This window comes from Bos taurus, chromosome 16 (assembly GCF_002263795.3).
Source record: "Bos taurus isolate L1 Dominette 01449 registration number 42190680 breed Hereford chromosome 16, ARS-UCD2.0, whole genome shotgun sequence".
Classification (NCBI taxonomy): Eukaryota; Metazoa; Chordata; class Mammalia; order Artiodactyla; family Bovidae; genus Bos; species Bos taurus.
In genome coordinates, this window is record NC_037343.1 from 4,847,320 (window position 1) to 4,901,868 (window position 54,549).

Genomic DNA, 54,549 nt, shown 5'->3' on the forward strand with positions numbered 1-54,549 from the left:
GGGAAAGAGGATTTCCAAAGTTAGAAGCACCTGAGAGACTAAAGCTCTGTGGTTGATGTAGGTCATCACTTGATAGGAGTGTATGTTGTTTCTTTGTATGTGAATTCCTATTTTATGACCTGACTGTGGAGTCTAATTACAGTCCAGCTCCCCTGACTCATCCGTCTCCTCACTTCTCCGTCCTTGCGTGCTGCTGCGGTACAGTCATCTTCTCCACTGTCAGAAACTAGTTTATTTCCTTTTTCAGTACAGCCTCCTCATTGAGGAAACTCACTCTTTCCTCTTTGGGCTCATTATAAAGTTGGACTCTGTAAAACACAGTGGACCTCCATCTAACCATTCATGATACTTACTCATTCACATTACAGTCACATCCTAGCAGTGCCTTTTTTCTCCTTTTCCTCTCCAAAGGGGGAAAAAAAAAATGAAGTCACTCTGAACATGTATTATCATCAGCCCTAGGGAACACTGGGTGCCCACTATGTTCATAGTATAGGGCAGGGTACTCCATGTTAGGTCTCTGAAAGTACTTCTATCAGGGAGAGGGAAGGTTTTATTCCTCAAGTAGTAGCTAGAACTTGCTTTCAAGAGAAAATAGTTGGGAAAGGATTCAGATGAGGATGATTATAATTTGGCTATAAGCCAAGGAATTGATAGGGAATTCCATGTGGAATTCAGGGATCAAGTAGATCACCAAGTTCTCACCAAACTGATATTAGTGTTAAGCCTGAAATAATTAGATAGGAGCTAAAAGGCATAATTAAGTGGATTTGGATGAAGTTTTGAAATGACTTTGTTGTTAAGTAACTGCTCATAGTAACTTTTTCCCCCACTTGGCCCACCTACCATGAGAACTTAGAGGATTCAGTAGTCCTTTTCTTCCCAGGATTAATAAAAGTTTGGGGGCTGAGATCATCTAGTAGCATCAGTGAGTTTTGTAAGGAATGCCAAATCTTAACATGTTTGAAATGGAACCTGTCTTAGCCCTGGCCTCTCTGCTCTATCCCCACGCCAGCTAATTACCTCACCCGGACTCAGTACTTCAAACCATCCCCCCTATCTCCTGTGAGATCACTCTCATAACTGTTCTCCACTCTGATCAGGACTTCGCTATTTGTAGGATCACAGACCACTAAAGATGGAACTATAGAAGTTCCTTGTTTCCTGTCTCTCATTTTATAAAGGCACGTTTGAATTGTCATTCCTCTGATTAAAATACTTTGGGGCTATTTTCATAGGGTTCAGAATGAAATTCTAGGTCCCTTGTGTGGCATAAAAAGACCTTCATAAGCTGGGCCTACATGCTTTTCCCAACACATATTCGTCCACTTTCTTTATTACAGTCACATCTAATTTTTCTGAAACTGTCATCCTGTCACGCTACTGGCCTGCACCCCTTGCTTGGACCCATTCCCACCCTGTTCTCCTGGTTTACTCTCAGCCTTCCTTCAAGGTTCAGCCAAAGCACCACCTTTTGGAATAGAATGTTGGAATGTTGGGTGCTGCTTCATTGTAATCTGTTAACAAAATGAACATTATCTCTTGATTTAACCCACTAGGATGTAATTGTCCTCTTTCTCTCCATGAAAAATTTGAATTGATGATATTTTACACTGCAGTAATTTAAAACATCTGGCAATGGGCTGATTGATTTCCATTATCTTTCTTAAAATGCTTCTAATATTCTTTATGTTCTTTATTTATTATTATAGATATCTATACTGAAAAATTGTTTAATAAATAAGAAATATCAAGTTTAACAGTATTTACAAAGAACTGTGGTTATAGCCATATTTAACCCCGGAAAATGCTGGGGAGCATAAATGGATAATATTTGGATCTCCCAGCAAGCTCTTAATAGCTCTACACAAAATCATTTGTTGAAATTGTCAGTTTCAGAATTTATTTTCTTTCTCAAACTTATTATTTCTTGGAATACATTTCACAGAATTTGCATTAAATATAACTATAATATAGTGATATATTTTTTTCAGTGTTAGCAGTACACAGGGCCATGGAATTCATACTTATATTATGGTGACAGTTATAAGCCAGACATATGGATTAGACTGTAACCATTTCCCTCTGATCTGCTAGTGTCTAGGTACTCAGAAATGTAAACTTTAACTTTCTACTCTACGTGTTAGAATTTTCTGCTCTTGCTTTTTTTTTTTTTTAATCATTGGATTCCTTCAAGTCACTAACATCTCTTCATAAGAAGATTGGCATCACGGATCAATCAACATGGCAGAGTAGGAGGACGGGGAACTCCCCACCCCTTGTGAACACATCAAAAATAAATGTACACGTGGAGCACTTCTTTCTGAAAACTAACTGGAAGTTGGCAGAAAGATTTCTGTAAACCAACGCTGTAAGAAAGACACACACATAATCAGATAGGAAGGAAAGAAAAGTGATCATGTCGGAACCCGTGCCCCTGGAAGGGGACTCAGGGGGAAAGAGAGATTATGCAGGCAGAGACCCACCCTGGGGAGTAAGCAGTTTGGGCCACATATTGGGCACCCCAGTTCTGGGGTTCTACCCAGGGGAGATGAGACCCCTTAGCTGGTCATAGGAATAATGGGACTAACAGGAGGGCTGAGGAAAGCCTGAACTCTGCTCTTGAGGAGTGCATGCATGCTGGCTTGTCCTCAAGGCAGAGTTAATAGGATGGAATGAAGACTGTCCTAGTGACTGCTAGGTTTCCCCTGACCACTTTAGCATGTGCCCCAGCTTGCGCCAAGTAAGTGGTTCAGTCCTGTTTACTCCAAGTTGCAGCTTGGCACAAGCACAGAAAGAAAATAAGAAAAGCACAAACACATGGATACTAAATAACTTGTTACTTAAAAACTAGTGGATCAATGAATATATCAAAGAGGAATCAGAATCATTTAAGATAAGTGAAAATGGAAGCAAAGCTTTCCAAAATCCATGAGATGCAGCAAAAGCATTCTAAAAGGGAGGTTTATGGTGATACAGGCCTTTCTCAAGAAACGAGAGAAAATCTCAAAGAAACCTACCATCTAAAGGAATTAGAAAAAGAAGAAAAAGCCCAGAGTCAACAGAAGAAAAGAAATAATACAGATTAGAGAAGAAATTAATAAAATAGAGATCCCCAAACAATAGAAAAGATCAGTGAAATTGAGTTATATATTTTTTAAAGATACAATTGATAAACCTCTAGCCAGACTCATCAAGAAAAAAGAGAAGACTCAAAATCAGAAATGTTGGAAGAGAATGATATGAATTGTTATATACCAATGAACTGGACAACCTAGAAGAAATGGACAAATGTCTAGAAACAAATAACCTGCCAAGACTGAATCAAGAAGAAAGACAATTTGAACAGACTGATTACTAGTAGTAAAATTGAATTTGTAACCAAAAAACTCCCAGTAAACAAAAGTCCTGGACTAAATGACTTCACAGGGGGAATTCTACCAAATATTTAAAGAAGAGTTAATACCTATCCTTCTCAAACTATTCCAAAAAAAATTGAGGAGAATGAATCACTCCCAAATTCATTCCATGAGACCATCAGAATCTGGTTTCTGATACCAAAACCAGGCAAAGACAGTACAAAAAAGAAAATTACAGGCCAATATCTCTGATGAATATAGATGCTGAAATCATCATCAAAATATTAGAAAACCAATTCCAACGATATATGAAAGGATCATACATCCTGATCAACTGGGATTTATTCCAGGGTCACAAGAATGGACAATATTCACAAATCAATGAATGTAATTCATGCTATTAACAAAAGGAAGAATAAAAATCACATGATCATCTCAATAAATGCAGATAAAACATTTGACAAAAGTCAACACCCATTAATGATAAAAATGCTCATCAAAGTTGATATAGAGGGAATATAGCTCAACATCTAACACCATATTCAATGGTGAAAAGTCGACAGATTTTCTTCTACATTCAGGAACGAAAAAAAGATCCCCATTCTCACCACTTTTATTGGAAGTCCTAGCCACAGAAATTAGATAATAAAAAGAAATAAAAGGAATCCAAACTGGGAGGGAAGAAACAACACTGCCACTATTTGCTGGTGGCATGATACTCTGTTTGAACAGTTCTGTGAAGACCTACAAGACCTCCTAGAACTAACACCCAAAAAAGATGTCTTTTCATCATAGGGGATTGGAATGCAAAAGTAGGATGTCGAGAGATACCTGGAGTAACAGGCAAGTTTGGCCTTGGAATACAAAATGAAGCAGGGCAAAGGCTAACAGAGTTTTGCCAAGAGAATGCACTGGTCACAGCAAACATCCTTGTTCAATGACACAAGAGACGACTCTACACATGGACATCACCAGATGATCAATACCGAAATCAGATTGATTATATTCTTTGCAGCCAAAGATTGAGAAGCACTATACAGTCAATGAAAACAAGACTAGGAGCTGACTGTGGCTCAGATCATGAACTCCTTATTGCCAAATTCAGACTTAAGTTGAAGAAAGTAGGGAAAATCACTAGATCACAGGTATGACCTAAATCAAATCCCTTATGATTATACAGTGGAAGTGAGAAATAGATTCAAGAAATTAGATCTGACAGACAGAATGCCTGAAGAACTATGGATGGAGGTTCATAACATTGTACAGGTCACAGTGATCAAAACCATCCCCAAGAAGAAGAAATGCAAAAAGGCAAAATGGCTGTCTGAGGAGGTCTTACAAATAGCTGAGAAAAGAAGAGAAGCAAAAGGCAAAGGAGAAAAGGAAAGATATGCCCATCTGAATGCAGAGTTCCAAAGAATAGCAAGGAGAGATAAGAAAGCCTTTCTCAGTGGTTAGTGCAAAGAAATATAGGAAAACAATAGAATGGGAAAGACTGGAGGTCTCTTCAAGAAAATTCGAGATACCAAGGGAACAATTTCATGCAAAGATGGGCACAATAAAGGACAGAAATGGTATGGACCTAACAGAGGCAGAAGATACTAAGAAGAGGTGGCAAGAATACACAGCAGAACTCTACAAAAAAGATCTTCATGACCCAGATAACCATGATGGTGTGATCACTCACCTAGAGCCAGACATTCTGGAGTGCAAAGTCAAGTGGGCCTTAGAAAGTGTCACTATGAACAAAGCTAGTGGAGGTGATGGAATTCCAGTTGAGCTATTTCAAATCCTAGAAGATGATGCTGTGAAAGTGCTGCACTCATTACGCCAGCAAATTTGGAAAACTCAGCAGTGGCCACAGGTATGGAAAAGTTCAGCTTTCATTCAAATTCCAGAGAAAGTCAATGCCAAAGAATGCTCAAACTACTGCACAATTGTACTCATCTCACACACTAGCAAAGTAATGCTCAAAATTCTCCCAGTGAGGCTTCAACAGTATGTGAACCAAGAACTTCCAGATATTCAAACTGGATTTAGAAAAGGCAGAGGGACCAGAGATCAAATTGCCAACATCCATTGGATCATAGAAGAAGAAAGAGAATTCCAGAAGACCACAGACTTTTGCTTCATTGATTATGCTAAAGCCTTTGAATGTGTGGATCACAACATACTGTGGAAAATTCTTAAACAGATGGAAATACCAGACCACCTTACCTGCCCCCTGAGAAATCTGTAGGCAGGTTAAGAAGCAACAGTTAGAACCAGACGTGGAACAACAGACTGGTTCCAAATTGGGAAAGGAGTATGTAAAGGCTGTATATTGCCACCTTGCTTGTTTAACTTATGTGCACAGTACATCATGCAAAATGCTGAACTGGATGAAGCACAAGCTGGAATCAAGATTGCAGGGAGAAATATCAATAACCTCAGATCTGTAGATGATGCCACCCTATAGCAGAAAGCAAAAAGGAACTAAAGAGCCTCTTGATGAAAGTGAAAGAGGAGAGTGAAAAAGCTGGCTTAAAACTCAACATTCAGAAAACTAAGATCATGGCATCTGGTCCCATCACTTCATGGCAAATAGATGGGGCAACAATAGAAACAGTGACAGACTTTATTTTCTTGGACTCCAAAATCACTGCAGATGGTGACTGCAGCCATGAAATTAAAAGACTCTTGTTCCTTGGAAGAAAAGCTATGATACGAAGAAGTGACTCCTTGGAAAAGACCCTGCTGCTGGCAAAGATTGAAAGTGGAAGGAGAAGGGGACGGCAGAGGATGAAATGGTTGGATGGCCTCACTGAGTCAGTGAACATGAGTTTGAGCAATCTCTGGGAGTTGGTGATGGACAATCGGGATGTCTAGTGTGCTGAATGATTGAACTGAACTGATACTATATGTAGAAAACTTTAAAGAATTCACACACACACAAACTATTAGAATTAACAAATGAATTCAGGATAATTTGTTTCAGGATACAAAATTAATATACAGAAATCTGTTGCACTTCTATATCCTAACAGCGGACTATCAGAAAGAGATAGGAAGCTATCTAGGAAGCTTGATTTCCCATTTTTCCAAGGCCACTCTTTCTTCTTTCCTCACACTTTCTATTCTTTGTTTCTTTTATTTTCAGATAACTTTGCCAGAAAATTAGAAAAATTTGGTAAGAAAACAGCAGCCAATGGGCAGGAACTCCATATTTCTATCACCAAATTTGTGAACTTACCTTCCTTTGCAACTGTTTTCTTCTTTTTTGTTACAACCAAAGAAGTATTATTCCTATAGAATCCCATCATGTAGTCTGGATCTCATCTTATGAACTCCCTCCCTATGATTCTATCTTGTACATCATCATTTTGACCTTCCTACTAATATAATACCTGTGAGCATTCAAGTATACAATACTGTAGTATAGTATCTCTGAAGCCCAACTGCCTAATTTTCTTCCCTTCTTTTGCATTAAATAAATGCCATGGAGAGTTAATGCCTTGAAATATACTATGTTTACTCTTCCTTTTCTATACATCTCTTTTGTCTGTCCACCCCACCCATTATGGTAACCCACTCCAGTATTCTTGCCTGGAGAATCCCATGGAAAGAGGAGCCTGGCAGGCTACAGTCCATGGGGTTGCAAGGAGTCAGACACGACTGAGCAACTTCACATCACCCCAGCATCGGAGGGGAAATAGCAAGCTCTTAGTTGCTCAGAGTGCAAGAGACCTGAAAGGTCTATTTTTAAACCAGATTCTCCATTTTCACGATTTTTCCCATTACTCCTATGTCTAGCAGTATTAGTACCACCAGTTTTTGAACTGGTGGTGGTGGTGGTGGGGCTCTATGGGAAAAATAGAATTGCTGGCTTAACATGCAAGTTTTTCAAATCTGCTATGTCAGTTTTGTTCAAAGAATGTTCAAACTATTGGACAATTTGCACTCATTTCCCATGCTAGTAAGGGTATGCTCAAAATCCTTCAAGCTAGGCTTCAACAGTACTTGAGCAGAGAACTTCCACATGTACAAGCTGAGTTTAGGAAAGGCAGAGGAACCAGAGATCAAATTGCCAACATTAGTTGGATCATAGAGAAAGCAAAGGAATTCCAGAAAAACATCTGCTTCATTGACTATGCAAAAGCCTTTGATTACGTGGATCACAATAAACTGTGAAAAATTCTTAAAGAGATGGGAATGCCAGACCATCTTACCTGTCTCCTGAGAAACCTGTACATGGACGGGTCAAGAAGCTACAGTTAGAACCAGCCATGGAACAACTGACTAGTTCAAAGTTGGGAAAAGAGTACAACAAGGCTGTATATTGTCACCCTGTTTATTTAACTTATGTGCAAAGTACATCATGAGAAACACCAGGCTGTATGAGTCACATACTGGAATCAAGATTTCTGGGAGAAACATCAACAACCTCAGGTGTGCAGATGATACCACTCTAATGGCAGAAAGCAAAGAGGAACTAAAGAGCCTCTTGATGACAGTGAAAGAGGACAGTGAAAAGCTGGTTTAAAACTCAACATTCAAAAGCTAAGATCATGGCATCTGGTCCTATCACTTTATGACAAATAGAAGGGGAAAAAGTAGAAGCAGTGACAGGTTTTTCTCTTTTTGGGCACCAAAATCACTGCAGACGGTGATTGCAGCGGTGAAATTAGAAGACATTTGCTTCTTGGATGGAAAGCTATGACAAACCTTGACAGCATATGAAAAAGCAAGGACATCACTTTGCTGACAAAGGCCCATCTAGCCAAAACTATGGTCTTTCCAGTAGTCAGATACAGAGGTAAAGTTGGACCATAAAGAAGGCTGAGTGCTGAAGAAATTGATGCTTTTGAACTGTGGTGCTGGAGAAGATTCTTGAGAGTCCCTTGGTCAGCAAGGAGATCAAGCCAGTTCATCCTAAAGGAAATCAACCCTGAACACTCATTGGAAGGACTGATGATGAAGCTGAAGCTCCAATACCTTGGCTACTTGATGCAAACAGCCTACTCACTGGATAAGACCCAGATGCTGGGAAAGACTGAAGGCAAAAGGAGAAGGAGGCAGCAGAGGATGAGATGGTTAGATAGCATCACTGACTCAATGGATGTGAACTTGGGCAAACTTCGGGAGAGTGAGGGACAGGGAGGCCTGGTGTGCTGCAGTCCTTTGGGTCATGGACGTTTGGACACAACTTCATGACTGAACAGCAACAGGTCAGTTATAACTTATCCAACCTCTGGCTAGCTTCCATAATTTTGTTGCTATATATTTACCATCTCTTTGTCCTTGAGAATTTATGTCTTTTGAAACCCCATAATTATCATTTAATGCTGTTTTGAGAGAATAGACAATCAATAAATACGTTCAACCTGCTTTCTTTAAGCAGACATCCTGTTTACTCTAAGCCACATCCGTCTGCCTTCTTTCTCTATTTATCTGAAATAGCTCTTGTGAAGTTCATCAATGAGTCATAGATTGCCAAATTTTACAGACTCTTTATTTGATCTCTTCTATTCTTATATCTTCTAACTATAGGTCAAGAAATCCAAAATTTATATTTTGATTTTTGGACAAATTTTTTGAACTTCAGTCCAATAGTTGCCTATATGACATCTCCTTTCAGAGGATGCACAAACATCTTAAACCTAACATGTCCAAAGTCTTATTTTTTCTATTCCTCCAAATATTCTTCCCTTCCATCTTCCATGGGTCAATAAATGTCACTTTCATCTACCAGATACTTGAGTAAAAGCCTTGAGAAACATTCTAGATGCTTTCCTACTATTCCCCATGTCATCAAGTCCTGGAGAGATCCTATCTCTAAAATAAATCTTAAAACAATCCTCTTCTATTGACATTTACCTGATCCAAGCTATCATCCATTTATTAGCTTTTGATTCTTGAAGAAGTTTTCAAGCCTCTCTGATCCTCAGGAATCATACCTACAAAACACAGAATAATAATATCTATCTCATAGAGTTATTGTACATGAGATAATACATGAAAATGCTCTGTACATTGTAAGCACTCAACATATGCTATTATAATTATTACCACTATCATCATCACATATAGGTTATGGCAGCAGCTTCCTCCTAACTGGTCTTCCACTTCCAATCTTGCCCCCTTAATCCATTCCCTACAGAACAATTAAAATAACTTGGATAAACATAAATCTGATCCCTTTCCTAAAGTGCTCCCAATGCTCTTAGCATATTCCTAAATAACACATTAACATAATTCATTGATATGTTCATTCATTCAAATAAATATTGAATGTCTACTATAAATCCAGAACCTTATTAGGTGGTGAGAATACAATGGTAATATGAAAGAACTGCTCTCTGCCCTCGTGGACAAGCTATTTGGGGACACAAATATAAAATAAGCAAATAAAATGTAAATATGAATTAGAGTAATGCTTAATGTAGCTTATAGATACTGCAAATCACAGTGCTTGCTTCTAAAACTTGATTTCATGTTCCTCTTTCCCTGTTTACAACACTATGGCCAGACTGGTCTGGAAAATTTTTCATTTTCTCCAGTGTTTGCAAATGTTATAACCCCTGCTTGGAACAATGTTCTTACCCATCAACTGACTTAAGCTCCTGTTCATGCTTTTGGTTTTAGCTTAAATGTCACTTCCTCAGAAAGACTTTCCCAGATTAATCACTTCTAAATTAGAGTCTCCTACTTCATTACTCTTATTTCATTTTTTTTTTTAACAGCAAAAACACTTTGTATTGGAGTATAGCCAATTAACAATGTTGTGATAGTTTCAGTGAACAGTGAAGGGACATAGCCATACATATACATGTTTACATTCTCTCCCAAACCCCACTGCCATCCAGGATGGCACATAACACTGAGCAGAGTTCCATGTGCTATACAATAGGTTTTTGTTGGTTATCCATTTTAAATATAGCAGTGTGTACATGACCTTCCCAAAGTCTTCAACTATCCCTTCCCCCTGGCAACCATGAGTTTGTTTTCTAAGTCTGTGAGTCTCCTTCTGTTTTGTAAGTAAGTTCATTTGTATAATTTCTTTTTAGATTCAACATATAAGGAATGTCATATGATATTTCTCTTTCTCTGTCTGGCTTACTTCACTCAGTATGATGCTCTCTAAGACTGCAAGGAGATCCAACCAGTCCATTCTGAAGGAGATCAGCCCTGGGATTTCTTTGGAAGGAATGATGCTAAAGCTGAAACTCTAGTACTTTGGCCACCTCATGCGAAGAGTTGACTCATTGGGAAAGACTCTGATGTTGGGAGGGATTGGGGGCAGGAGGAGAAGGGGACGACAGAGAATGAGATGTCTGGATGGCATCACTGACTCGATGGACATGAGTCTGAGTGAACTCTGGGAGTTGGTGATGGACAGGGAGGCCTGGTGTGCTGGGATTCATGGGGTCACAAAGAGTCGGACACCACTGAGCGACTGAACTGAACTGAACTGAGGTCCATCCATGTTGTTGGAAAATGGCCTCATTTCATTCTTTTTAATGGCTGAGTAATATTCCATTGTGTGTGTGTGTGTGTGTGTGTGTGTGTGTGTGTAAATATATATACTACATCTTCTCTATTCATTCCTCTGTCAATGGAGATTTAGGTTGTTTCCATGTCTTGGCCATTGTAAACAGTGCTGCAATGAACATTGGGGAGCATGTATCTTTTTGGGCCATATTTCTGTCTGAATATACACCCAGCAGTGGGATTGCAGGGTCATGGGGTAGCTCTATTTTTAGTTTTTTAGGGAACATCCATACTGTTCTCCATAGTGGTTGTACCAATTTACATTCACACCAACAGGGCAGAAGGGTTTCCATTTCTCCACACCCTCTTGAGCATTTGTTGTTAGTGGATTTTTTGATAGCCATTCTGATTGGTGTGAGGTGATATCTCATTATGGTTTTGATTTGCATTTCTCTAATAACTAGTGATTTTGAACATCTTTCCATGTGCCTATTGGCCATCTGTATGTCCTTTTGATGAAACGTCTTTTCTGGTCTTCTGCCCATTTCTTGAGTAGATTGTTCGTTTTGATGCTGCTGCTGCTGCTGCTAAGTCGCTTCAGTCGTGTCGACTCTGTGTGACCCCAGAGATGGCAGCCCACCAGGCTCCCCCGTCCCTGGGATTCTCCAGGCAGGAACACTGGAGTGGGTTGCCATTTCCTCATCCAATGCATGAAAGTGAAAAGTGAAAGTCAAGTCGCTCAGTCGTGTCCGACTCTTCACGACCCCATGGACCGCAGCCTACCAGGCTCCTCTGTCCATGGGATTTTCCAGGCAAGAGTAATGGAGTGGGGTGCCATTGCTATTAAGTGTCATAAAATGTAAATTTTGAAGAGTAATCCTTTATCACTCACATAATTTGCAAACATTTTCTCCCATTCTGTGGAGTTTTTGTTGTTGTTGTTTTGTTTACTGTTTCCTTTGCTGTGCAAAAACTTTTGAGTTTAAGTAGGTCCCATTTGTTTATTTTTGCTTTTACTTTCATTATTCTGGCAGATGGAATAAAAAAAGATTTTGCTGTGATTTATGTTAGAGATTGTTCTGCCTGTTTTACTCTCAGAGAAAATTTTATACTGTCTGGTCTAATATTTAGGTCTTTAAACCATTTTGAGCTTATTTTGTGTATGGAGTTAAGGAATGATCTAATTTCATTCTTTTACATGTGGCTGTCCAGTTTTCCCAGCACAATTTTTTGAAGAGACTGCCTTTCCAACAAGGTGTAGTCTTGCCTTCCTTGTCATAGATTAAGTGACTATAGGTGCATGGACTTATTTCTGGGTTTTCTATCCTGTTCCATTGATCTATATTTCTATTTTTGTGCCAGTACCATACTGTTTTGATGATTGTAGCTTTGTAGTATAGTCTGAAGACAGGGTGCCTGATTTCTCCAGTATCAGTTTTCTTTCCCAAGATTGCTTTGGATATTCAGGTCTTTTGTGTTTCCATACAAATTTTGAGATTTTTTTGTTCCGGTTCCATGAAAAATGCCATTGGTAATTTGACAGGGATTGTGTTAAATATGTAGGTTGCCTTGTGTACTATAGTCATTATGACAATATTGATTCTTCCAATCCATGAACATGGTATATCTTTCCATCTGTTTATGTCTTGTTTGATTTCTTTCAAAAGCATCTTATAGTTTTCAGAGTACAGGTCTATTGTCTCCTTCAGTCCAGTTCAGTTCAGTCACTCAGTCATTTACGACTCTTTGTGACCCCATGAACTGCAGCACGCCAGGCCTCCCTGTCCATCACCAACTCCCAGAGTTCACTCACGTCCATCGAGTCGGTGATGGCATCTGCCATCTCATCCTCTGTCGTCCCCTTCTCCTCCTGCCTCCAATCCCTCCCAGCATCAGGGTCTTTTCCAATGAGTCAACTCGTCGCATGAGGTGGCCAAAGTATTGGAGTTTCAGCTTTAGCACCAGTCTTTCCAAAGAACACCCAGGACTGATCTCCTTTAGAATGGACTGGTTGGATCTCTTTGCAGTCCAAGGGACTCTCAAGAGTCTTCTCCAACACCACAGTTCAAAAGCATCAATTCTTCTGAGCTCAGCTTTCTTCACAGTTCAAGTCTCACATCCATACATGACCACTGGAAAAACCATAGCCTTAACTAGACAGACCTTTGTTGGCAAAGTAATGTCTCTGCTTTTGAATATGCTATCTAGGTTGGTCATAACTTTCCTTCCAAGGAGTAAGCGTCTTTTAATTTCATGGCTGCAGTCACCAACTGAAGTGATTTTGGAGCCCCCCAAAATAAAGTCTGACACAGTTTCCTCTGTTTCCCCATCTATTTCCCATGAAGTCATGGGACCAGGTGCCATGATCTTAGTTTCCTGAATATTGAGCTTTAAGCCAACTTTTTCACTCTCCTCTTTCACTTTCATCAAGAGGCTTTTTAGTTCCTCTTCACTTTCTGCCATAAGGGTGGTGTCATCTGCATATCTGAGGTGATTGATATTTCTCCTGGCAATCTTGATTTCAGCTTGTGCTTCCTCCAGCCCAGCGTTTCCCATGATGTACTCTGCATATAAGTTAAATAAGCAGGGTGGCAATATACAGCCTTGACGTACTCCTTTTCCTATTTGGAACCAGTCTGTTGTTTCATGTCCAGTTCTAACTGTTGCTTCCTGACCTGCATACAGATTTCTCAAGAGGCTGGTCAAGTGGTCTGGTATTCCCATCTCTTTCAGAATTTTCCACAGTTTATTGTGATTCACACAGTCAAAGGCTTTGGCATAGTCAATAAAGCAGAAATAGATGTTTTTCGGGAACTCTCTTGCTTTTTCCACAATCCAGAAGATGATGGCAATTTGATCTCTGGTTCCTCTGCCTTTTCTAAAACCAGCGTGAACATCTGCAAGTTCATGATTCACGTATTGCTGAAGCCTGGCTTGGAGAATTTTGAGCATTACTTTACTAGCGTGTGAGATGAGTGCAATTGTGTGGTAGTTTGAGCATTCTTTGGCATTGCCTTTCTTTGGGATTGGAATGAAAACTGACCTTTTCCAGTCCTGTGGCCACTGCTGAGTTTTCCAAATTTGCTGGCATATTGAGTGCAGCACTTTCACAGCATCATCTTTCAGGGTTTGGAATAGCTCCACTGGAATTCCATCACCTCCACTAGCTTTGTTCGTAGTGATGCTTTCTAAGGCCCACTTGACTTCACATTCTAGGATGTCTGGCTCTAGGTAAGTGATCACACCATCGTGATTATCTTGGTCGTGAAGATCTTTTTTTGTACAGTTCTTCTGTGTATTCTTGCCATCTCTTCTTAATATCTTCTGCTTCTGTTAGGTCCATACCATTTCTGTCCTTTATTGAGCCCATCTTTGCATGAACTGTTCCCTTGGTATCTCTAATTTTCTTGAAGAGATCTCTAGTCTTTCCCATTCTGTTGTTTTTCTCTATTTCTTTGCATTGATCGCTGAGGAAGGCTTACTTATCTCTCCTTGCTATTCTTTGGAACTCTGCATTCAGATGCTTATATCTTTCCTTTCCCCTTTGCTTTCTGCTTCTCTCCTTTTCACAGCTATTTGTAAGGCCTCCCCAGCCAGCCATTTTGCTTTTTTTGCATTTCTTTTCCATGGGGATGGTCTTGATCCCTGTCTCCTGTACAATGTCATGAACCTCCATCCATAGCTCATCAGGTACTCTATCTATCAGATCTAGTCCCTTAAATCTATTTCTCACTTCCACTGTATAATCATAAGGGATTTGACTTAGGTCATGTCTGAATGCTCTAGTGGTTTCCTCTACTTTCTTCAATTTAAGTCTGAATTTGGCAATAAGGTGTTTGTGATATGAGCCACAGTCAGCTCCTGGTCTTGTTTTTGCTGACTGTATAGAGCTTCTCCATCTTTGGCTGCAAAGAATTTAATCAATCTGATTTCAGTGTTGACCATCTGGTGATGTCCATGTGTAGAGTCTTCTCTTGTGTTGTTGGAAGAGGGTGTTTGCTATGACCAGTGCGTTATCTTGGCAAAACTCTATTAGCCTTTGCCCTGCTTCATTCCATATTCCAAGGCCAAATTTGCCTGTTACCCCAGGTGATTCTTGACTTCCTACTTTTGCATTCCAGTCCCCTATAATGAAAAGGACATCTTTTTTGGGTGTTAGTTCTATAAGGTGTTGTAGGTCTTCTTAGAACCATTCAACTTCAGCTTCTTCAGCATTACTGGTTGGGGCATAGGCTTGGATTACCATGATACTGAATGGTTTGCCTTGGAAACGAACAGAGATCATTCTGTTGTTTTTGAGATTGCATCCAAGTACTGCATTTCAGACTCTTTTGTTGACCATGATGGCTACTCCATTTCTTCTGAGGGATTCCTGCCTGCAGTAGTAGATATAATGGTCATCTGAGTTAAATTCACCCATTCCAGTCCATTTTAATTTGCTGATTCCTAGAATGTCAACGTTCACTCTTGCCATCTCCGTGTTTGACCACTTCCAATTTGCCGATTCATGGACTTAACATTCCAGGTTCCTATGCAATATTGCTCTTTACAGCATCGGACCTTGCTTCTATCACCAGTCACGTCCACAACTGGGTATTAATTTTGCTTTGGCTCCATCCCTTCATTCTTTCTGGAGTTATTTCTCTACTGATCTCCAGTAGCATATTGGGCACCTACTGACCTGGGGAGTTCCCCTTTCAGTATCCTATCATTTTGCCTTTTCAGAATGCTGACATTGATCGCTGAGGAAGGCTTTCTTATCTCTCCTTGCTATTCTTTGGAACTCTGCATTCAGATGCTTGTATCTTTCCTCTTCTCCTTTGCTTTTCGCTTGTCTTCTTTTCACAGCTATTTGTAAGGCCTCCCCAGCCAGCCATTTTGCTTTTTTGCATTTCTTTTCCATGGGGATGGTCTTGATCCCTGTGTCCTGTACACAATGTCACGAATCTCCGTCCATAGTTCATCAGGCACTCTATCAGATCTAGTCCCTTATATCTATTTCTCACTTCCACTGTATAATCATAAGGGATTTAATTTAGGTCATACCTGAATGGTCTAGTGGTTTTCCCTACTTTCTTCAACTTAAGTCTGAATTTGGCAATAAGGTGCTCTTGATCTGAGCCACAGTCAGCTCCCGGTCTTGTTTTTGCTCACTGTATAGAGCTTCTCCATCTTTTTCTGCAAAGAATTTAATCAATCTGATTCGGTGTTGACCATCTGGTGATGTCCATGTGTAGAGTCTTCTCTTGTGTTGTTGAGAAACGCTGGGCTGGAAGAAGCAGAAGCTGGAATCAAAATTGCCGGGAGAAATATCAATAACCTCAGATATGCATATGACACCACCCTTATGGCAGAAAGTGAAGAGGAACTAAAAAGCCTCTTGATAAGAGTGAAAGAGAATGAAAAAGTTGGCTTAAAGCTCAACATTCAGAAAATGAAGATCATGGCGTCTGGTCCCATCACTTCATGGGAAATAGATGGGGAAACAGTGGAAACAGTGTCAGACTTTATTTTTGGGGGCTCCCAAATCACTTCAGATGGTGACTGCAGCCATGAAATTAAAAGATGCTTACTCCTTGGAAGGAAAGTTATGACCAACCTAGATAGCATATTGAAAAGCAGAGACATTACTTTGCCAACAAAGGTCCATCTAGTCAAGGCTATGGTTTTTCCAGTGGTCATGTATGGATGTGAGAGTTGGACTGTGAAGAAAGCTGAGCACGGAAGAACTGATGCTTTTGAACTGTGGTGTTGGAGAAGACTCTTGAGAGTCCCTTGGACTGCAAGGAGATCCAACCAGTCCATTCTAAAGATCAGTCCTCGGTGTTCATTGGAAGGACTGATGCTAAAGCTGAAACTCCAGTACTTTGGCTACATCATGCGAAGAGTTGACTCACTGGAAAAGACTCTGATGCTGGGAGGGATTGGGGGCAGGAGGAGAAGGGGACGACAGAGGATGAAATGTTTGGATGGCATCACCAACTCGATGGACATGAGTTTGAGTGAACTCCGGAGTTGGTGATGGACAGGGAGGCGTGGTGTGCTGTGATTCATGGGGTCGCAGAGTCGGACACGACTGAGTGACTGAACTGAATGCCGACATTATCAAAGATTAAATAAGTTCTCCCCAAGAGATGCTGCAGTTTCCACATGGATCTAAGTTCACATAGAGCTCAGTCTGTTACAAATGAAAAGGAACATTCAGCCTTTCCCCAGATATTAAATTTGGAGCTGATTTATTAAGACTCCACCTACAGACTGAGATTTGGCAGATATTGGTACAGAAGTCAAAGCAGTGATAAATATGTAACTTGAGTGCAGCAGCTGTTCACTAGCCCTCTTTCCTCCCAAAACATGCTCAGACAACAATATTTTCACTTCATTTATTTCTTCAAAATAAGTCATTTCACACAGCATTTAGGTATTTAAAATCATACACCTCACAAATAAAATTAATGCATCTTAATGACAATGGTAAAATTACATAAGTTATATAAAACAAAATTAGGCATCTTTCAGGTAGTAGCAGTAGTGCATTAACTTTAAAAAATGCTGGCAAATCAACAAAATGTTTTTAAACCAAGGAAGCACTGTCCATCTTTATTAGCAAAAAATATTTTGTGTCAAGAGAAACAGAACTTTGTTCTATTTGTCCTTCTCTATTACTTTTCAAGTCATATTTTAAAGCTCTAAATTTGAGTTTTGTAGGTTTCTCATTGCTTCAGGAATTTCAACCTCTATTGCATTAATACAGGAAATATAGGACTACTGCCATTCTCTATTCCTTTTGACAAATTATATTTATTCTTTAAACTTAATACTTTTAAAGGAAAAACGTTACTTTTTGCTAAGGAAATTCTATTTCCTGTAAACAGTTTATGTGATAAATGGCACCAAGGTGAACTGGAAAACAAACAAGAATCAGGTGCCCTGGTCCTTTAAGTAACTTATGGGAGACAACTAACTACATAGCCTATACCAGTCAGGCTCATGTAATCTGAGAGGAAATTGTAAACCTTTCCTAGGTTAACCTGTTTGCCTACAGTGTAACTAAATCATATTTTCACTATCCCCAAACTCTTTAGATGTAGGTATGCATTTTAAAAAACAAGTATAAAAAGGCATCATAGCAAAATGTTTATAGTCATGTTTTAATACTTTACTGACAAGCCTTTCTGTTATGGCCTTGCTATAGTCAATGCCAAGAAATGTGAACGGGTTAAGATGACACAAAGGCATTGCCTGAAACATTTTCTGAAAAGCATAATTCAAGAATAGGAATGCATTCATTTGAGAAGCTGTTGTGTTTATGTGGCACTTTATCTTCCTGCCCCTTTCTTCCTTTCTTCTAAAGCAGCATGGGAGGGTTATTAATCTCCTCTAAATTCTACCAACCAAGACTTAAATCATCATTCCACAATCCAGTATCAATGTGATTTTTTCAAAGTCAAATATTTAAAGCACTGTAAACAAAATGCAAGCTAAGTTTTGGAGATGGAAAATTAAAGAAACTTTTTTCCCCAATCAGCGAAGTTTTATAATCTTTTTAAGTTGGATGAAATGTGCTAAATGTTAAATATCGTAACTCCTAGTAAGAAAACATCCTTAGTTAATAAACTAGCTTATTCAAATCAAGTGTTTCACTTTAGACTTAGTGATGTTGCTTATGTATGACTTTTAAGGCCTCTGACTCAAAAATCAGCTCAAAATCATAAGCCTGCTTAGAAACAAATGAAGGGTTTTAAGAATCTAACATTTTCAAAGTTGCAGTAGTCATCTTTGAGCTACAAGGACAAATTTGAATACTGCATTGTACAATGAATAAAGAACAATCACATTATAGAAATAAGTAACATTTTGAATGCTAGGGCACAGAGCATGCTCCTAATAGTTACTGAAACGGAGTTTTACTGTTAGAGAATTACCAGAATGTTGTACCATTGGATACACTATTCACTGATGGTAACTTTTAATTAAGAAGAGCTGATTGTTGGCAGCTCAAGAACTATATTTTAATGTCTGACAAGATCGTCAGAGAGGGCTAACCTGTAAACTTTTACTTCATATTTTTAAAGTGCTGCAAATAATAGATTTGTGTTCTCAATACATGAAAAAACATGAAAATCCTAATATTTGAAAGTTTAGGAAGGCCGCCTGACACATAAAGAGGAAAAAAAAAAATCACTCTGCTGCTAATCTTATATATTCCCCATTCAATTTTTTTCACAAAAGACATAGAAAACTATGTTCAGCTAGAGGGGAACTTACAACATTCCTGTTTTAATGCCTATACAAGATAGAGTAAGCTGAACATGCAAATTAGGCATGGGCATTTACGGGAATGTATAAATATGTTCATTCATTCCTGATAAAGATTTCACTGGGACTTGAACTTCATGGAATAATCAAGTAGTATGTCAATATTAGTTTTTGCCAACAGGGTCAAGATGACCAGCCCCCAAACTTGCAAGGGTCTCACTTGACTGTGCCCATGATCCATTCATGAGAAACAAGAAATCAACCACGAACTACTAACAGTAGTTGTACCACACTGATATCTTCATATGGCTACCACATCACAAAATTCCCGAGACATTAATTTTAATTTCTGAAATCAATCTATCCAGAAGTGCATTCATAGCCCTACATCTAATCTTTAAATCCAAAGAAGAGTAAGGGAAAGAAGAGTTAAGGAAAGGAGGAGTAGGGGATAGGAAAGCACAATCTTGATTCATTTTGCTACTAATATAAATTAACCTCATTTTAACAACAAAAAAAAATTCTTGCAAGGCAGTCAAAACCTGAATGAATAGGAAGAAAGGTTTCGCTCTGCTCAAGTGCAAATGTAAGAAAAAGTTTCTTTTTATCTTGGTGCAATGTTTTAAATTTCTGCGTAACATAAGAATTTACTTATGTTAACTAACTTCAAGTATATAGTGTTAGGCGCTCAGTCGTGTCTGACTGTGACCCCATGGGAGCCTGCCAGGTTCCTCTGTCCATGGGATTCTTCAGGCAAGAATACTGAAATGGGTTGCCACTCCCTTCTCCATTCAAGAGTATAAGTGCAATTAAAAAAAATCTTTTAACTTCTGTGAGGCTTACAAGCTTGAGTTCTGAGTAAGCACAAGTTTGGTTTTTAATCCTCCACAATTAAAATGGTCTGCAAACAGTGCTTCATCTTGAATATCCCATGATCAGAACATTACTTAAAAAAGTCCTATTGCTGAATTTCAGCAGCTGATTAATTTTAAAAAGTCGTTACTGAGAGTGACCTATCAGTGTCCAACTGAGGAATGCACAACCTAGTTAACAGGTATAACAGAATAAGATCCCCTAAATAAATAGTTGACACTTGTTATAAAAGCTTAAATATGCAAACAAAAACACTTAAAATAAGCTTAATTTTATAAAATATCCAGTTCTATATCCCTCCACTTGTTAAAACTAAAATCAAATGTAGATAAAGTATACTTAATTTTAAAACAACAAAATTTATGTTCAGAAACATCAATATATGCCTGGTATATAATAAATTACTCAATAAATATTTGTTGGATGAATAAACTTCTCTAAAATTCCAGTAAGCAAGTATCAAGTTTGGCCCTTGAAATACTTAGGAAAGGAAGACATGGTTTATGAATAATAATGCATAAAGCTCAACTGGATTGGTGTTACCCAGTGGTATACTCTTAACTTACAGCTTTAAATTTTTCTGGGGGAATGAAGAGATACAAAATCCTTTTAGACCAGATGACATACAGGTACAAAGAGATTTTCAGTCATATTCATTTGCACACATGACTGCCAAACATCGAATTTCACAAGCTCCAAGTGCTATTTTAAGGCTCAGTAAAATAGAAAATGAAACACTTTTCAGTTAAACTGACGATAATAACTTATAATGCCTAAAAGTCCTATTCACACAAAAGGTATTCAAGAAAGGTCATCTAACGATTTAAAGCATATTTTTTGAATTGCTCCTTAAAGATACTTTTCTCCTAAATTGTTTACATACTCCTTAATTTTATACGATCACTTCTACCAAGTAAAAGTGCTGAGTAAATCTCAATTCTGAAACATTTGCCAAGAAGACATGCTAAAAGAAATATAAGTGCTTTAAGGTATACCATTGGTTTTTTTTTTTTTTTGGTCACTCCATGAAGCTTGTGGGACTTCGTTCCCCAACAAGGGATTGAACCTGCACCCTTGGCAATGAAAGGGTAGAGTTCTAACCACTGGACTGCCAGGGAATTCCCATACCATTGGTTTTCTAAGTAAGATAATAGAAAACAAGACCAAGATAACAAAACTTCACAACATTAAGCCTCTTTACATTATGTAAGATAATGCATAACAAATTAAAATTTAGCATCCCTGATCTTCAGAAGAATTAAGAGGTAGAACACTTTTAACTGGAAGATCTCATAGTGAAGCTAAGTTTTAGAGGGTATGCCTCGTGGATTAGCCCACCAAGCAAATGGCTACACATCTAATACTAGTAAGAAGCAGAATTCTGAGAAGGTTGAATAAGGCAAAGATTTAAAAACTATCATATTTTGTAAGTCAAATTCATTCAATGTTATTATCCCAATTACTTTAAAACTCTTCAAAAGTCAAGGTAATAGATGGTAGATAAACAAAGTATTAATTTTCAGAAACATGAAATCATTTAAGAGTGGCTTGACAAGGCTAGCATGAAAACAAATACTGTTTAGGTAAGCAAAAGATCTCTCAAAACCAAATGAAAGCATGGTGTTATAATTTTAGACGAAAAGTTATTTTAGGAGTTGGAGGAAGTGCTCTTAACAAAAAGCTGAGGAAATCAAATCCCTCCAAATCTTTAGTTAAAAAGGCAAAAACTGATCACTCAAGTTTCAAGGAACTTCAATTAAAAAAAAAAAAAATCCTGCTTAATTTTAACGTTTTATCCAACGCGACAGATGAGTAAATGAGTTGCATTAAAACATGAGGCCCACGGTCTTTTAAAGCTTCAGTAAGCTGCTCAGGCACCTCTTCCCTCGTACATTCTCTTTTATAGACTAGAAATTCTTCACTGGGCACTATAAGTTCTTGTTTTTAGGTAATATTCTCAAGGAGTAGACTCATCTCTGTAAAAATTTCATGTTATCTACTTGTAACAACTGGTGAAGTACACATTTATAAAGTCTACCAAATTGCAATATGAAATCAGTTTCGACAATTCTGAGTATCTTCATTTGAGGAATCAATTCATAACATAGAAACTATTAACCCACTCAGAGTTTTTAAAAAGACCCAATTACTGGAGACACTGTGGATTATGTCCAGTGGCCTCACCTGAAGCCTTTCGCATTACCCCAAATAGGAAGTTGTTTTCTTCTACAAGTTAATGCTGCTGGGTGCTAGTTTATAATACTAATACTCAATCTTCAGGTCAGTGTCAGTAGGTGGCAAGGACCACCTATTCTGTCACCCAAGCAGAAAGAGGGCTGTATCACTGCTGTAGACACACATCTGTAAACTTGCACACTAATTTTAATCTTAACAAGGAATTCAGTGTCTTAGTGGTTTAAGGTTAAAAGGATGGTTCAAGCATTGTGTTCTTTTGTTCTTAAGGGTAACAAATAGCTTATTGGAAAACCCAGAGCCTTCTGGATCTGTGAGGTAGTAGGCTTCAGTCCTCATCATGCATGGATCACACTTCTCCAAAGTTGGTATGGCCTGTCTCCTTGGCATGGTCCCTTGCTTCTGCTTGTCCAGTTAATCCCTTCTGACATACCATGCATCTCAGGGTGAAGCGGTTTACATCTGTAAACTGTCTCTTCTTTCTAGCTTCATCTGCTAATTCCAGTGCTTGCACAAGAACAATATCATCATAAGAGGAGAAAATAGTCAGAGGAGGGGTGTCTGGGTCAGGGAAGACAAGATGAAGTGGATCATAGTGGATGCCATCATAAATGAGAAGGACTCTTTTGGTATATCCTGCATCTTCCCCAAAACGATCAATTCGTACGGTCTGTGTATCCACTACACATATTTCACATTGGTAAAATTTAGACAAAATGGATATCTCAATAGCTCCGCCCCAAGTATCGTCCCTTTTGATCCAGTCACAGTACTCTTCATTTGTTTTTCCCAGTATTGCCTCACTATAGAAGTCTGGATCACTTGCTACAATTTGTGCTATGAAGCGTCTCATCTCAGGGGCGCAAGCTGGATTCAAGACTCCTCCTTCAACAACATAGTACACACTGGTAAAGAGACAGGAGTTGTCTGCTGGGACTGCCATCCTGGCAAGCACAGGCAAAGTTTCCCTGACGTAACTAGGAGCACCATATTTTGTAAATGCAGGTGACGTTTTGGGCCTATTTTGGTCTTCTTCAACGATCAGCATGTCACCTGTCAAAAACAAAACAAATTCAGAACTTCAGAGAAAGTATAGATGAAATTGGGTGTTCACTAAGCAAGTCTGTAAATTACAAACAGGAGGAGTTAAAGTATAAACTGGGGTTACTAGGGAGAATACAGCTTTGCAAACATGTGACTAGTAATAATTCTTGTTCCCTGAATCTTCATAGAGATGAAAACGGAACAAAGAGAAAGACATTGTATTTCATTTAGTAAAGGGACCCGAGTTACACACTTTTATACCTACCTAAAAAGATACATTTCAAGAACAAAATTTTCTTATCCTTGCTCTCTGCAGTTTAAAAGCACTTCCAAAAGGTGTTTACGAAAGACTCGGCCACTAGGGGGTGCTCTCGATCTGAAATATCATATCTACCCTGTTCAAGTGTTTACAGGATCCTTGAGACTACAGAGAAAAGCTTTTAAATACCAATATTGCTGTTCAAGTTTTAATACTGGACAGAAATAACTGCTTTTGTCTAGAACTTGAAAGCGCCTTCAATGGATGTGTCAAAGCAAACTCTAAAATGAATACAATTGTCAGAGAAAGTATAAATGAAGGCGATTGTAAAAATTAACCAGGACAGCAAAAAAAAAGTACCCTACATCCTTCAGACATACTGTCTTCTTTCAGTGATACAGGGAAAAAGAGCAATCAGGACAGAGAAAACATCGCATTTTAAAAATACTTCTGTGGACACAGAGGGAAACAAAATGAATGAGATGTTTTCAAGACAGACCAGAAAGCAGCCAGGAAAGAGGACTCCACGGCTTTTGAGCTTCTCACAGAGATCAGGCCCTCCCTGTCTCTTTCAAACTATATGTGAAGTCAAGGAGTTGCTGGACACTCGCCCTGGCCTCCGTCAGAATTCTCTGTTCTTTAATTTCTCCTATTCTCGTCCTCCAAACTGACACATAGACCTGGCCCTGACACCGTCTGTTCTCTTTTCTGCCCCTCTACGTCCTCCCAGGACCTCGCCTGGCCCAGCCTCGATTCCCGTACCTGACTGGATGGGCAAATCCTCCAGAATGGTATCCCCGTTGCTGAGATCCAGGCACTCGGGCGGGTATCCGACGAGGATTCGCTGACAGCCAGGGGAGATCCCAGTGATGGCGGCAATCTGGCCCTGGAGTTCCCGCACCCGGGTCCGGCTGGACAACCCCTGCAAAACATGGGTGCCCTCCTTGGCCTTGCAGCGGAGCCGCCACATAGCGTTGGTGCGGCCGCCCACAGGGCAGACACCGGCGGGGCCAGCTTTGGTCCCGGCAGCAGGCTGGCTAACGCCGCCGGGGCAACCAGCCGCCGGGTGGACTCCAAAATGGCCACCCTTTGCCGGTCCAAACATCGCGAGAAGTCGCTGGTTTTACGGTTCTCGCGATACTCTTCGGCTTCTGTTCTAGTACGCTCTTAAAGAGACAACTAACTCCTGCCACTTCCGCGTCAGGAGGCAAAGGATGAGGGTTTATCCGTATTCCGAAAGTACGACTGGTCTTGCTACCTGTAGAGCTAGTGAGGTACCCTCCGCGTCGGAAGCATATATGCTCAAGGGAAGAGGGTGGGGGAAGGAGTTCCTGAATCAAAGCCGTTGGAATGTAGCCTTGCACTTAGTTAGGAAATTATTAAATTGGGGCTTTCAAACTACGCCGGGAGAAACAAGAATCATAGTTCGGAATGCAGACGAATGCCAAGAATGGTCTGTGAGTCAAATAACCAGTTAAAGACAAATAAGTACTCGTGACTATAGACTCGGCTGCTGCAAACATTGACTCATTGAGGTTAAGGGGCCGAACGACTGGCCTTTCCATCTCCAAGAGACTGTAACTTGAAAAGTCCATTGGCCACATCAGAAAGCGCAGTATGAGGTCAGCATCTGGGCACAGGGCAATTGCTACCCGCAGGAGGTGGTGGCGGTATAAGGAGGAGGAATGAAGACCAACGTGTGTCATTCAGATTCCAGTTCAGGCCCTAGACATACACATACCAAAAGGACTCCATTCCTGCCTTCAAAATAGCAAAGTACTCACGTAATCAGGAGAGAGGGTGGGGTGTAAAGGACACATAACCACGGAATTTCATAGCAACGTGATAATGCTAGATTATGTGGCTTTTTCCAAACCTATATCCCGAGAACAAAGCACGGTGCCTCGCAAATAAGTGCTCAGTAAATACTTGCTGAATGTATAAAACGGAGCTGTATAGGCACAGAGAGGGCAGCTGGGAGCTGTAAAAAGTTTCAAAGAGGAGATACTATTTGAGTTGTTTTGAAGGATGAATTGAATCCCCAAGGTGAAAGAGGAATAAAAACATCTCTGAATTTACCTCTCTTCTAAGAAATACGTACGCATTGTTCTTTGTCCATCCTGGACGCAGAGCAGCAAAGCCTACACTGCGTAGAGGGGATTTATTACCACAGTCAAGCATCGAATGCCCCCGGGGGCAACTGTGCACTTGAAATGTGCAAACTCACTAACACTGTGAAAGTTTCTGCCTCTGATTAAGTTATATGGAAACAACACATCTTTTCAAACCTTTCAGGACCCAATTTTCTCCTGGAACAGTTTTCCTCTTTGGTTCTTCAAGATGGTCAAAACAACTGGTACAGCGTGGGTGGTAAACGAGAGAATAAATAAGGTGGGTAAGTCCGCTGGAGTACGAGCACGGGTTCCGGGAAGTCCCTGGTTCGGCGAGGAGAGTAGTTGATTTTCTTAGTTTACAGTGTTTGACCGAAGGGACTATGCCAACATCCTAAGATGGGATCCTCTTAAGTCCTTTGGTGTTTTACTGTAGCACGTGTTAGTCGCTCAGTTGTGTCCGACTCTCTGTGACCTGAAGCAAAGTACCTTCTAAAGTGTGTGCTCCAGTGCTTGGATTTAACGAGATCCCGCCGGGATTCAGGGAGGAGAGCGTTAATCTTCACAACATTTTTTTTTCCAGTCACCAAAAAGCCACAGCCCCTCAAGACTCTCGCGATACTAAGGAAAAAAAGGTCCGGCTTTTTATTAACCCCGCCCCCAGCCGTGCTAGTTGCCAAGCAACGGTGTAGCCAACCGCCAAGACGCCGGGAGACTCGCGAGCTCGCGCTAGTTCACCTTCACAGGTCCCTCCTCCTGCCCGAGCGAGCGTCCGCGAGCCCCGCCCCCCGGAGCCCGCGGGCGCTCGATTGGCCGAGGAACCTCTCCAGGTGAGGGCTGAGGCCGGGGTGGGCGGGGCCTTGCGGGGCACGTGACCCGCCGGGAGCTGGTGCTCCAGACCCCGGCCCCAGAGTCAGCTCCCGCCTGTTAGCCTCAACCGGTAAGTACCGGGGCCGCAGGCGGGAGGGGTCTTAGGGTGGACGGCGGCTGTGCGGCACTTTGAAGGGGTTTGACAGGCGACAGGAGGGGGGCTGCCTGGACCTTGATGAGGTGCGGGAAGATGAAGCCTCGCTGTTCGGGGCAAGTCCGGGTTCCCCCCGCCCCCACCCCAGGCATTACCTGGAGTGCGTAAGTTTAGGGACCCAGAGCCGCAGCTGATGGGTGAGTTCAGAGGATGTGCGTGGTCAGTGGAAGAACTGCAGGGTCCCTGAAGCGCTGGAGGTCTTTCTCACGAGTCCCTTGTCTGGGGTTGCGGAGTGAACTCGGGGCTCTCCCACTCCAGTTAAGACTCAGGACTTACCCCTTATGCTGCAAGTGACCTTGGGAAAGTTATTTACCGCATCTAGTTGCAGGGTGATAACACCATCGACTGCTTCCCAGGAGATGTATGGGGAGGAAGTGCGGACCAGGGGTTGAGAGTAACACCACAAGGGAAAGTGGTGACGTCCGGGGGCTGTACCCGGGTCCAGCTGCGGTTTTTCTTTTAGGGGACATGTTTGTGATGTTCCCGCTTCTCTTTTTTTAATTTTTTTTATTTTTTTTTTACCCCCCAGAACTGAATCCTACCATTGGACTGCAGTTGCTTTATGATAATAAACTTGATCTAGGCACAACCCACCCCATCCCCACCTGATGCCACTACTCTCCTCAGATTCTTAACCTGGAATCTGAGGTTAGGAAGGAACTTGGATAAAGCATTTAATTTATTAACCTCAGTTTTGCGATCTAAAATGGGGAGAAGCAGCAATGGTAGCAAAATCTGTTTTATTACAGGATTATTGGAAGGATTGAAGGAGATAATTTATGTGAATGTAAACTGCTAAGTCAGCATTATAAATGCAACTGTTCATAGATAAGGAAACAGAGGGCTGGAGATATTCATGACTTGTCCTAGGGCATGCAACTATTAACTGGGAGAAGGAGGGCTGGATTTGACACTTGGCCCAGGGTTCTTTCACTTGTACCTCAGTGGTCCTCTTTTGGGTGTTCTAAGGGTTCTTTCCTTCCTTCCCTTCTTTACATTCCTTTTGTCCCTTCCAGACATCTCCTGAAGAGTTGCCATGTCCGGGAATCCTGCCTCTTCCTCAGAACAGAACAACAATAGCTATGAAACCAAAGCAAGTCTCCGAATATCAGAGAAGAAATGTTGTGAGTGTTGGGAAAGAGGAGGGGCTGCTCTGTTTCCAGGATTTTATTTTGGGAATATTGTTGTAATTCTAGACTTTGCTGCTGAGTGGGAGTGAGAAATAATTCTTTGACACGGGAATTTAAAACAAAGTCTACCAGGGGAATTTCCTTTCTGAAACAAGTAGACTCTGAAATGTCTGTCCTTGGGGCTAGACTCCTGGTGTAGCCCAGCATTTCCTTCCTGCTTTCTTTAACTGAATCTTTATCTTCTCCATCCTGGGAGTATTTGCCTAGTCAATTGATGAAGAAAGTTAGAGTAAGTATTATACTTGCAATAAGTAAGGCAGAGTGGCAGGGTGCAGGAATTCCTTGGGGCTGATACTGTTAAGAGTTTCTCTTAATCTCTTGGGCTAAGTTTTGTGAGAGTGCTGCTCGCAACAGAAATTGCAGGTAGGAACCAGTTGCTCATTTCTACAGGCCTAAGGGAAATTGACCATGACATTTCACTTCTTGCCATGTCTGGGGCACTTTACTGTCTTACAAGTTTAGTCTTTATAGTTTGCAAACTATTTTCCTCTGGGGATGGATTTCACAGGAGCATTTCCATGCCCATCTTTTAGACAGAGACAACAGATGGGTTTGCAGAGAGATGAAGTGGTATTTCTTGTCCCCATGATGTGCGTGCCTAAGCACCCTTAAGACTGCAAGACTGTATTGCCCAGGTCAAAAGGTCCTGGGCATTTGGTCCCTAGATGTTTTGGGGAAACTCAAGGAAAGCTCACTCTGTCCCTGCTTCCAAGTTCCCTTGGAAACCTACCAGGCAGTCCTTCTCATTTCAGTGGTTATATTTATCAGCAGGTGGAAATAGTCGACCAGCATGAGACTTGGGATCATCTCATGTTCCAAACTTTCCCCAGAGTCTCAACCTTGATGTCACGCCCTTGTCAGTCTCATGATTAATGATGATCATCTTTTTTCACCTATCACTGATGAAGCTTGTTGGGGTTTGGCTGCAGCAGAGGCGGCTTGTTTGGGTGTGATCCTGGGGTTGGTGCACCTGTGTGATCAATGTCTTCTTTCTCTGCCAGGGCAGGAAGCCAGGTACCAAGGGCGAGCACCCTGTGGAAGATAGCTACTATAGCATGATATTTGGGTGTAGCCTCTGGAGTCAGCCTGCTTGGGTCCAAATCTTCTTGTTACTACTTCCTAGCTAGGTGCTTGGTTAAAAACCAAGTTGCTTGTCTGCCCCATGCCTCAGTTTACTTTTTGATATAATGGGGATACTAATAGTATCTCTCTGAGTGATATGAGAATTGAATGTGTATATATAGGAGAGCTCTTAGAAGAATGTTGGGCCTGTGACTAAACTGTGTTATTTTTCACTGGTGACAATTTGCATGTTGTGTGTGTTCCTGAAGCATTATATATAGAGTTATGTGGTAAATGCTGTGCTGGAATCTTAGTATTTAAAAGAGCCCTGTAAAGAATCATATTTTCAGTAAAAAGTGTTTTCTCCTCTTGTTTGACAATATGGTAGCCCAGATTTGGGGGTATGGAATGCATATCTTAAAGAGAGGTGCCCTCATGTTACTAGGACACTTGAGTCCAATAAGAGCAGAGAACAGGTGGTGGTAGTTGGGGGTGGGGAATTGATAACTGTGGAAGTCATGGACCCTGCCCAGTGCCCAGCATCAGCCCTTCTGGCTCTGCTTTTTTTCTCCAAAGGACTCTCCTACATGCCTTTCTAACTTTTTTGCAGCCTTTTTGTCTTGAGGTCTTTTGATTAGTCAAGGAAGCAATAATCCCAGGTCTCTTTCCATCCTCTAGACTCTAATTCTCGGTCTCCCCTTTCCAAATTCTACCCTTGTCTTCCCCATTGGAGGCATCTGGGTTCTCCTGAACCTCTGTCATTCATTTACCCCACTTTGTTCTCCTTTCACGTTTGGACTGTGAGATTTTGAAAGCCACAGTCCAAGGAGAAATACAGTTATGAGAGTATGTGTTTATTTCCCTTTTCTCTGTTACTTGCCTGTTTCTTGCAACAGGTTTCCCAGTCTGCTTAGTGTTCATACCCAGCAGCTGCTTTATTAATAGCTCGCCCATTATCCCATTACTGCTAATTACACCTGTTTGTTGGCTGACTTTGCCTCTGGGAAGTACCTGAACTGCAGGACTGTAGAATGTCTTTAGAGAGCCAAAGCCTCCAAAAGAGCATTACTGAAATTTCAGCTGCTCCCGGGATGGGGGAGAATGGGGGTGGTGCTGGCTGAGGTGCCCTTAAGGTGCTGAGACAGCTGGTTTCAGGGCTCAGTGAAAGCAGGAATTAGGGGTAGCCGGGGAGATCCACTTGGTTCTTTCTTTGTTGCTTTTATTCTTTGATATTTTGAATAGGTCTGGAGCAGACAGGTTCTCATGAATCTTCATGAGACAGATTCATATGAATCTTCCCCTAATTACAACACAGAAAGAAAGTGAAAAGCAAGAAATTTCTCATGATTTTGCCTGTGCCTATTAAGTTTGATCCTTTCTAAAATCTTATTCTGGTGTATCCTGTTACTGAAAATGGATTCACACCATACATTTTTTGTTCTGCCGCCATCTCTCCCCTGCTCCTTTTTAAAACTATATTCTGGACATTTTTTGTGGGTTGATAAGTTCAAATTTACTTCATTCTTCAATCAGCCTTGTATGGACATTGCCTCTCCCTGATGGACATTTACATTGTTTCCAGTTTTTCACCGTCTCCAACAACAATGTAATAAGTATCCTTGCATACATACCTTTCCATGTTTGTGCCGGCAGCTTTCCTGTAGAAATACTTGGAGGGAAGATAGACACTTTGAAACACTCACAGCATTCCTCAAAAGGTCTGTATTGTTAGCAGTTTTTAATATTCCAAGGTACTTGATAGAAATTGGGCATTAAACTATAGCTACACTGGTTAACTAAAACATTAACTTTCTTAGTGTTTGGCTGCAGAACTTGGATATATTAGGCTTATATCAGTAAAACGGCAGGACATAATTGGCAGTTTATGACTTCTGATGAATACGGAGAAGGTATTACTAATGAATCACATAGGGCAGTATATTTCAAAATATTGGGGCTGTTGAGAACAAAAAGTGGAAGATGACCTTGGTCATGAGAAAGCCGGGAACTGTGGGCCTTCTAGACTACCCTTCAGGTTTAGGTTAGAGATCAGAGTTGTGCTGGCCACTTGGTTCCCTTTGTCAGGTGCTGACAAGAGCTAGTGACTGGGACTAATTGGACAGTCATGAAACTGGGAGTCTGGTCAGGGCCCTGACCTTGACTTTCTATTGCAGGACTGTGGGCCAAGCTCTTCCCTTTTCTGGGCCTCAGGTTTTCTGTCTACAGGAGGCAAGCTTTCACATGCTCATTTCCTCTAAGTGGGTTTGTGAAGGAAAGTAAGTCTAAGATTGAGAAAGTGAGTTCAACCTTGCATAAAGAAGGCAGAAGAGAATTTCAGCTTTGAAACAGCTTTCCAAACTTTGTCAACGGATATGTTATAATATGGGCTTCCCTGGTAGCTCAGCTGGTAAAGAATCTACCTGTAATGCAGGCGACCCCAGTTTGATTCCTGGGTCGGAAGTTCCCCTGGAGAAGGGATAGGCTACCCACTCCAGTATTTGTGGGCTTCCCTGGTGGCTCAGTTGGTAAAGAATCCGCCTGCAATGCAGGAGACCTGGGTTTGATCCCTGGGTTGGGAAGATCCCCTAGGGGAGGGTATGGCAACCGACTGCAGTATTCTTGCCTGGAGAGTCCCCATGGACAGAGGGGCCTGGTGAGCTACAGTCCCTGGGGTCGAAAAGAGTCGGACATGACTCAGTGACTAAGTACAGCACAGCACATGTTATAATTATATTGTGTCTGAAATTAATCAGCGTGAAGTGTCTACTATTCAGATTAAGGTGGTGATAGTTTTGTGTTTTAACAGGCAAGACTGAGTGTCCTAGTATTGCTGATGCGGTACTTTGAGATAGAAAGTATGGTTTTGTTTTGTCCTCCGGTAAATGAGCAGCCCTGTTGCAGCAGGTATGTGTGGGTGTGTCGTCGGCAGAGGGGGAGCTGCGCTGGGGGACTGCCAAGCGGAGTCCTTAATGCCCTATGCTTCCTTTTGTTCTTAGCACTCTGTGTCCTGTTTGGTAAACATGGAGCAGCTGGTTCCCTGGCTGGCTTCAGAGCATCTCCCAGGGATCATCAGTTCATTTTCAGCTTCAGGGAGGGTAAGAGGACGTTTAGGGGAAGTGCGTAATGGGCTGGAAGGTGTGGGCCGAGCAGCACTGGAGGTGCAGGTAATGAGCCAAGCCACGGGGATTGGAAAGGGAGCGGCGCCGAGCTGGAGAAAGTGAAGACTCGGGAGGATTTCACTCCTGAAACCTGAGGCAGCCATCTGCCTGTTGGGGGTCAAGAGGTCAGGGATAAACATCAATGAGGCTGCAGCAGGGCATTTGCTTGCCTTTGTGCTGCCTGTTGGGACAAGAGATGAAAATCACTTCTGTTGCTCATCCCCTACCTTGGAGGGGCTCCTGCTCAGGCCCAGGAGTTTTCCATGTCCCCAGTGGGTGAAGGGCTAAAAGCCAACCCCTCTGACCCCAAGTCTGGGCACCCACCCCTCGCTTACTGCCAGGGCCCTGTTTGGGTACTGGGTACTTCTTGCCAAACACTCCTAGGAAACTCTCTTCCTTCCAAGGTCTGCTCTCTACCCACGCCCCTCTGCCCACTTCTCCACTGAGACCTTTTTACCTTCCCTTCTCTAAAAATGAAAGATGACATTCCCATCCAGGTACCACCAGTTTGCTGAATTGTTTCTTAGCCTTCCAGGGTCGCCTTGTCCCAGGGAAGAGAAGCAGCAGCTACCTGCTGGACGCCTTCTGGAAGATGAAGGTGCACGTGACTCTATCCTATGCGGTCTGTGCACAGGGCCTCACTTGTGGGAGACGCAGAGCCCGAGTCCCTCCCAATAACCTGCGTTTGGGTCTTGGCCCCGGGGCTGTGACTGGCAGCGTGCAGGGCCCTCTTCCACACTCCTTCCTGGCAGGGTGGGTAGGGAGGAGCTGTGAGTAAGTCGATCCTCATCAGAGGCTCTTTTTATGGAGAAAAGCGGATCCCAGTGACTCAGTGTATGTTCTCAGGTGTGTCACCTGGCCTCTGAGCATCTGGTTTGCCCCTGCTTGCCCAGGGAGAGCTGTCTGTGTAAGTGAGCATTCTTGAAATCCGTTTTCTAAGGAAGGGCAGACCAGTGGCTGTTCTGCTTCTAAACTGTCTTGCTTCTGTCTGGGCCTTTGAGGCAGGCTGGCCATAATGCCCTTGTGTGCCAGCTTTACCACGATATTCCTGAGGTCTAGTCAGATCCCATGTCATGTAGGCTGTGTGCTGTGCATGCTGAGTTGCTACAGTCGTGTCTCCTTGTGACCCTGTGGACCATAGCCTGCCAGGATCCTCTGTCCATGGGATTCTCCAGGCAGGAATACTGGAGTGGGTTGCCACTGCCTTCTCCAAAGGATCTTCCTGACCCAGGGGTCGAATCTGGGTCTCCTGTGTCTACAGGCAGGTCTTTACCATCTGAGCCACCCAGGTAGGCTTTGACACCATCTAAATCATTTAGAAGTTCTGGCTTAAACTCGTGTGGCCTGAGCACAAAGGCCCAAACAGGTTGAGGGCAGGATTTTTTTTTTTTTTGATCCTCAAGATAACTCTTGCCTGTGGCTCTGAAGGGGTGGATGGGATCCTTAGGAGAGACAGTTTGTTGGATGTGTTACTGGAACCAGCTCAGTGCTGCACTGGTAGAGTCTCCAGGCCCAAGGCCTTCCTTCATGGCGCCGTCACTGCGTGTTACTAAATATTCTCAATGCTGAGGAAGATGGTGTGGCTACTGTCTTTCTGTTCCTGGCCACTTTTTTTTTTTTTTTATCTCTTTCACCTTTTGTACCTCTGTGAAGACCTTGGGCAAGTGGGAAAGACACCTCTTAGTCTGGGTACTTTGTCTCTTAGGAGGTTTACCTCAGTTTGCCTTTCCAGTCCTCTTGGACCCTGGCCTCACTGAGGTGTATGAGAATCAAACCAGGTTCTGATCATGAAGGCTTAGGCGCCTGCACACTCTTTACTTGGTCTCTCATTATTTATTTCTGTTCCATTCCATTTCCCTTTAGCATGGGCATCTTACATGACAAACTCTCCAACCCTCATCGTTATGATTGGCTTGCCAGCCCGTGGCAAAACCTACGTGTCCAAGAAACTTACACGCTACCTCAACTGGATTGGGGTGCCCACCAAAGGTAGGTGCAGCTGTACATTCTTTGGAAGAGGAAATGATCAGTTCTGGGCCTCCCAGGCCTCTGGGAGACTTTCTGTCCCTGGCATCAAGGTTACAGGGTGCTCCTGGCAGCAGTTGTAGTTTTTCCTGGTTTACCGGCTTTATTCTCTGGCTATCCATTTGTTCCTCCTGTCCTTGGCTGGATTGGCTTAATTTTGGGGAAATGCCTTTGATAGGAGTATTAAGAATTAAATGAGTATAGGGCTTTACATTTCCAGAGCCCTTACATCTGCATTATTTAGCAGTATCCCTGTGGAATACCCAAAGTGGCTGAGAAAATTGAAAGTCAGATAACTTAAGACTTGTCCAGAGTCTGTTAAGTCAGAGCTTGAACTTAACCTGATTCTTAATCTTGTATTGTTGCCAGCATACCATGGTGCTTTTTTCAATCCCCTTGGCCACTCTGACATTAGACCGAGAAGGCTGCTTTGGGACATTGTATTGTTTCGCTGCTAAAGGGTGTGGGTGTCTTCTGCAGTGTTTAATCTTGGGGTGTATCGGCGGCAAGCAGTCAAGTCCTATAAGTCCTATGACTTCTTCCGGCATGACAACGAGGAGGCCATGAAGATTCGCAAGTGAGTCTTCTAGGCCTGACCGCCAGGCCAGCCCTTCCTTGGCCATCGTGAGACTGGATGTCACGGGGCTTGGTTTCCTTTTTAGTAAACACTTGGTGGGAATTTTAAGTGTAAGTTATCCACTGGGCGGATCACTGTGGACTTGGGTGGGTAGAAGAACAGGACTCAGAAAGTTGTGAGTGTTGCTGTAGGCTAAGTCTCCAGAGGGGGAGATATGTACTTGGGGTAGGGGAACATGAAAGATCCAGGAAGGTAGAAGAATAACGGGGAAGTTGAAAGGTCCAGTTGGGGAAAATTTTTGATCCGTGGGGAAGCTGAACAGAAGGGACTCGACCCCTGCGGCACCCCAGCGGTTCACGTCTCTGACTGTGCCTGAACTTGGCCTTGGCTCAGTCCCTTGGCTGATTTCCTCTGCTGTCTTGGCAGACAGTGTGCCCTGGTGGCACTGAAAGACGTGAAGGCGTATCTCACGGAGGAGAGCGGGCAGATTGCGGTAAGCCTTACTGCCTCTTCCCTGTCTCCACCCCTGCAGCAGCCTAGCTGCACCACTCCGCCTGGGGTCCACCTCGGTGGGATTGTGTTTCTTGGTCCCCATTCCTCTGCCTCGTGGGCTCTCTTCCCAGGTGTTTGATGCTACCAATACCACTCGAGAGAGGAGGGACTTGATTTTGAACTTTGCCGAGGAGAATTCTTTCAAGGTAGACTTCATTTCCACTTTTTGCTTTCATGCGTTGGAGAAGGAAATGGTAACCCAGTCCAGTGTTCTTGTCTGGAGAATCCCAGGGGAGAGGGAGCCTGGTGGGTTGCCGTCTGTGGGGTCGCACAGAGTCGGACACGACTGAAGCGACTTAGCAGCAGCAGCAGCAGGGTCTGCCTCCAAGCTGGAGGAAGAGGAGGGTCGGTGGAGGTGGGGAGTTAGGAGGCATGTGTGGACCTGCTTGACTCTGGTGGGTAAGGACAGGACCGGACACCCGATTCTCTCGTCTTGGTGTCTTACCCCCAAAACTTGAGTGTTTTCTTTCAGGTCCTTTCTCAGATCCTTAGCATGTATGTATGAGGCCCTGGGGATATGGTAAGAGCTATTTTTAAATGAAGAGCCCTGGAAGGCCACTTTCATGAAAGAAAATCTCTGGGGGATGTGGTGGCTGGGGTGGGGCAAGTGTGAACGTGTGCTCTTAATTGGCAGCCTGGCCATTTTTGACTCACCAATCGCTGCCTTCTCCCCCTGGGCAGGTGTTCTTTGTGGAGTCCGTGTGCGATGATCCTGATGTCATTGCTGCCAACATCCTGGTAGGTGAGCCCCCTGCACACACGTCTCTATGCCTTGCGTGTGTGTGTGTTGGTGGGGGTGGGTGGAGAGTCAGCTTGGTAATGAAAGCGAGAGGTAGACGTGTTTAGCAGCGCAGGGTGAGCTCTTAGATCTGCCACAACCCCATTTTATACTTCTCGACACTTTCCTTGGGAGAAGAAGCAGGCTTTGAGGAATAAAGTAAGAATTAGCTGTTGAATATAGAGGCTCAGCTTAAACTGTAGGAGTCCTGGCTCTGTATTCTGGGTATTAGCTAAGTGCTGAAACCTAGGTATGTTCTTAGAATGGATCAGACTCTTCATTATCTGTCTGGGCCACCTTTCAGGAAGGCCGTCTGCTCACCAGTGGTCTAACGTTCGGGTCAGCATTCTGGGCACCTTGCTGTGTGTGGTCACAGCTCATACCTGTGCCCATCTGATGGCTGTACCGTGCTGTGCTAATGGACGTCCATGCATTGTGTCACAGTGGTATTCTTCCAGCAGTGTGGGGCCTCGCCGTGGAGGTGTCTGGTCCGAGTCAGCCAGTTGTCAGATAGTGCACTTTATTCTAAGTGTCCCTGGGGAGAAATTGAATCCCATTCTGTTTTCCCAGGAAGGTCCATGAAGGATCGGGGCCTGCGAGCTGCTTCAGCTGTGTGACTGCCTCTGTCCTGCAGCCAAGGGCAGGCGCGTGACTCCCCAGTTGTCTTTCCCTTCTTGGTTGCCAGGGTCACAGGACGGGGGGCGGGCGCTGCTCAGTGAATGGGGTCGCCAGCACTCCCATGAAAGGCCTCTTCTCTGGCCTTGCTGTGCTTTATTCAGCAGTGGCTGTTTGCGGGAGTGCTGTTGAGAGCAGACCTGTGACCGGGCCCTGCTCTCCCTGTGATTCCAGGAGGTAAAGGTGTCGAGCCCCGACTACCCTGAAAGGAACAGGGAGAATGTGATGGATGACTTCCTAAAGAGGATTGAGTGCTACAAAGTCACCTATCAACCCCTTGACCCAGACAGCCATGACAAGTAAGGTTTGAGGCCGAGGTCTCAGGGCCGAGGCAGGGGTTGCATGTGAGAAAGGAGCCTTTCTCACCCCGTCTGTAGTCTTCCTCTGACCATGCAGACCTGTGTTTACATCATTCCAGGGAGAAAAGATACGGCTCTGTGGCCTCTGAATGGATTGAATCTTACCCTTGAACGACGGAATGTTTTTTTTATCATAAGTTCTTCAGTCATGTGCTCTAGACTATGATTTCTCAACCTCAGCATGATGGACATTTTGAACTGGATAATCTGTACCATGGGGAGCTGTTTTGGGCACTCTAGGAGCTTTCGCAGCATCCCTGCCCTCTGCCACTAGATACCCATAGCTGTCCCAAGCTGTGGCAATCAAAAAGGTTTCCAGACTTAACCAAATGTCCCCTGGGGAGCTAACTCACCCCTGGTTGAGAGCCACTGCTCTAGATCAGTAGTTTTGAGTTGGGGTGTTGTAGGGCACCCCTTTAAGGTGTGTAATCAGTTTTTGATCAGTTTTTAACGTTTATTGTGTATGTGTGTGTGTGTGTGTATATATATATGTATATGTGCACATATATTACATATGTAAATAACATAATATGTCAATTTATTTTGCATAAAACATAATGTATTATACATGTGTAGGAGGCTTCCCTGGTGTCTCAGTGGTAAAGAATCCTCCAGCCAATGCAGGAGACCTGGGTTCGTTCCCTGGGTTTGGAAGATCCCCTGGAGGAGGGCATGGCAACCCACTTCAATTTTCTTGCCTGGAGAATCCCACGGACAGAGGAGCCTGGCAGGCTACAATCCATGGGGTCACAAAGAGTCGGACACGGCTGAGCGACTAAGCACCAACCTCCCCCGCCACACACACACACATGCATGTTGCTGTTGTTTAGCTGCTCAGTTGTTTCCGACCCTTTGTGACCCCATGGACTGTAGCCCATCAGGCTCCTCTGTCCATGGGGATTCTCCAGGTGAGAATACTGAAGTGGGTTTCCATGCCCTCCTCCAGGGGATCGTCCCAACCCAGGGATGGAACACAGGTCTCCTGCATTGCAGGCAGATACTTTACCATCTGAGCCACCAGGGAAATCCAAGAATACTGGAGTGGGTAGCCTATCCCTTCTCCAGGGGATCTTCCCAACCCAGAAATCAAACCGGGGTCGCCTGCATCATAGGTGGATTCTTTACCAGCTGAGCCACCGGGGAAGGCCATACATATATATACATATACATACACACACACACACACATATATATACACACACACACATACACACACACACGTATATACACATATATATGTATATGGCTTTTATATATTACTTAGTATGGCAGTACCTATTGGCAATGTGGCCTGGAATGCAGGTTAAGTTGATGTGTGAGAGCAATAAGAGTTGTAGCAAAATGCCAAGTCCATGTTGAATGATATGCGCACAGGGAGACCCATGAAAAGGTGGTCTTCATAAAAGCATGTAGTCAGAGCAGCTCTATTGAGATAAGAATACAGCTCTGCAGCCAAGCAAATGGTAAGAGTGCATAGCCCATTGTTAAATTGCTTCAGCGGTCTGCTTCATGCTTTTAGTCTTTCAGTTCCTTCGAGTGTGTTGCCCACAATGTCAGTGTTTGGAGATGTTACTTAATACAGAAATTGGAAACTGCTGCTCTAGATATGGGGTAATAGTATATTCTTTAGTTAGCCCAAAGTCCTACATTGAAAAATATTCAAGAAGAATATGTGTGTGTGTGGGTGTGTGTGTTTATAGATGTTACCTCTGGTGGTAGGGTTATGGGTGATTTTTATTTGCATCTTTCTTTAAAAAAATTTCTTTTGGAATAAGCAGTTACTATTTCTTAAGTAGTTTTACTTATTTTCGGCTGTGCTGGGTCTTCGTTGCTGTGCAGGCTCTTTTCTGGTTGTGGCAAGTGGGGGCTACTCTCTAGTTTAGGTGTGTGGGCTTCTCACTGTGGTGGCTTCTCTCATTGCTGAGCATGGGCTCTGGGGTACGCAGGCTTCAGTGGTTGTGGTGTGAGGGCTCAGTGGTTGTGGCACACGGGTTTCATTGCTCTGTAGCTTGTGAGATCTTCCCAGACCAGGGATCAAACCCATGTCTCCTGTACTGGCAGGTGAGTTCTTTACCACTGAGCCCAACACTTGTTATTTTTATAGTGAGAAGAATTCCATGATGGCCCCAGAGCAGGCTTTGTGAGTGCCTTTGAGAAAAGCCTGACTGATACATAGACAGGGAATGCGCAGAGACGTCTGTCTGTGGTTCTGCTCCCTCCTCCCTGCCCCTCCCCTCAGGGGGTGCCGTACTCTGACTCGACCACCTGAGTTGGACGCTGTGCTTCTCAGCAAACTTCAGGGTTACCAAAATCACCGGGTCATCTAGTCTAGCCCCTGAGGGGAAGCCTGATTTCTGCTCACCACACTTAGCCATAGTGCCTGGCACAGGGCGGGCACTGAGGATGTGGTGCTGCCCGACGAGACGTTCAGGGCATTTTGCTGCACCTTGGTTCTGAGGAGTGAGTGACCCATCTCTTTCCACTTGGCTCCTTCCACGTGGGTGGGGGTATCACGGGAGAGACGGAAGAGCCTCTAGGAGCCTCAAGTCACTCTGCAGATCCTTTCCCCTCCTGTTATGCTCAGATTTTCATACCCAAGGGATTTTTTTTTCCCTGCTTTGTCCCAGGGATCTTTCTTTCATCAAGGTGATAAACGTGGGCCAGAGATTTCTCGTGAACAAAGTCCAGGACTACATCCAGAGCAAGATCGTCTACTACCTCATGAATATCCACGTCCACCCTCGCACCATCTACCTTTGCCGGCATGGAGAGAGCGAGTTCAACCTCTTGGGGAAGATTGGGGGTGACTCAGGCCTCTCAGTGCGAGGAAAACAGGTGAGTAGTTAGCCAAGCAGGCTGGATTTCCCCGGCTTAGGGTGAGAAGGACGTGGTGGAGAAGGTCATCTCTTCGATCCCCTTAACTTCTTACTGAATCCTATTAGGCTTAAGTTGCGATTTCAGTGAAGAGGCATTTTCTTGTTCATGGATTCTAGCTCTGCACTGGAGGGTGCATAACTTGGAACCATTTCTACTGTGATCATTTGGCTATCAGACATTTATTGGGCTCAACTTGTGTGCCCAGCACAGTACAGGCTGCTCTGGTTGAAGTTCATTTCCTCCTGGGTTTATTATAACTATGTAGCACCTTTCAGAGTTTGATTGGGGTCACGCACATTGTCCCTTTTAGGCTGAATTGGCAGTCTTGTATGTGTGTGTGTGTGTGTGTGTGTGTGTGTGTGTGTGTGTGTGCTTTTCGACTTCACCATGCCTGGCGTGCAGGATCTTAGTTCCTCAGCCAGGGATCAAACCGGTGCCCCCTGCAGTGGAAGCATGCAGTCCTTACCACTGACCACCAGGGAAGTCTGCTTCTGTGTTTTCTTTTACATGTTTTGTTTCATGGACCAGTTTGCCCAGGCTCTAAGGAAGTTTCTGGAGGAACAGGAGATAGCAGACCTCAAAGTGTGGACGAGCCAGTTGAAAAGGACTATCCAGACCGCAGAATCTCTGGGGGTGACCTACGAGCAGTGGAAGATTCTGAACGAGATTGATGCTGTGAGTAGGAAGGATCTGATGGCTAAAGTGCCAGTTAAGGTCTCCTGTTCAGGCTGGAATGCTCAGAAGTCACCACGTGGGCTGTGCTATCTAGAAAACTAGGATTGCCAAGTAGAGACGTTGAGGAAGCTGAATCTGTGGCCGGTCCGAGGAGGAAGTGAGAACAGCTGTGTCCCCAGTCAGGGCTTCCTGCCTGCCTGATGTGCCTGTGCCAACACCCGAACCAGGTTTTGACATGGCCCCTGGCACCTGGGGAGAGTGAAGCTCCAGTTGGTTCCTTCATATATTTTCCGCCGAGGAAAAGGAAATACCTGACAACTCACGTCTTGTCTAATTTCTGCTTAGGTCACTTGGTCAGCTCTTCTAGGAACGTCCTTTCTAAATTTGTTTTTGTGTTTCTCTGTCCTTGAGGTCAGAAGTAGATACTTCCTTTTCTTTCCTTCCTCTGTATACTTTTATGCCTCCTATAAGAATTCCCCAGGGCCTTCTTCCCTGTTTCCCCTCCTTTTTCCTGCTGACTTTTCTTGACCTCTTAGCTCCCTAGCCACAGGAGATAGTGGCAGTTTGAGCTTGAGCCCTCGTTCTGAATCGGTCAGTTACAGTGTGCGAAGGGAGCCAGCCCAGTGCCTGGCACTGATATTCCTCAGGGTCACCTCTTCATGTGGGGGGCTGTGTGTGTCCGTTCGCCTCCCCGAGTTTTGTGGTTCCTGCAGGGCGTGTGCGAGGAGATGACTTACGCGGAGATTCAGGAGCAGTATCCGGATGAGTTTGCGCTTCGAGATGAAGAGAAATATCTGTACCGATATCCTGGAGGGGAGGTGAGATTCCCTTCCTGTGGGGTGACTGTCCCATCCTTTGCTTGGGGTTTAGCTTTAATTTGGGGGAAGGACGGAATGTGAGTTTGGGGACCTTCCAGGGGTACTTCAGGTATCTCTGGGTTTTTCTTCCTATCTTTGGGTTCTGCTGTGTTTAATTCAGCTCGGGCAGTCAATTTGTTAAGATCCCCAGGTAAGGGATGACAAGATAGCCTCTGTTGTTTAGTATATTTTAGAATCAGCAGAGTCTTTTTTGACTTTTTTTTTTTAATACTTCTTTATTATTTATTTGACTGCGTTTGGTCTCAGTTGCTGCACGTGGGATCTCACATTGCAGCAAGCGTTGGGTGCACAGGCTTCTCTCTAGTTGTGGCCATGAGCTTAAGCTTCCCGTGGCATGTGTGATCTTATTTCACTTCAATGACCACCGATCAAACCTGCATCCCCTACATTGGAAGGCTAATTCTTAACCACTGAACCACCAGTGAAATCCCCATAACTTGTTCTTTTTTTAATTCCATCCCTACCCAAGCAGGTATAGGCACCAAATAAATATATGGGATATGAGGATTTTCCTGTCATCTGCAGTGTTTACGATGGCTTGCTGGTCTAAGTGGCTTTATAGTCTAGGGATTTGTGAGGCAAAGGGAAACAAAATAAACCTACAGGGTCTAGGAGATCCCTAGGAGCCTCTGTTGCCTTACACTCTGCCTACTCTGTAGGGAGAAAAAAAATACAAAACACAGGTTGCGTTCAGATTTTCTTTTCTTGACGTGAAGTTTTCTTGGTCTGCATATAGCTCTTGAAGGGTCTGAAGATTCTCAGGAGATACCAGGGATGGGGGTGGTTAGCAGGCGACACGAAGCTGCTGAACCTCCAGGAGGAAAGCCATCTGGGGAGAAAGAAGCGGCCTCTGAACTCTGGACACGGCCACTGACTTGGCTGCCAGCTCTCGCCTGGCCTCTGACCAGCCCGCCCCATTTTCCCCACAGTCATACCAGGACCTCGTGCAGCGGTTGGAGCCAGTCATCATGGAGCTGGAGCGCCAGGGCAATGTCCTCGTTATCTCCCACCAGGCTGTCATGCGCTGCCTCCTGGCCTACTTCTTGGACAAGGGTGCAGGTGCCATGGGGTGGGGGGAGGGGGCCGGACTTGGGGTGGTACCGAGTTGCCTGGCAACCAGACCTCCCCTTCTTCCACTCAGACTGGAGTACATTCTTCAGTCAGCAGTGCGGGGCTCCCAGCAGCCTCGGGGCCAACTCCTCCGCTGGTGCAAAAGCCCCCAGTGGAGAGCGGCTGCTGCTGGGGCTCTTGGTCCTGCTTAGCTGGAGGGGCAGCGTTGAGCTCACATGCCTGGCAGCAGTAGAAAAGTGGTTGAACGTTCCTGGCGTGTTACTTGAGCTCCAGGGAGGGTGGTGTCTTGGAAGCATCTTCATCCTTGGGATTCAGGGTAGACAGGTTTCTGGGGCAGCAGTAAGGAAGTGCTCCTGTATCTTTGATATGTCCCTTCCTTCCCTTCCTGATCTTCCTGTACTGCTGAGAAGCCTGCACACTGACCTCTGGTGTCCCCACCTGAAGCCCAGTCTTCCCTTCGTGGGTCCCCTGGCCACAGCACTTAACTCCTGTTTTGCCTGCAAAGGAAGGATCTGAAGTGGGCTTATTTCCTTTCTGAGCCACTCAGTAGTCTGGGTGGCTTTCTTGGAGGCCGTGTTGATAATTGTCTGGGGTTTAGAGGAGGAGTTGTCCAACTCCAGATCAGGATAAAGAAAACTCATGAGCCCCTTGGGTTCTCTCTTCCACTAACTTGAGCTTGTTTCATAATACTGAGATTTCCTCCACCTGGACTTTCTGCTTTCAGATGAGCTACCATACCTGAGGTGCCCTCTCCATACCATCTTCAAACTTACTCCTGTGGCCTACGGTAACGATGAGCCTGGGAACTGGGCAGGAAGTGGGGATTGGGGAAGGTCAGGATTTTTAAATTTTCTCTGAAGTTTGCCTAGCAGTTCAATGTTATCACTCCTGTATGCCAGAGGTTCCCTCAGTGCCTCCCATGTTTGAAAGGATGTCTGTATGTATTTGGGAATATCTATGTTCTTTTATTACCAAACTGAAATTAAGGGCTTTTTCTTGAAGCTTTTTTTTTCCCTGAAGTCCTCTCTGTTTTCTCAGGGTGCAAAGTGGAAACAATTAAACTCAATGTGGAGGCTGTGAACACGCACCGTGACAAGCCAACTGTAAGTATTTTTCCATGGATGACACGCAGGTTCCCCGCCACCTTGAGTCTTGAACCTTTGACATCGAGAGACTGGGGTTTCTTTTATGTCCAGAAGGAAAAACAGATCCAGAACTCATGTCCTACATAGTCTGCTTACTTCCAAGAGGAAGAGATGTTGGAATTACTATTTTTGAAAATTAGTATCTCTTTCATGAGTCTTAACCTTGACAATTGGCTCTTGGAAATCCAATGAAAAACGGAAAGTGTTTAGCAGAAGTGGAATGCAAATCCGCCCCCACCTCCCCGCACACACACCACTCCCCCGAAAGCGCTTCTTTTGGAAAGTAGGTTCCTGGAAGGTGGGGTCAGGAAGTATACATTAGTTCCTAGGTCTGCCCTGGTAATCTGAGTGACCTTAAATAAGCCCCTTCCTTTCTTTGAGCCTCTCTCTAGCTTCGAAGTGTGATGCTCAAGGAACTTCTCTCCCCTACAACCCTTTAGCTGGGGTTTACAACCTGGGGCTGGGGGACTAGGCCATGGCCCAGGTCTTACGAGAGAGCCTGTCTGCAGAGGAGCAGGAGAGGAGGAGTCTGTTGTGGTTACAAGCGTTGTTTAACCTTGATGAGTGAGCTTTTGGCTTGGCTTTCATTTGTGTGGTGTCCCTCGTTTCCAATCAGAACAACTTTCCCAAGAGCCAAACCCCTGTAAGGATGAGAAGGAACAGCTTTACGCCTCTGTCCAGTTCGAATACAATCAGGCGTCCAAGAAATTACAGTGTTGGGAGCCGGCCCCTCCAGCCCCTCAGCCCGCTCCGTGCCCTGGACACGCAAGAAGGGGCCGACCAGCCGAAGACCCAAGTCAGCATTCCGGTGGTGTAACCGTGTGTCTCCCTCCCATCCTGGCCCCCTGCCCTTGTCACTAATCACCGAGGAGTTGTGTCACCTCCAGCCCCCACACCCCCTCCCGGCCCCACACCGTGAATCTCAGCAAAGAATGTGAGGTCACGTGTTTCCAGACCAACCTTAGCTAGTCTGCGGTGTGAGCCGTCTCCCTGCCCGGGGGCAAGCTGGCGAGCTGGGTGTTTCTGGACAGGTTGGGGCAGTTTGGAGGAGGAGGAGAAGGGCTCCCCTCTCCTGGGGTGACTGGCGCAGCTGGGGCTGAGGCTGAGTGTGCCATGTTCCTGTCCATCCACGGTGTCTATAAACTCAGTCTCGTCCTTGTGTTGGTAAAGTGGGGGCAGGGTGGAGGGGGCCCCGGAAGCCCCTTTCCCCTCCACCTTCGTCTCCCCGAGGTGTGCTCCCCTCACCGTCAATGCCTGCCTGCCCTCTTCCCTCCTCTCACGTCCCCTTTGGGTTGTCCGGTGTGACGCGTGGCCTCGTTGTGTGTCTGTTGAGGACGGGAGGGGCGGTGGGTGGGAGGGGAGTATGGCCTCTGTTGCTTTTCTCTGCAGTGGGCCTTGGTGGATCTGGCCTGGGGGAGCCTTTCTTTTCCTTCTGCCTTCCTTTGAAGTCAGGTCCTGCAGGGGTCAGCCCAGGCTACAGAACATCCACAGATGCTCTGAAGCCTGAAGGGAGTCATAGGATGAGAATTCTTGTCCCCTTTCATGAGAAACAATCCCGAAGACTCCAGTGCCCTGAGGGAAGCTGGCTCTCGGTCTGTGGGAAATACCTTGGTTTGTCCTTTTCAGACGTAGGTCTCTAGGCTGCAGCGGGGTGAGGTTTAGGAGAGTAGACTGGTCTCTAGCTCTTGTACGGCCCTTGGACTGCAGGTATTCCTTTTCTCCAGTGGCTCCCAGCTTCTTTGCCAACCACAGGAACTTACCTGCCAAAGCCAGTGACCTCTGAATGGGACTGTTCAGAAGGACAGAGTTAGATTCAGGAGTCGTTGCTGAGGTTTGAATTGCTCAAGGGAAAGGCAGAGAAGGATTCACTAGAGCTGCTTGCTGTTTTTTAGTAATATTCAACACTATTCCTTTATTTAACTTAAAAAGGAATATTCAATATTGAATATCGGTTTTTAAGTTAAAAAACTTTTTTATATGAACAAAATTTCCCCTAAATGTTGGGAAAACCTAGTGTTAAATTTAATCTCCTTCACTAAAGGTACTGTTTTATTTCATCTTGATGTCCAGAGGAGTCTTGGAATCCAGTGGGATCTAGTTCTTACTATTGACCTGTATCATTTTATTTTCTCTGCAGAGTTAAACTGGAAATGCTTAGACTAGTGATTCTGAGCTCCTTGGTGGCCTGCAATGGCATACCCCCCACCAATTTTGAATATAACATATGTGAATACATGTATGTGTATTTATCTGAAAGGCAAGTCTAGGTTTCTCATGAGATTTTTAAAAGAGAGAGAGGACTCCCCACCTCAAAGTTATCAATCTGTCTCTTACAGGTGACCAGTGATAGATAGTTAGCTATTTGCCAGGGATGTTCTTATTTGGTAATAGGAGACCTTTGATAGCATCACCGACTCAATGGACGTGAATTTGAGCAAACTCCAGGACACGGGAGGACAGGGAAGCCTGGTGTGCTGCAGTCCCTGGGGTTGTAGTCGGACATGACTGAGCGTCTGACCAGCAGGAAACCTTTTGTCGTGCTTCTTATCTAGGAGTATTCATGAGAACCCCCTATAGAACCTGTGAAACATACTCATGCCTGGATCCACTCTAGGCTTAATTCTGACTCTGTCTCAAGGACTAGGGTCTTTAAATAGCTTCTCTGATGATTCTGAATCACACTCCATTTTATGATGTCGGTTGGAGAAACACTGGGGCAATAGTTCCTTGGACAAAGTGTCAACCGAGGAATTCTGAATTTCTCATAGTTCTGAAAGAACAGTTCCCTGGAGTTAGCTGTGTGAGCTGACCACAGTATTAAATGAAGTCATCCCTTTGCTGTTACTTCAGGCAGTAGCCTGTTCAGCTTTTACCCTTTACATCGCAGGGCAATGTGGAACAGATCCCTACATCATATAGATGACCTGTGATAGCAGCTGAGAGTTTTAAGCACACTAGAGAGAAGTACTGAGGTGAAACTTGTGGGATGATAAGGGTTATCACAGGCAGCTGGCTTGTGACCTCGAGTCCTTTATTCCTACATCCTAAGTTGGTCGGACATCACAGCCAGTTTTCAAAGGCCACTTGCCTAGATTCTGCTTGAAATTGCCTTCCGGACATAAGGTAACCTGCTCTTCCTGTTGAGGCATTATATAATGTGTACTTGGTGTCCATGTTTGTGGAGTTTGGGGGCTGGGTGGCTGGTGGTAGAGGAAGGAGACACAGAAACAGGAGAAAAAGTCCTTGCCCTGAAGGTTATTTTAGAGAACGGGCATGTAACTTATAATAAATGAACAGTTGTGGAAGAGCAACACACTGAGTCTATGAATGTGGGTGTCGCAGTGGAGTAGAGAGTTCCTTCTGCCTTTTCTCTTGTCCTCTGCTTATGAGACAAAGGGTCGGGAGGTGGGACTGTCCCCCAGGATGATGTGGTCTGGGAGATGCGTGTGGCACTTTTGCAAGGCTGCCTTGTCTAGCTTTGCTTGGCTGGTGGCATCTTTAGCCCAAATGGGCATTCGGTCTTTTCTGATGCTGTGAGGTGAGAGTGATTCAGAGCTACAGCATGAGAAAGAGCATTTTGATCCCAAGCTGGCTTTGGACTGTGTACTCTTAGTGAGAAGAGAATTCTCTAACAAACCACATCATTATTTCCCTGTTATAAACCCCTGCGTTAGACGCAGGGCACTGGGGCGTTCACTGGGGCCCTCGGCCTGCTGATATTTCGCCACTCCCCACCATGTGCCAGTTTGCTTTCCCAAGAAGAGAAGCCAGAGGTGGGCTCAATCTCATAATGGACACCAGAAATTAGAACTTGACAATGGCAAGGATGTCAGCATCCTTTGGTTTTTAGAGCAAGATCCCTCCAGAGAAGCTTCAGCAGGAAGAAGTCAGGAGAGCGTAGAATGGAATAGAGCTTTTACTCCACATATTAAGGGAAATTCTGTTCCCTATCTTTTCTTTCCTGTCCTTCCCTCTCCTTCTTACCTGAGTGTGTGCTGTGCTATGCTGTGCTTACTCGCTCAGTCATGTCCAACTCTTTGCGACCCCGTGGACTGTAGCTCGCCAGGCTCCTCTGTCCATGGGGATTCTCCAGGCAAGAACACTGGAGTGGGTTGCCATGCCTTCCTCCAGGGGATCGTTCCATCCCAGGGATCGAACCCAGATCGCCCACATTGCCGGTGGATTCTTTACCGCCTGAGCCACCAGGGAAGCCCACGTGCCCATGTATTGGTAATATATACACTTTACTATGATTATGTCTCTATCACAAATCCTAATAAGAAAGGACAAACTCCAGAGCACCTTTTGTTGAGGCTTTCAGTTAGGCTGGGCTTCCCTGGTGGCTCAGATGATAAAGAATCTGCCTGCAGTGTGGGAGACCTGGGTTCAGTCCCTGGGTTGGGAAGATCCCCTGGAGAAGGGAAAGGCTCCCCATTCCAGTATTCTGGCCTGGAGAATTCCGTGGACCGTGTAGTCAGTCCATGGGGTCGCAAAGAGTCGGACACGACTGAGTGACTTTCACTTCAGTTTTGTTATGGGAGAAATAGGTGAAGTCTTTAACATTCAATCTATTGTTAGAAAATGGAGAAAGGAAAAATCACTGTCTATTCAATTATCTTTTTTCTGCTTTAAAACTGAATGAGGAGTTCTGTGACAGATTTGAAGAAGAATCTAAAGCAGATTAGAGAGCTAGCTTTTTTTCCCCTGTATCTTAATCCTTAAATGGAATTTAGCTCTTATTTATTATTTGTATTGTCTTTGCTTTAGTAAGGAGGTTGTTTCGCATTCAGTCACAAAGTACAATAAGAAGACCCTTTAAAAGATGCACTGTGCTAGGTGTCTGCTCTGTGTCTCTGGTGTTTGGTATTGTGTGTTTTTTTGTCTTCCCTCCCTGGTTGGGAAGAGCCCCCCCACCCCCCCCGGAGAAGGCAATGGCAACCCACTCTGGCACTCTTGCCTGGGAAATCCCAGAAACGGAGGAGCCTGGTGGGCTGTAGTCCATGGGGTTGCAAAGAGTCGGACACGAGTGAGTGACTTCACTTTCCGCCAACCCTCAAGAAGTTAGGGTTAGGAGAACAAGATATTTGTATCCTATCTAAACGGTTGAGTGTTTCCTGTGAGGTTCTGGGTGTTCCTCTTTACAACCCGCATTTGCTCTTCAAAGGCACTGGCAGTTTGAAGAAACAGGATATAGCTGTTTGGAAATAAATCCACCTTACGGTGTCTCTCTGAGTAGGAGTTCTGCATAGCAGAGAAACTCACTGATGCTTGGTATAGCCCAGGGACAGGGGAACACGTGTCTAATAACTGAGGGAACTCTGTCTGGGTTGTGTAGTCTTGTGCACATTCGTTCCATTGTCTTTGCTAAGCCCAGAGGCCATGTCGTGTTCCTTTTCCAGTAATTTCATAACTTTACACAGGTTTTCAGTATACATTTTAAAATATTTTAATTTGAATTAGATATTTTAATTTTCTTGGAATTATTTTAATTTTAATTTGGTTTACAATTGAATCAGATTACAGCATTGGCAGGGTTGAGCTCTGACTTGCGATCGAGGTGACACAAATATCAGAAGTATGTCCAGGGGTTTAATTTAGACTCATGTTCAGAACACTGTATCTAGAAGTATTTATATGCTGACTGCCTGATAGACTGTGGTAGGGTCCCTATGCTGACTAACCGACAGGCTCTGCTAAGATCTGTAAACTGAGTCTGACTGTTTTCTAATTGTACAGGTTCACACTGTATGCATGTTACTGTAATTCTCTGTCTATTGCACATGTCCTACAAAGAAAGGAAGTTTCTTCAGGGGGAAGTTCTGTACACTATGATTTTCAGTAGGTGTTTTCTTTTAGAGTAGCAGCCAAACTCTAGTCATTTTGTAGAAAGTGAATGTTGAACATCACTTGTAAGGTATTTTGTAAACTCAGCTAAGGAGATGCAAGCCCAGAGCCTGATATCACTGCCTTTGCTTGAAGTCATCCTATCCATTCCCCCATTTCTAAGCAGGATCTCACTTTCTGAACTTTCTGTGTCCTCAGCCTCCTTGCCATGGGCTGTAGCATTCCATTGGGTAATGCTTCTGTTTTTAGTCTGCTATCTGCTTGGCTCTAAATCATAGTCTAATTAATAACAATTTAAAGGAAATTTTGGCAAAAGTATTTTTTTTCAGTAAGCCTTTCACTGGGGATCCATGACTCATTGATCTTTGTACCTGAATTGTTTGTGTATATATATTTTTTTCTTGTGTAACAAGAAGTAACAAGATCAATTCATTCTGATATGGTGGTAGTTTTCCTGTGGCAAAATCAAAGGATAGGTCACCAGCTGCGCCCTCGGAGGGGCTGGGAACGGGCTGAGCACCCCCGGGTTACGATGCTCCCTGGGTTATGGGCCGGGAATGGACTGAATTGGGAACCGCACCCAGTAGAGCTGCCCTCCAGGTTTCCCAGGCACAGCTCTGTTGAAAGAAGGAATGTAAATCCTTAGCAGCATTCTAATTTAATCTGGTGACATTGATGTCAAAATATGGCACTCAGATCCTTATAAGGTGTATAAATGTATTTGAAATGTGTTTTTTTTTGTGTGTGTGTGTGTGTAGAATGGGTTAATAAAATTGTTGAGTAACTTGAATATCTCAGAAGCCTTCTGGGTTTTTTGTTTTGTAGTTTGGGTTGTGTTCTCCACCCACTCCCCCACCCCCAAAACTGCCTCAAACTGCTTGATGATTGAGCCTCAGCCAAGCAAAAGCCAGTCCACAGAGTGACTGGAGTGGTGGACTGGAGTGGTGGAGGCATAGCTCTCTTGCACCACCTTCTGGGGAATATAAGAAGGATGTTATAGAAGGCACCAGAACTTTGTGTTTTGGCACCTCTACAAGAATTAAGGGAAAATTACCTTTGATTGTTTTCAAATCATAAAAGGACTCTGTGCTGTGAGTCACACTAGCAACATGGAACTCATTGTTGGGGAAAAAACAAACAAACTTTGGAGATCACTTAGAATTTAGTGGACTGTTCCTTCTAAAATATGAGCTCCCTGTTTAAAAGAGATTAAAAGTTCTTTAAAACAGATTACAGCCAGTGGAATAAAATGACATTTAACCACTTCTGGGATAGGAAAAACAGATGGGAGTGTGCCACTGTTCTCATGCTTTATCCCTTGTTATGTTAACAAGGAAAGAGCTCGTTAGACATGTAGGCTCTTGGATCCCACCCCAGGCCTGTTGAATCAGAATCTTCCTGGATGGCCAGGCAATTCAGATGCACATGTAACACTTGGGAAACACTGTTCTAGGAGGAGGAATTTCTCACAAGGTCGAATATTGGATCTCAGTTTATGGGAGAAACTTAGTTTCTGCTCTGCTGACCGATTTCAGGATGGACTGGGAGACCTACAGCAGTAGGGACCCTCAGAAGCCAAGCTGCCGCTTCCTGTCGCAGAATCGCTTCTTAGGCCTGGGCTTTTCGCAGATGTAGCTCTGTGTACTTTAACCACGGGGCCCTGACCGCCTTCACCTCCTGCCCTGGGTCTGGAAGGAGTGCTGGTCTGATGTGGTCCCAAGGGTCAGCTTCCTCAGGGAAAGCAGCCCTGGACGAGTCCGTTGCGAGTCTGATTCCCAAGAGGAGAGAGATGTGTGCAGGCGCGTCAGCGTGTCCAGCGTGTGTGTGGGTGTGGGGGTGTGGGTGAGTGCTGGGAGGCACTGGCAGGGCAAGGGAGGGGTTCTGCTCGACTTCCTAGTTAGTGCCTGGGCGGTGGTGTAACAGCGGTGTCTCTCTTCCTCTCCGGCTCCTAGGCAGAGACCTCGCGGGCTGCACACAGGCTCCCGTCTCCAGCGCCCCCCACGTCGCCCTCCTGATGGCGTGGAGGCTGAGGCCAGAACGCTCCCCCGGAGACTGGGGTCTGCTGAAGACCTGGGCGTGTCAGCTCCACTGGGGCTGGAGCAGGAAGTCCCGTGGGGCTCGGACATTCGGGGCCACCCGAGTGAGCCTGGAAAAGCTGCCCTCCATTTCTTCCCCTCATGCCTAATGAAAACCGTGAAAAGCTCGGCTTCCCTGTGCCTGCAAACGTTTCACAGCCTGAGCTGATACGTTTTGATCACCTCTCTGCTGGGTTTGGCCCACAATGGCCAATCCTGTTCTGTTTCAGCAGTTTAACATCTGACCAGTGACTGTCCTCAGGGCTGGATATTCTTTGCCTAATGTAGAGATGCAGCGCTTCAGATTAAGTTGTTGCCGCGTGAGAGGGCAGAACTGTCCCGCAAACCTTTTCTGTGCTATAAGAGCTGGGCTCTGCATCCACTCCAGGTGCACAGGCTAGAGTGTAATAGGTCGCTTATTCCGTCACATCAGAAGCAAGAGGCAAATTCACCAGGTGGATGGAGGGTGTCTGAGAAATTTAGTCCCCGGAATGTCTCTTTTGCTGCGATGGAAGAGCAGCATCAGTAGCCACCTTTTCATTTAGAGAAGTTGTTCCAGGCCCCTTGAGGGCAGGATCTGACTGCAAGACTCCCCGAAATGGGTGCCCTTCTTCTGAGTTCTGTTCCGAGCAGCTGTGCTCTCTGCTGAGAGATATCTCACATAGATACTGACTCTGTGTGCCTCTCAGAGTGTAAGAGGGCTGAAGTAATCTCTGGTGGTTGGGAATGAGGGACGGAGAGAAAAGTAGGGTGCCATTTGGATCACCTGAAGAAGTAAATGAAGTTTCTTGGCAATCAGCTCTCCCAGGGAGTTCTTTTGGTGTCAAGACAGGGGCTGGGAGACCTGCCCTTTTGTGAGGTCTGCTGCCGTGATACTGTATCTAAGAAAGCTGTGGCTGTGACTTGAAGAGCATCTGGTCTTCTAATCCCTTCCTCCTGGCTAGTTGTCACCACTGTAGTCTACTGGTCTCTCATGTAGAACCTTGGTTGCCCGCTCCCCCATCTCAGTGCATTAATCATGTGGTTTCCCTTGAAGATAAACCAAGTAATTATTGCCTAGATCAGTGATTGTCAGATGTACAAATATGTCTCTGTAGATGAGATTTTAATATGCCACTGCTCCTGAAAGAGGATATGAAAGCTCCCAAGGATACTATATCATACAAACAAACAAAAAAAAATTTTTTTTTTGGTAAGAATAGTAGGTTTCTAGCTTTTAAAACTTTTCCCCCCTTTTCATTCAGATGGCCCACTTGCTGGGCAAGAGGGTGAGTAGCAAAAAAAGTAATGCAATGCAGCTTTTCCCAAATGGTTCTTTAATATTGTGGATGATACAGGGCTCTGTTATCTAAGGTGTGATGCGCTGGGCTGCTGGCAGTTCAGCAACCAGCAACTAGGACCTTATTTTAATGCACAAGGCTGCCTTCAGAAAGGTCTCCTGACTGCTCTGTAGCAGGTAATTTTTATCTGTCTGCTCATAGCATGTTGTACTGTAATGATTTTGTTCTGTGATGCAGGTTTCTTTCTGCATCTAAATATATTGTCTTTTGATGATCTGATAATGTTGTTTAGTTATTTATTCATCCACATAAGCTATTTTAAATCCCTATATTAATGTGTGCTTGTATGTACAGTTATTTGTGGGGTTTTTTTTGGTAGAAATTTAGGTAGTTTGAGTATTTAAGTTTAATGTCCATAGTATTACCTTTAATTAAAATTTCAGAATGTAGTGTCTGTCTTCTGGAAAAGGATAATAAATATGTTAAGGCACAGTGGGTTTCTTTTGAATACTTTTTTTTCATTGATTTTTATTATAAGTATAAACCAAGAGATGCATTTCTCTGGAGAAAAGTTTATCTCCTGGATAAATAAAATCATGCTAAAATTTTTGAGTAATATGTATTGCTTTTATAATAAATACAATAAAAGTTATTTTTTATTAAAAAATACAGCTAAGTTTTAAAATCACACACAAAGCAGGATAGTATATGGCACATAATACATACTCAAAATAGTAACATCATGCAAAATGTATTCGAAGCTAGCTTCTTTAAAACTATTCTCAAATTGTTAGACTGTGTATATATTTCCAATTGGTTTTAACTGGCAACTCATTTTATCAAGTTCAATTAGCATTTCAAAATGATAGATCATTACTACCATGCATTATCAACATTCTAGAGCTTTATTTATTAACTTTATTTAATGACCACCTTTGAATTGCCATGCTGTCTAAAAGAAAGTCTCTGTCCTCTTTCTAGAGTTTATTATTGGAAAGGAAACAGTTAACAGCAGGTCTGTAACCCATACCTTCTTGCTGGGAATGCCTTCCCCCTTGTGAATGACCTTGACCAAGGCCACTTTTACATAATAGTTGTGTTTATAATAGCAAATATTAATGATAAAGGAACTTGGAACACTCTCTAGGGCCGTTAGCAATGATATAAATGGAAACGTTCATAATAACAGTAAAGCAATTATAAACTCTATAAACCCAAGAGCTCCGATAGCATTAAAATTACTTACGAATTCTCCTAGTTTGATATTGAGAGGAGGGGCTAACTATGTAGAGTTTAGCAGTGTATCTGGAGGAGAAACAGTGACAACAGCGTCAAGGGTATAATTTCCTTGGAAAACTCTCCAAGCCCTTCTGTGCTAGTGTTAGTCGCTCAGTCGTGTCCGACTCTGCGACCCCGTGGACTGTAGCCCGCCAGGCTCCTCTGTCCATGGGATTGCCCAAGCAAGGATACTGGAGTGGATTGCCATTTCCTCCTCCAGCGGATCTTCCAGACCCAGGGGTCGAACCCGCATCTCCTGCGTTGCAGGTGGATTTTTTTGTCTGAGCCAGGGAAGCTCTGTTGTAAGTGTCTCTTACTCAGCAGTCAAGCCATTGTAGAGGGCTGGCAGTGTCCGTGATCCTTCTTGTTTTACAAACAGGTGAATGAACACCCTTACTGAGTGGCTCACCTCAATACTGGTGGAGTTTTTGTCAAATTACAAGATTTGCGATGGTGAG

At 43.8% G+C, this 54,549-nt stretch overlaps 2 protein-coding genes across 6 annotated transcripts; one reads left to right on the forward strand and one right to left on the reverse strand.

Moving 5' to 3' along the window:
- Nucleotides 1-22,325: 22,325 nt before the first annotated feature.
- YOD1 (YOD1 deubiquitinase) lies at nt 22,326-24,573 on the reverse strand. The gene is made up of 2 exons (NM_001080309.2): nt 24,220-24,573; nt 22,326-23,207 (listed from the first exon to the last, which is right to left on the reverse strand). The coding sequence occupies exons 1-2, from the start codon at nt 24,560-24,562 to the stop codon at nt 22,504-22,506; spliced, it is 1,047 nt and encodes a 348-aa protein (NP_001073778.1). The 5' UTR covers nt 24,563-24,573; the 3' UTR covers nt 22,326-22,503.
- An 81-nt stretch (nt 24,574-24,654) lies between these two features.
- Nucleotides 24,655-53,425, forward strand: PFKFB2 (6-phosphofructo-2-kinase/fructose-2,6-biphosphatase 2). 5 transcript variants are annotated; one of them, XM_005216655.5, is made up of 18 exons: nt 24,655-25,079; nt 25,753-25,848; nt 26,152-26,398; nt 27,609-27,716; nt 33,866-33,991; nt 34,508-34,604; nt 35,031-35,097; nt 35,228-35,302; nt 35,838-35,894; nt 36,784-36,908; nt 39,596-39,803; nt 40,374-40,520; nt 41,234-41,338; nt 42,328-42,457; nt 43,194-43,256; nt 43,508-43,572; nt 44,231-44,422; nt 51,411-53,425. In XM_005216655.5, the coding sequence occupies exons 4-18, from the start codon at nt 27,629-27,631 to the stop codon at nt 51,471-51,473; spliced, it is 1,608 nt and encodes a 535-aa protein (XP_005216712.1). In that variant the 5' UTR covers nt 24,655-25,079; nt 25,753-25,848; nt 26,152-26,398; nt 27,609-27,628; the 3' UTR covers nt 51,474-53,425.
- Nucleotides 53,426-54,549: the final 1,124 nt, after the last annotated feature.

Excerpts from the sequence above, each read along its gene's own strand:
- YOD1 (NM_001080309.2), bottom strand. The coding sequence starts at position 24,562 with ATGTTTGGACCGGCAAAGGGTGGCCATTTTGGAGTCCACCCGGCGGCT. Across the intron at positions 23,208-24,219 it reads GGATTTGCCCATCCAGTCAG|GTGACATGCTGATCGTTGAA; the intron begins GTACGGGAATCG and ends TGTTTTTGACAG.
- PFKFB2 (XM_005216655.5), top strand. The coding sequence starts at position 27,629 with ATGTCCGGGAATCCTGCCTCTTCCTCAGAACAGAACAACAATAGCTAT. Across the intron at positions 27,717-33,865 it reads AATATCAGAGAAGAAATGTT|CATGGGCATCTTACATGACA; the intron begins GTGAGTGTTGGG and ends ATTTCCCTTTAG. Across the intron at positions 34,605-35,030 it reads GAGGCCATGAAGATTCGCAA|ACAGTGTGCCCTGGTGGCAC; the intron begins GTGAGTCTTCTA and ends CTGTCTTGGCAG.